The sequence below is a fragment of the Pinus tabuliformis genome, chromosome J, assembly GCF_031772625.1.
Source record: "Pinus tabuliformis cultivar Carrire ecotype Pingquan chromosome J, CPIR1, whole genome shotgun sequence".
Classification (NCBI taxonomy): Eukaryota; Viridiplantae; Streptophyta; class Pinopsida; order Pinales; family Pinaceae; genus Pinus; species Pinus tabuliformis.
In genome coordinates, this window is record NC_142295.1 from 1,205,198,279 (window position 1) to 1,205,270,367 (window position 72,089).

At 33.7% G+C, this 72,089-nt stretch overlaps 2 pseudogenes; both read left to right on the forward strand.

Annotated features, from left to right (window-relative positions):
* The first annotated feature begins 28,899 nt into the window (after positions 1–28,899).
* On the forward strand, positions 28,900–39,148 carry LOC149231457 (cyclin-U2-1 pseudogene; annotated as a pseudogene).
* Positions 39,149–54,957: 15,809 nt separating this feature from the next.
* Positions 54,958–55,976, forward strand: LOC149231458 (cyclin-U2-1 pseudogene; annotated as a pseudogene).
* The last annotated feature ends 16,113 nt before the right edge of the window (positions 55,977–72,089 follow it).

Genomic DNA, 72,089 nt, shown 5'->3' on the forward strand with positions numbered 1-72,089 from the left:
TTTTTAGGCTAGTTATGATTGTTTAAGGGGTTTTTGATTTGTATTTGAGATTGGGTGGTGGGATCTGCTTAGACAAATGGATAAAATGATGTATTTTAGACCATTGGAATATGGAGTCAAATAGTGAGAAAGCAAAACTGGATTAACTCACTAAAGGGAATGTTCCAAGGCCAAGATAGAAGAGTGTTTTTCAGATCTTTGAGACAGAGAGGTGAAAGGGTTTCACTTGGGGTGAGAGAGTAGTTAAGGGTTCTCAGACCCGGATAATGAATGATGAATGAAGGGATAATTGAGATCAAAGGGCAATTAAGAATCTGCTAACTTGAATATTCAAGGAATCAATCTAAACCAAAGATAAATTAAGAATTATTTAATTTAAATATCAAAAGAAAACATTTAAATGCATAATTGTTAAGAAAGAGTGTAATTAAACAAGTTCTGAAGTATTATTCCAGTTATAACATTTAGATTGAGAAACACAATAAATATTATGAACAACTTTGAGAAAAATAAGAATAACACATGAAAATACTTGTCTGAAATTCACTCAACACATGAATCCTTGGAAATGTCTGATCTTTATTTATCAATCCAACTTGCTGGCTCAACAAATGATACAATAACCTTCTAGGTCTTATGATGAAAAAGTCTATAGAAATCTCTAATATAATCCACCCAAAATACTTCAAATGAAGAAGTATTTATACAAATTCTAAACTGAAAGATCTTGAAAAAATATCGAGATTGGTTTTACAAATATCTCAAATTGTTTTACATTAGTAGAACTTAAATAAAGGACACTCAAAGTTAATGAATCTATTTGGCACTATATTTATGGATTGATGGTGACAAAGAAGAGGAATTCGAATTTGATAAAAACTCTTAGTTGATGATGAGGCTTCCAAGTCACTAACTAAGTCCTTCCTTTGTGCATTCTGCCCTAGAAATTATGCAAAATTAGGGTCCATTGATACCTTTTTATATCACAATCTGAGATAGTTATGTAAAAATTGAAAGAGGTTATTGTAGATAAGTATGTTGTTGAGATATAAATCTTTCCATTTCCAAAACTTCAACCCCATATGTTCACAATATTCTTTGCGAAAAGATGTCAAAAACAGGACTTTGCACAATCCGAAAAATAGGTTGTGAAGATATGCATTTATCTCCTGTTTTGTAAGACCTGTGTAAAAAGTGATATATATTTTTCTAGATTGGCCTCTTAGGAACACAAACCTCCTCCAGTTTCTCAAAATTCATCTTGGATTGGCCACAATAGTTTCTGCAAAATTATGACTTAAACAGGAAATTTATGGAAAATGTACCATTCCTGCTCTGATTTCATCTTTTAACCTTAATTTTCTTTTAACTATTTTTTTACCTTTACTTTGGATAAATTTCATTGTTGCTGGTGAAAATGTATTCATCTCTGTTTAACCCTTACTGCCTCCATGTCTACTTTTACTATTTATCTTGATTGCTATGTTTTTTCATCTATCTTCACTTTGACATGAATTTATTTTATCTTTATGCTTTGTAATTGTCTTCCATGTTGTTTGTCTTCCCGCTGGTTGGTTTTATTCACTTTGATTTTTCAATCTAATATACTTTTACTGATACTCTTTCATCTGTCTTATTTATCTTTTTCCTTTTACTGTGCTTTTTTTACTTTCACTGTAACCTTTTGACTTTTACTGTACATTTTCAAATAAGAGGGTCATTTTGGTTTTTTCTCAAAATACTTGGAAATTGGTGAAATAACCTCAAATTGGTGTTCTTGGCAACTGAAGAAGGTTGAAAGGGCTTTGATACAGACTGAAATCTTGATTGGGGTCTCTGCAACTTCTTCAGGAGTGAAATTGAGGTCAATTGGTAATTTTAAGGTTTGAAGATGTCGTAATGTCCTGTAGAGGTTTACAAAGAAATTGATCGAAAAAGGCCAAATAGGGCTTCTCAAACTTTTTATTGAACAACGGTCATTTTTTGGTGGGCGAATTATGAATGAATAGTGGGTGTTTTTTGGGTTGGGTAGGTAGGTGGTTTCCCAAGCCATCACACCGCTTTATCGACGAGGCGGTATTTTGGCGAGGTAACCCAATCTACATTAAATCTTGACACATAGCACATGGGGGCCTGGGAAATACCACTTTATCGGGCAAGTAAAGGTCGGATATCAGGTGAACCTGATATGGCTATGAATTGTTAGATTCAAGTGCTGAAAATCAGAGAGCAGTCGGGTGACAGATTAGCATGGATGAAATGGGCAAAGGTTTTTTTTTTGGGGGGGGGGGGGCTTTAATTAATGGTGGTTTGTGATTATTCTAGAGTTAAACATGGGATTAAATGATCAGACGGGGTTAATGGAGGGATTATCTTAACTTTACGGAGAATTGGTGAGTTAAGAGGGTTTTGTCGGGGGGATAGGGTAAAAATATAGTTTATAATTAAACTAAAGGTAGGGGTAATATCTACGGGGATTTATTTATATACGAGGAAAAAGGGTATATTGGGAGATATATTATTAAGTTAGAAATCAATATGAACTGAAATAAGTGGAATGAAACTAATACTAAGTATAATGTAATATTTGCACTTTTCCTTTACATACACTTATACTTAGGATAAAATATTTTTGTGGGCATTTTGAGTGAAATGGAATTTAACATGGGATTTTTTAATTTTCATAGGCAACTGGAATTTAAACTTAGGAAAAAGGGTTTTATTAGGGTAATGAAGAGAAATGACTTTTATGAAGGGAATTCTAACACTTGATGTCCATATGTAATTAAGACAAGGGTCCGGTCCCACCAAAAGTCAGAGAAATGCTCTGAGCCTTTATGACTCGAAGGAGTTTTAGTATTAGAACATACTTGTGGATGGGGAAATTAGTAAGTATAGGGATGAAATGAATGAGGGGGAGTCAATTAAATCAACTTGTAAACCTCTGTTTTTTCTTTCTTAATTGCTCATGCACATTGAAACATATGATTAAGCATGATAAATGTGCTTTTGTCCAATCAACTTTATACTTCAACAACCTTTCTTCTACTTACCCATTACTTACCCTAACATTTTTTCTTCATTTTGGTGGGTGCACTTAAGCTAGCAAACCCTTTTGTTTCCTTTTCTTTTATAAAACAAACTATCTACTTCTAACCTTATATCTTCCAAGGGCTCAGATTAAATTGATGAGCTCCTTTTATTTTCTCTACCTATCTAATGATCTGCCAAGATTAAGCTGTTTGGTCAGATTTTATTCTCTAACTATAAAAATAAAATTTAAAGCATGAAAAGTCAAGATTAAGTTGTTTGACTTATCATGGATTATGGTATTTTAAACAAGCTACACATAATCATTATTTGCAGAAAAAGTAAAATAGTAGTGGCATTTGAATTTGCACACTTTCATGATCTATTTTTATCTCTTTTTGTGGGGTTCATATTTTTTATTTTTTATTTATTTATTTTTATTTTATTTATTTATTTATTTTATTTTTTATTTTTTATTTTTATTTTTATTCTTATTTTTTGTCCTTTGATTGTTCTTTTAGGACATACCCTCTTTACATTTTTTAATTTGGGAATACTTTCGCAGAAAGAAAAAGTATGTACAATATTACAATGGTGACCATAGTCAGTTCAAAATTATGAATCCTATTATTATAGGACCCTAACAGTGGCTCCACATGGGGATGACATCTCCTTATGTGATGTCAAGAACACCGTCGACCAGTAGCCTGATCCATTGGGCCAATTCCAAACATGTATATGCTTTGTTGTATAATCTCTGTGACTGAAACTCTTAAATTGAAAGTACACCCTTTTCTGAAAACTGAAATCTGATCTGAAACTGAAATCTGATCTTGAACTGAAAATACACCCTTTTCTCAAACCAAACTAATAGATCATCAAGGTCTTTAGGACCTTCTTTCTAGGCTTCAACTTCTAAAGAATTATTTCATAACTTGCTGAAAAGTGAAAACTAAAATAAACTAAATTCTTACCTACTTACTCTAATCAGTTGTTCAACTGCTAGTTAGGTAAAATGAAACAACCAATGAAACCATTCAGGCATTATGTAATTTGATGTATTTCGCTGCATTTTCTTGTTGGTGATCATAATTGAGATTCTAAAACCAATTATAACCTTGTTAAAAAATGAGAAGACTCTAGAAATTGTACAAAAGGATCTTCCAAGATATATACACTAATGTTTAACTGATCTAAGCAACTGTACAATTGTTCTGGATGGCCTCCATGCCATGAAAGTGAAATGTCATTTTCATCTTTATCACCCTGCAGATTTTCAGATAAGCTTTGTGATGATATTTCTACTGATTGAAATGTCTGTCTGGTGAAACCTTTATCATCTTGATTTTGAATCTCATAGTTAGTTAATGGAGAAAAATTCTGATTGCATTCATCATCTAACATATCAGCTATTGGATCATAAAAGACGTGGAAGGATTGCTGCAACCTATTACATATGGGTTTTAATGGGACTTCATGGATTTTTGCATGCTGTTCATCCTTTTCTTTGGAGATATTATACCATATTTCCTTTAAAAACTAAAATGATTCAAAACATAGTGGTATAGAACTTTCCTGTGTCATTTGATCAGACGTCTCAATAGAATTTGATAACTGCACTTGTGAAACTGAAGAATCCTGATTAAGATTTTCATTGTCTTCTTTGTTGTCAATATCAATACCTAAAGACTGTTGATTTTTGATTGCTTTAAAGTTTTCTCTAATGAACTGAAATGAAGCAAAACAAAGAGGCAAAGAAGCTTCACTTATTTCCAAATTTTTTGCACTTTCTTCCTCACTTTCATAGCTGATATGAATAAGATGATCATTGTTTTCAAGCTGCTGAAACTGAATTTATTTATTTCCCAAACTAGTTTCTGATTGCTCTGTAAAGTTAGTTTGGATTTGAAGAACATAATTATCATCATACTGATCATATTTAGGCAAATAATTAAAAGAATTAAAGTCATCAAACATACACATTAGATCAACAAATTGCCTCTCCACATGTTGCTCTATAAATCTATCTTCTGATATGGTAGTTGGAATTCGCAGGAATTTGTTCATGGCTATCAACCTCTTCTTTCTATGAAATAAATGGGTCATGGTGATTTTGAACAAAAAATGTATCTTTCATGGTGATCTTCTCTATCCTTTCCTCTATTTTTCTTACCAAAATGTTGAGTTTTACCTCTACAATGTTGTTCTTTTCAGCTCTTGCTTTCAACATTTCTCTTCTAATTTGCAGATTAACTTCTACATCTACTACAATTTTCTGCATCTGTTCCAATGTTGAGGGGTTTCTTTCTCTTAGCTGAAATTCTATCTCTGGATCAAATGCTTTTGGATAATGCAAGAGAGCTGAATCAGGAGGAGGTCTTATATTTGATGGCATTGAATAATAGATTTGATTAAACCTATTAGAAAATTGTTGTATTGTTTCATTTGGCTGTCTTTTTAACTAATTATATTCTTCTATGATCACAAAAAGATTCACTTTGATTATCCATCTATCAAGGAAATTTTTGACAAACTGTTGGAAATTTGAGATGCTTGCAATAGGTAGATTCTTGAACCAAATATTTACTCTACTTTGCAAAGAGAGAGCAAAAAGTTTGATTCTAACATCATCTTCATCAATCTCAAAAAGTCTAGATAATTTTGAAAACCTTGAATATGTTTTTGGGCAGTAATTTTACCATCTTCTCCATCAAACCTAGGGAGATACTTGTAATAATTGTTAGGGAAAACATGGAGTGTAGGAGGTAAGATGAGTGGCTTATACCTATCAGGAACTTTCCAAGGTATAGGAATATGTACAGGGATTGTAATATCATTCTTGATTATTTGATATTTCTTGATTGGAAAACGATCATCTTAAGATTCAGAAGATCGCTGCTCAAATGTGTAAGGAGATTTTATATTTACAATTTTCAAAGGAAAATAATTAAAAACTAATCTAAGATCTCTCTAAAATACAATATACATTGAACAACCTTCTTGATGAGAAAAAACATGATGTCTTGGATAACAATCCAAGTTAGAAACCTGATCTTCCCATATTGTTCTTTCATGTTCTTTCCTCTAGTGGAGTCTTGATTATGAAATTGATTTGGAGTTGACAGGTGGATGATTTTAACCTTTGTGTGTCTGATCACTGTCGACCATCATAGATCAGATCTAAACCTGTAAAATATTTCTGAAGAAAATGTTAGTCATCCTCAATATGGTCACCAGAAATGTTATCACTCTAATAATTCTTTTGAAGTAAGGAGAAAGAAAAACCAAAGGTAACCAGAAACTGCTTTTGGAGATTAGGACCTGGCCTTCCTGATGCTCAGAGAAGGCTCCCTCTTTAAAATTTTATTTTGTTTTAGTTAAGATGTTTTTAGGCTAGTTATAATTGTTCAAGTGGTTTTTGATTTGTATTTGAGATTAGGTGGTGGGATCTACTTAGACAGATGGATAAAATGATGTCTTTTAGACCATTGGTCTATGGAGTCAAATAGTAAGAAATAAAAACTGGATTAACTCACTAAAGGGAATGTTCCAAGGGCAAGATAGCAGAGTGTTTTTCAGATCTTTGAGACAGAGGGGTGAAAGGGTTTCACTCGAGGTGAGATAGCAGTTAAGGGTTCTCAGACTCAGATAATGAATGATGAATAAAGGGATAATCGAGATCAAAGGGAAAATAAGAATCCTCTAACCTGGATATTCAAGAAATCAATCTAAACCAAAGAGCAATTAAGAATTCTTTAATTTAAATATCAGAAGAAAACATTTAAATGCATAACTGTTAAGACAAAGTGTAATTAAACAAGTTCTGAAGTATTATTCTAGTTATAACATTTAGATTGAGAAACACAATAAATATTATGAATAACATTGAGAAAAATAATAATAACACATGAAAATACTTGTCTGAAATTTGCTCAACACATGAATCCTTGGAAATGTCTGATCTTTATTTATCAATCCATCTTGTTGGCTCAACAAATGATACAATAACCTTCTAGTTCTTCTGATAAAGAAGTCTATAGAAATGTCTAATATAATCCACCCAAAATACTTCAAACGAAGAAATATTTATACAAATTCTGTTGGGTCCCTATAATACTAGTGATTACCCCATTACTATTGTAGTTATACCCCTTATTAATATTGTTGTGCCCCTGTTGCTCCCATATTGTTATTACTGTGCTCCATAGAATCCCACTATTGTTATTTTTGTGGCTTTATATTATTATTGTTAGGTCGGCTGGATTATATTGTGACTCCTTAGACTCATATATATAGAAAGGAGGTTTTGTCATTTGTATCATCCAAGAATTGTTCATTTATGTAATGTAAAGAAGGTTTCCTCCTCGAAGAGGCTGAATTCTAAGGCGTTGATCTATCTTTTCTATCTTTTCTTGAGCTGGTTTCATAACATTTGGTATCAGAGCTTTGGATTCTAGGGTTTCGCTGCTCCAAACAAGTCTTCATGGCATTTTCGCTATAACTTGTTGTCTGCGACGTTTCAGAAGTTGAAAAAAAACCCATTTGAGAAGAAATCGCGCTGAACCTTGGGTCCAAGTTTCATAGCTTTTCGCGCTATATTTACGGAGATATGATCTGAGGAAGTTGGTCTTTTTTGCAGACTCTTGAATTACATTCCAAACAGGTGACTTGGGGAAAATCATCATAACTGTCTCTCTGGGGATCAGATTGAAATTTAGTAAGAAGGTACAGAAAGAGGACAAACTGTAGTTTCTTGTATGCATTTTTCAGATCCAAAGGTTGAAACAGTGACTCGTGGCATGTCGTACAAGTTCGCTCTACTGAACTAGTCTATTATCAAGTCATTGTGGGAGATTTCGCATAACTCTTCCTTGGAGAATCCAATTTGGGTCAGACTTGTGGCATTGGAAAGGGGACACAAAGGGTTACTGCAGGTCACAAATTCAGAACTAGATGATTGGAAATTACATAGATACATCAGAGGCAATATCGAGCTCCTACAAAGTGAAAAAAGGTGTGTAGTTTTTTAAAATTTTTGCATAAGATTGGTTTGAAAAATTAGTTTGAAGGAATTCAAAGGGCATAGTAAAGCATTATTATTGGTAATTGATGCCCCGAGGAAAGAAAATGCAAACACCTAGTAGGAAACTTGAAAGCTCTAGCATGACCCATGAAGAAGAGGAAGAAATGCAACATGATATATCAAAATTACGAGACCAAGTGCAACAATTGTCACTTGCACAAAAAGGAACAGAATCTAAGATGGATGGTTTAAATAAAGATGTAGAAGCTAATATGGATGGTTTAAAGAAAGGCGTAGAAGCTAAGATGGACGATTTGAAGATAGACATGGACGAATTGAAGATAAATATGAATAAGTTGCTACAAGAAATGGTCACTAAGGGTGAAAGGGTACTAAAGGAAACTCATGATGAGAACAAAAGAAATGTTAATCATGATTCCATAGACTCTAATGTTGGATCGAAGACTCACCATATTCCAAAAATCGATATGAGGAAGTTTGATGGCAAGGATCCCGCCACATGGATATTACAGATGGAGCAATTCTTCGATCTCAATAATGTGCAAAACACACAAAAGGTACGTATGGCAACTTTATATTTGGAACCAAATCAGTTTGTATGGTATCAATGGCTTTTCTCTCGTAAACAATTTATCACTTGGGAAATTTTTACAGAAGAATTGATAGCACATTATGAGGATACAAAAAGCAACACTTTTTTTAGCCAATTGATAAGTCTCAAACAAAAGGGTTCAATAATGGAGCACATTGAGGAGTTCCAAAAATTGAACATAAGGGTAAAAGATATTCCAGAGGAGCATAGGATTGATGTGTTCATAGGGTCTTTAAAGGATAATATCCAACATGATGTTCGCCTTTGGGAACCTGATTCATTAGAGAAGGCATTCAGGTTAGCAAGAAAAATGGAAAGCAAAATTATGGCAACCAGGAAGCATACCACTCACAACTATAAAGACGGAAGTGTTGTTTCTCCTAGTCTTCCACAACCTATAAGGTTGACACCACAACAATTGGAAGAAAAAAGAGCAAAAGGGCTTTGTTATAGTTGTGATAGCAAATACACTAAAGGTCATAAGTGTGCTGAGAAGAAATTATTCTACATAGATTGTGAAGAGGAAGAAGAAAAGGAGCAAGAAAGGTCAAAAGAAGAGATATACTCCAGGAACAAAGCCTAGATGAAGAACAAATAAATCCGACCATATCTTGTAATGCATTGGCGGGAATTACCACTCCTCAAACCATCAAGATAGAAGGACAAATCAAGAAGAAAAAGGTAATAGTGTTGATTGATTCAGGAAGCACCCACAATTTTATTCATTGTAAGGTAGCAAAAGAATTGAATTGCTTCCTATATCCAGCACCAGAGTGTCAAGTGATGATTGCAAATGGAGGAACAATAAATTTCTCTGGAAAGTGCCATAATATCAAGCTATCCATGGGAGAATATGTATTGACTAGCCCAATGCTTTCCATTCCAATGGGAGGTGCTGATGTTGTACTAGGAGTCCAATGGCTACAATCCTTGGGTACAATAGCTTTTAATTTTCAAGAACTTTTCATCAAATTTTCTACAGAAGGAAAGGAAGTTGAATTAAGGGGTATTGCAGGGAAACCAGGAAAGATAATCAGCTCTAATGGTATGACAAAGCTTCTAAAAAAGGAGCAAAGAGGTGTAATTGCACAATTATGTTCGCTAGATGTTTCCACATCAGAATCATCTATTTCTCCAGATCTCCAAAAAGTCATGGACAATCATTCCAAGGTATTTGAGACTCCCAAAGGTCTCCCACCTATGCGTGATCATGATCATGCTATTCATCTGATTCCAGGAAGTGTTCCTCCAAACATCAGGCCGTACAGATATCCCTATGTCCAAAAGAGTGAAATTGAACGTATGGTTGCAGAAATGCTAGAGGCTGGTATAATTCAACCGAGTCAAAGTTCTTTCTCTGCTCCAGTAGTATTGGTGCACAAGAAGGATGGATCATGGTGCATGTGTCCAGATTATAGGGAGCTCAACAAGCTCACTATTAAAGATAAGTTCCCCATTCCTGTCATTGATGAATTACTGGATGAATTGCATGGATCAATTTACTTCACCAAGTTGGATCTTCGTTCAGGATATCATCAAATCAGAATGAAGACTGAAGACATTCCAAAAATGGCATTTAGAACTCATGAGGGTCATTATGAATTTTTGGTCATGCCTTTTGGCCTTACCAATGCACCTTCAACATTTCAAGGTTTGATGAATTCAATTTTCAAACCATTCCTTAGAAAATTTGTGTTAGTATTTTTTGATGATATACTAATCTACAGCAAGTCTTGGAAGGATCATGTTGAACATGTTGACAGGGTGCTACAACTATTGGAGGAGAAACAATTATATGCAAAAAGATCCAAATGTTTCTTTGGAGTCCAGGAGGTGGAATATCTGGGTCATATTGTATCTCATGAAGGAGTTAAGGTAGACCCTAGCAAAATTAAAGCCATTAAGGAATGGAAAATCCCCACATCCATAAAGCATCTGCGAGGATTTCTCGGGTTGACAGGGTATTATCGCAAGTTTGTTAAGAATTATGGGAGAATAGCAGCACCTCTAACAACATTATTGAAGAAAGATGCATTTTCATGGACTCTGGAAGCAACAAAGGCCTTTGAACATCTTAAAGAGGCAATGTGCCAAGCACCGGTCTTAGCTACACCGGACTTCACAAAAACCTTTATTGTGGAATGTGATGCTTCAGGAAATGGAATTGGTGTTGTTCTAATGCAAGATGAAAGACCCATTGCTTTTGAAAGTCGTCCAATCAAGGGAAAGTTTTTAAGCAAAGCTATTTATGAGAAGGAAATGTTGGCAATACTCCATGCACTTAAGAAATGGCGACCCTACCTAATGGGAAGACACTTCAAGGTAAAAACGGATCATGATAGCCTTAAATACTTTTTAGAACAAAGATTATCCTCTGAAGAGCAACAAAAGTGGGTCACAAAGATGTTGGGTTATGACTTTGAAATCATCTACAAAAAAGGGAAGCAAAATGTGGTGGCAGATGCACTCTCAAGAAAGGATGAGGATGTGGAAGCATTGTTGTGGGCCATTTCTATTATCCAACCAGATTGGATAAACGAAGCAAGGGAGGAATGGAAGAATGACGAAGAAGTGTGGGCACTTATTCGAAAGTTACAACAAGATTCCAGTACGTCTGATACATTTAGCTGGCAAAATGATTCGTTATGGTACAAAGATCGCTTATACCTCTGTAAGAATTCCCAGCTAAAACAAAAGATTCTTATGGAATTGCACACTTCTCCCTTAGGAGGGCACTCAGGATTTTTAAAAACTTACCACAGGGTTAAGAAGGAATTTTTTTGGGATGGCCTTAAATCAGATATTCAAAAGTTTGTGGTGGAATGTTTGGTTTTCCAACAAAATAAAGTTGAAACAATTAAGACACCGGGTCTATTACAACCTTTATCCATTCCAAGCCAACGTTGGGAGGAGGTTTCAATGGATTTTATCACAGGTTTACCCAAGTCTGAGGGAAAGAGTGTCATCATGGTGGTAGTTGACAGACTTACCAAGTATGCACACTTTTGTGCATTATCACATCCATTTAAAGCCAGTACAGTTTCTACTGCATTTATGGAAACAATTCAAAAGCTACATGGAAACCCAAAGATTATTGTAAGTGACAGAGATCCCATTTTCACTGGAAATTTTTGGACAGAATTATTTTCTTGTCTTGGTACTCAGTTAGCTCATAGCTCATCTTATCATCCTCAATCTGATGGGCAAACTGAGATAGTAAACAAATGTTTGGAAGGATATCTTCGTTGCTTTGTATCTGATAAACAGACACAATGGGTCAAATGGTTGCCTCTGGCTGAATGGTGGTATAACACTTCCTTCCATACAGCAACAAAAATGACCCCATTTATGGCACTTTATGGGTATCAACCACCATCCATCACATCATATTTAAGAGAAAATTCTAAGGTTCAGGCAGTGGAACATCACATCGAACATCAACAACAAGTCCTCCAACTCTTAAAGGATAACCTCGTGTTGGCACAGAATAGAATGAAACAACAGGCAGATCAACATCGCAGTGAAAGAAGTTTTGATGTAGGTGATTGGGTATTCCTACGGCTACAACATATAAGCAAATGTCCCTCAAGCAAGCTAAGAAGGATAATAAATTATCACCAAAGTATTATGGTCCGTACAAGGTGTTGCAAAAGATTGGTACTATGGCATACAAATTGGAGCTTCCTGCAGCTTCTCGATTGCACCCAGTTTTCCATGTTTCATGTTTAAAGAAGGTTATAGGCGACAAGCTCCCAGTTCAAACAATATTGCCAGAACTTGACGAGGAAGGAAAAATTATATTGGAACCGGAAGCAGTCACAGAAACAAGAACTCGACAGCTACGAAATCGATCAATTTCAGAGTATCTTATCAAGTGGAAGAACTTATCCGCTGAAGATTCCACATGGGAGGATGAGAATTTTATGCAGAAGTATCCAGAACTACTCAAGCGTTGAGGACAACACTTTTTTGAAGGAGAGGGGCATGTTGGGTCCCTATAATACTAGTGATTACCACATTACTATTGTAGTTATACCCCTTATTAATATTGTTGTGCCCCTATTGCCCCCATATTGTTATCACTGTGCCCCATAGAATCCCTCTATTGTTATTTTTGTGGCTTTATATTATTATTGTTAGGTCGGCTGGATTATATTGTGACTCCTTAGACTCCTATATATAGAAAGGAGGTTTTGTCATTTGTATCATCCAATAATTGTTCATTTATGTAATGTAAAGAAGGTTGCCCCCTCGAAGAGGCTGAATTCTAAGGCATTGATCTATCTTTTCTATCTTTTCTTGAGCTGGTTTCATAACAAATTCTAAACTGAAATATCTTGAAAAAATATCAAGATTGGTTTTACAAATATCTCAAACTGTTTTACATTAATAGAACTTAAATAAAGAACACTCAAAAATAATGAACCTATTTGGCACTATATTTATGGATTGATGGTAAAAAAGAAGAGAAATTCGAATTTGATAGCAACTCTTAATTGATGATGAGGCTTCCAAGTCACTAACTAAGTCCTTCCTTTGTGCATTCTGCCCCAAAAATTCTATAAAATTAGGGTCCAGTAATAACTTTGTATATCTCAATCCAAGATAGATATGTAAAAAGTGAAAGAGGTTGTTGTAGATAAGTATGTTTTTGAGATAAACCTCTTTCCGTTTCCATAAATTCAGCTCATCTATTCACAATATTTTCTGTAAAAATATGTCAAAAACAAGACTTTTCACAGTCCAAAAAATAGGTTGTGAAGATATGCATTTATCTGCCTTTTTATAATACCCGTGTAAAACATGAGATAGGTTTTTGTAGACTGGCCTTTTAGAAAAACAAACCTCCTCCAGTTTCTCAAAATGAATCTTGGCTTGGCCACAATAGTTTTTACAAAATTATGACTTAAACAGGAAATTTCTGGAAAATGTACCATTCCTGCTGTGATTCCATCTTTTAACCTTAATTTTCTTTTAACTGTTTTTTACCTTTACTTTGGATAAACTTCATTGTTTCTGGTGAAAGTGTCTTCATCTTTGTTTAGCCCTTATTGCCTCCATGTTTACTTTTATTGTTTACCTTGATTGCTCTATTTTTTCATCTATTTTCACTTTGACATGAATTTTTTTTATCTGTATGCTTTGTAATTGTTTTCCATGTTGTTTGTCTTCCCATTGACTGCTTTTATTCACTTTGATTTTTCAATTTGATAGACTTTTAGTGATACTCTTTCATTTGGATGATTTATATTTTTCCTTTTACGGTGCTTTTTTAACTTTCATTGTAATCTTTTGACTTTTACTGTACATTTTCAAATGAGAGGGTCATTTTGTTTTTTTCTCAAAATACCTGGAAATTGGTGAAATAACTCCAAATTGGTGTTCTCGGTAGTTGAATAAGGTTGAAAGGGCTTTGATACGGCGTGAGAGCATGATTGGGGTCTCTGCAACTTCTTCAGGAGTGAAATTGAGGTCAACTGGTAATTTCAGGGTTTGAAGATGTCGCAATGGCTTGTAGAGGTTTACAAAGAAATTGATCGAAAAAGGGAAAATAGGGCTTCTTGGCCTTTCTATTAAACAATGGTCATTTTTTGGCGGGCGAATTACGAATGAATAATGGGCAGTTTTTCGGGTTGGGAGGGGAGGTGTTTTCCCAAGCCATTGCACTGCTTTATCAAGGAGGCGGTATTTTGGCGAGGTCACTCGATCTACCTTAACGCTTGGCACATAGCAGAAGGGGGCTCGGGAAATACCGCTTTATCAAGTGAGTAAAGGTCGGATATCGGGTGAACTCGATATGGCTATGAATCGTTAGATTCGGGTGCTGATGATTGGATGGTAGTCAGGTGATAGATTAGCACGGATGAAATGGGCAAAGGTTTTGGGGGGGCCCGGGGCTTTAATTAATGGTGGTTTGTGATTATTCTGGAGTTAAACATGGGATTAAATGATCGGACGGGGTTAATGGAGGGATTATCTTAACTTTATGGAGAATTGGTGAGTTAAGAGGGTTTTGTCGGGGCGATAGGATAAAAATATAATTTATAGTTAAATTAAAAGTAGGGGTAATATATACGGTGATTTATTTATAAAAGAGGAAAAAGGGTATATCAGGAGCTATATTATTAAGTTAGAAATTAATATGAACTGAAATGAGCGTAATGAAAATAATACTAAGTATAATGTAATATTTGTGCTTTTCCTTTACATACACTTATACTTAGGATAAAATCTTTTTGTGGATATTTTGAGTGAAATGGAATTTAACATGGGGTTTTTTACTTTTCATAGGCAAATGGAGTTTAACCTTAGGAAACGGGGTTTATTAGGGTAATGAAGGGAAATGACTTTTATGAAGGGAATTCTAACACTTGATGTCCATAAGTCATTAAGTCGAGGGTCCGGTCCCACCAAAAGTCAGATAAATGCTCTGAGCCTTTATGACTTGAAGGATTTTTAGTACTAGAACATACTTGTGGATGGGGAAATTAGTAAGTATAGGTATGAAGTGAATGAGGGGGAGTCAATTAAATCAACGTTTAAACCTCTATTTTTTCTTTCTTAATTTCTCATGCACATTGAAACATATGATTAAGCATGATAAATGTGCTTTTGTCCAATCAACTTTATACTTCAACTACCTTTCTTCTACTTACCCTAACATTTTTTCTTCATTTTGGTGGGTGCACTTAAGCTAGAAAACCCTTTTGTTTCCTTTTCTTTTATAAAACAAACTATCTACTTCTAACCTTATATCTTCTAAGGGCTCAGATTAAATTGATGAGCTCCTTTTATTTTCGCTATATATCTAATGATCAGCCAAGATTAAGCTGTTTGGTCAGATTTTATTCTCTAACTATAAACATGAAATTTAAAGCATGAAAATTCAAGATTAAACTGTTTGAATTATCATGGATTATGATATTTTAAACAAGCTACACATAATCATTATTTGCAAAAAAAAATAAAATAGTAGTGGCATTTGAATTTTCACATTTTCATGATCTATTTTATCTCTTTTTGTGGGGTTCATATTTTTTGACTTTTTTATTTTTTATCTTTGTTTCTTTTTGTCCTTTGATTGTTCTTTTAGGACATAAACTCTTTACATTTTTTAATTTGGGAATACATTCGCAGAAATCAAAGGTATGTGCAATATTACAATATTGACCATAATCAATTCAAAATAATGAATCCTATTATTATAGCACCCTAATAGATATAAATTTTGATCTTATTAAAAAAGGCAATGTTTCACTATGTTTGTAATGTATTTGAAAATTAATATAAAGTAATTTCTTGATCTTATTTTTATTGTATATATTTGAAGTATATGTATATATGGACATAGAAAATAATATAATTACTAATTTAGATAAATATAAAATGTTCTTTTATGTAAGGGATGTCTTCACTATCAATGCACTAATAAAAATAAAGAGAAAGTGAAATATTATTTGATCTGATGCATTAAGAGAAAGCGTAAGGTTAATGGAGGAATTTTGTAACACCCTCCTCCCACATCTACCCAGGTTACCATGCCAACTGGGATAAACATGAGATGAGAGGCTACTATGATCTTATTCGACTTCCTAGGTAACCTTAAGGAAGTGGAATCGACAAGAATTCACATACAACCATACAACACCATCAACAAAACCCTCATGAAATAAGTCAACCACTCGGACAACGTGTCCCTAGGTGTCACTTTTATTTTGGACAATTTAAGGCTTAGTTGTTCTCATGTTATGGGAAAGGGAGCGACCAAAGACCTAAAGTCGCTCTCATAGGCCTTCTAGCGAGCAACTATAGTTAAAATTTGTCAATTATGTGCCAACGAATCTGGGATTTGAGCCACTTTTCGAGGCCTAAAGCCTAGGCCACTGCCTAGAATGGAATGAAAGCTCAGAATTAAGTAAAGTATTGGGAAACAATGATGCAAAAGTAAATAGTTGATCAAGGCCTCAATCAGACCCCTACTAGCCATGACAGCAATTTCATCAAACATATCAATGGCATGTAACCTACAGGTGTAAACAACAAAGTTAAGTGTAGGATCTCTTACTTATAAATAACTCTCTACACATATTTTATATTTAACTAATTTTTTGTGTGTTTTTTTAACGACATTATCTACTGAAGCCACAATTTCGTGGGATATATATATATATATATATATATATATATATATATATATATATATATATATATATATATATAATCTGGTAATTTGCCTTTTCTAAAGTAATTTTTTAACTATTTAACTATTTTATATTTAACTATACATTCTATATTGTTTTATAGAGATTTAGTAACTTGCCATTTTTGGAATACATATTTTAAATATTTTATTTTAACTATAACTGTTTATATTTTATATTTTATATTTCACTCTCTATATAGTATTATTATTATTATCCAATTTTAAGGTCATAGGAAAGTCAGACACCAAATTGGTGTATATATATTTTACATTTAACATTTTTTTGTGTTTTTTGGGGCATGTTTAACTTATATTTTTTCCACTAATATCAAGATTTACATTACATTAATATCTTTTTTGATATTCTAATTTATATGGGTAAGGTAGGTAAATTACATTAATAAAATATTTCATGAATACTCAAATTAATAATAAAATATTTCACGGAGACCCAAATTAAATAATTTAAAATTATTTAGGACATGTACCTCTTTTTAAATTTAAAGGAATTTGATTGGTTTACATATTATGACATGGAAATTACTTGAAAACCAATAGAGGTTGAATTATTTCCTTGTAATACCTCTTTGAATGAGATAGAATTCTCATTTGTGAACTTGGTTCCCTTTGCAGCCCCTCGAAGCTTTATATTCAGAATAATGGCTGAGTTCTTTTTAACATTGTAATATTTGAGCTCTTGGGAGTCATGAAAAACGTTCCCTACTTGTCTTCTCTACTTCAGGGAACAGAATAATTTTGAGCCACTAACCTAAAAAATAGAGGTATTCCCATTTATATTCTTCACAAAAATCTATAATATAGGTCGCTCTTGATTAGAGGTGATAGGGGATTAGGACGGCTAGGGGGAAGGGAGATTCTAAGACGAGGGATACCTAACAAAGGAACTTGCAACAGAGTCTTCCCAAAATCCAAAGAGCATAGCACATGATAAATGAAATTAACCCGAACACTCCTTTTGTTGAGAATAATCCTAGGGTTGAAGTCACCAACCACACATTCTTTTCACATAAAGAGATATGAATGAATATATAAGATCAAGGAAAGAATGATATCGTCACGAGAATACTGAGGCGACTATTTTCCAGCCCACTAGCATCCTCAAAGGTCAAACGATATGCTCCTAAAAGAAAAAATTGCCTAATTAGGGACCACTACACCTCAACCCATTATGTGGCAAGAGAATTGTGACAGAAAAAATAGACTTTAGTGTGGCAGCGGAAAAAAGAGAGATGAGAGACAAAAACGTAGCCTCCATGGCAGCTTATGTCCCCTAAATTATGAGTTATTCACATGAATGCCATTTTTTTCAATATTTGGTTGTGGTTCTAATTCACCCAACAAAATTTGGTTAGAGTAGTTATTTTACAATTCATTTTTATTTCTACCGGCTGTTTGAGGAAAGCTGTTCACTTCATTGTGTATAGGTTTACAAGTTCCAATTAGAGCAAAGATGGCTAGAATGTGGACAACTTGTGAGGTTCATTTCCAATCAACTATTGAAGCTAGGTGAGTCCTTCATCTAACTAACTAGTATTGATGCTAAAATTGTTGTAGGCCATTTTGGGGAAATATTTGTTTTGTCTTTCAAATTTTCTGCTCTATTATGGTTGACCCAAGACATATGATAAGTTTCATCTACAATAGAGCTGGTGAATCCACTAGAGAGAACTCCATGAGTTCTTCTCTTTACGGTGTCTTTATTGATTTTTGGCTTTTGTTAGGGCTCTTGGATATATCCTACTATGTACACCTTTATTCCCTCTTTATACATTAGTTTTTAAGGAACTATTTCATGTTTTTGAGAAGCCTTTCACCCAAATATGAAATTGTACACATGTTGCATTCATAAACAGAGAATGCACATACTTGAATCCCTTAAAAAGTGTGTGTGCATGTAGGTTTTCTTCTCAACTATGTGTATGCATGCAAATTCCCTCATAAAGGTTGATTGTGCTAGTTTTCAAGTAATTTTTGGGCCTTTTTGTACACTTCTACGTAATTTTGGACATACAAGTGCCTTTCCTTCAAACAAGGATTATGTGAACTCTAGTTTCCTTCACAAAAGGAGCATGCACATGTTGTTTTCTCTCACAAAAGGAGCATATACCTCTTGTACTTTGTTCTTAATGGCTTTTCATCATTCTCTTCCCTTTTAATGCAATTTTGTTGTTGTTTTAAAGGTGTGTTGATGAGGTACCAAAAGTTGAAGAAAGTGTCTACTTTTTGTTACCATATGTAATTTTCCCATAGGGAGATGTTGTAGAGTCCACAAACTAAAGCATTAGATTAATAATAATAATCTCAACTCAATTGAAAAATTAATAAAAATAATAAATCTATTCAATTCATTTGTTATATTGTAATTTTATTGTAAATTAATAGAACTACACATCTTTTTTTTCCCAAAATAGATAACAATAAACATATCACATTAAAATAATTTTAAATATTAATGATTTATAATTGTAATCATGATATTTCAAAGCATATAATTAATAAATAGATAAAAATTTAATAAATTTATTTGATAAATATATATTTAGAGATAAGAATATTTTTATATAGAGAAATGTGAAATATATACAGAATAAATAGTAGCTAAAAATTAAGATTCATTTTACCATATAAATGAAAATAATGATTCATATCAGCAATCATTACAATTGAAGACTTTATATTTAAATTTAATGGATAAGCTAAGAACTTAATACTTACGCTATTTTTTTCTATGCTAATTCTCATTCTCTCTCTATATATATAATCAATGCTATGCATATAAGACATAAAATTATACAAAGGGAATATATATGTAACTACACGTATGAGAGTTATAATAAAATTAAAATAAGAATACTTATATATATGTGTGTGTGTGTGTGTGTGTGTGTGTGTGTGAAATTTATATAAATATACATAATATTACTAAGAACCAAAATAGATGCATCTTAACATAAGAATCAAAGCTCTAGAAGTGAAAACATTTTCTTATGTTTTGCACTAAAATAGAGCTTTTCATCTTGAGAGATTGGAACCTAAGATATATCTATGCTAATATGTATTTTATTTATTTATTTATTTATTTTTCTGTAAGCTTAGGATCTTATATTATACTAAAAAATATGTACAATGTTTAATACATATAGGCATTTTGATTAGATTTGGCTTGCAAAAATGGAAACTAGGAAAAGAAGTATGATCAAGGATGAAGCTAAAATGTACCAAAAAGACCATAACATAGTTGGGTATGACCATGATCCTTGAGTACAACATTGAAAAATGAGGCTATGAGAGTTATATTGTTCGAGATAATACATTTGGCATGCAAGAAATACTAAAAACCACATATAACTTCATAGCTTACTATTAGCGACATGTCACCACGTGGATATCATGCCCACTAGCGAGCGGGAGTGGGAGGCTCTAGATTGGTAGTTGTAGAAGGTGCTTTATTCAGGAGTATAGACTCTTCTAGTTGTTCTAGTCGCCCATCCATAATATGATACAACAAATAGAGCTCCTTCATCCTCATGAGGAGCTCATCTATGGTTTCACTTCGATCGAACATGACCTTCCCTAGTAAATTCATGATGTGCCAGTACATATCAATCGTGTGTAAGTATTGGTTTCTTCTTTCTCTAGGACTTCCCAAATCTATCACCCAATTTACAGCTTCTACTAAGACTTCAGAGTCTGACATCTCTTGTCGCTTATTAACCAATTCATGCTCCATGTTTGATGAGTGCCCTTACATTTCCAAGGTAATGTACATTCTCATCTTTTTGTTGATGCTTGAGCCTGGGTGCCAACATGCGAGTGGCCTTACAATCTCCCACCTCTCCTTGTGTAATATCATTCTGTGGGAATCATTAAGGAGTGAATAAAAAACCTACAAATATAGGACCCTCTAGTTCTGATGATGCCAAATTCAAGGAGAATGGAGGCCCACACTAGAGACAAATAAGAAAGCAAGGAAAGTTGCATAAAGCAAAAGAAAAGGCTAAAAAAGCAACACCAACCGAAAGGACCATAGCTAGGCCACCAACAAAAAGTCCCTAAAGCACTTGAGATAACCAGAGACTTAAGAAAAAGAGAGATAAAATAGAACTAGAGCAATAAACTTGAACATTGTTCAATTGAAAGTGCAATGAGGATAGTCATTTTACTAGGCTCCTCTCATGGCGAGGTTAGTTGATAAGTTGAGTAGGAGGAAGTTGACCAGAGGAGGCGAGAAAAGTCTTTAGAGACCAACGAACCATGCTAGGAGGGTTTTGTCCTTCAAGTCAATGCATGACTAGACTATCTTTCACAATGTTGTTTCTTCCTAGAACATCAAATCTACTAGAGAGAGTAGAGGAAAGAGTGCTCGTGAATAACCACATTTCTATTTAGATCGTGAACATTCCCAATCCCCTGACATAAATACTACCATAGTGAATGACCATCTATACACTTGATTGCATAGAGTAAATGCCCTAGAGTGAGTGGCAGCTTGAGGGCAAAGAGTGTGTGTGGAAATTTGATACCATAGCCATGCACTCCACCGCCTTTCTCCTTGAGATGCTTAAATGTTAAACATGACCAAACAAATCCTTAATGGTGTCAAAGTTGGAGTACCTCCTTTAGCTTGCTCTTCATTAACCTAGAGATCTGTGTTGATGTAATTTTGCTCAATTATTATTACCCCATTGGAATTGTGCTAGTATATATTATTAAATCTATTGTTTTTAAAATATTTATGTAAAACTAACCACCAATATGTCAACGTGATTCTACTATTTTATTAAGACTTTGAAAATTCTAGAATATAGTTTTAAAATAATCTAATGCTTTACAATTTCAACATAAACCTTTTTACGTAATATAGAAAATCCATACATATGAGAGAAAATCAAAATACTTTCTCAAATAAATGTATTTAAACAATTTTATATCTATATAAATAGATTATATAACTTATAGTATGTTTAAAGAATTTTATATTATAAATAAATATATAAAATTATTATATAGAATAATAAATTATGTTTTATTTGAAAAATATTTAAAATTTTAAAAATATTATATTTTTTCCCTTTCTAAAATTATAGATTATAAGAGTTTTTATAAATACTATTTTCAATGAAAAAAACTAATTATTTACATTTAATTAGGCTAATTATATGTAAAGATGTATTATTTACAAAGGTAAAAATTTAAATATTGACATAATATAAGGAAAATAAGAAGAATATTACAATTTCTTTAACATTAAAAAAACATTAAATTAGGAAAAAATATAATAAAATAAGATAAAATTAATTAAAAAGCAATAATAGAAATAATTTATTTTTTAATAATAAAATTACAAATAATTTATTTTGGGAAAAAAATTATAATATATATCATATTAAAGTAAATTTAAATAGTAATGATTTATATATTTTATAATATATAATTAATAAACATCCTATAAAATTAATAAATTTAATTAAAAAACTTATAATTAAAAATAAAATTTTATATGTATAAGTTATATATTAAAATTTATTTTTACCCTATAAATTAAAATAATGATTCATATTAGCAATTATTATATTTCAAATTTCATATTTAAATTAGATATATATAATAATATTTTTTTTCTAATTTATATATTTATCTATTTATATACTTTATCAAATTATAAAATTAAAAATAATAAAAAAAATCTATATATAAAAATGCTAAATTTATATACATTTAATAATATAATTATAAATTAACATAAATATTATAAACAAAATCAAAGCTAAAATGCAATTATTTTTTCCAAATTTCATAAAAGTAAACCAAAAAAAATCAAACTCTGCATAATTTTACATATACTTATCATTAACGTCGTAGAACAAAATTTAGAAGTTTCAATTAATTATTAGTCCCTGCCCGGGATTCTTAGCAATCGATCGTGCGTTGACTGCCTATTAATCTCTTGTTTGACCAAAAAATATTGCTATACATCACAATTTTAACCAAAGTTTTCATATTAAAAAATAATATAAAATTAATTATGTAATTGCTGATTGGCCAACAAAGTTGAGGGTCTTATTGCCGGCTTCGCAGATTTCAAGACGGGTAAAAGTAAGATATCCTAAGTTTTTGGTACCTCTTCTGCGTGTCCTTGCGGCAAAATTTTCTGATATCCAAAGTTTTCAAGTGCAAAAGATATTCAACTTTTCTGCTATCCAAGGTTTTCTCGTGCAAAAGATTTTTATATTATAAATAAAAGTTTTATTTTCTAATAGCTACTTTGAATTGATATATTTCATTTTTTTACGTCATATTTTAGTAAGTTTTTAACAATTATCTCTAATAATTTCTTTAGTCAAAATATTACTATTTTTCCATATTCCTATTAGAGAAGGGTAGCATCATTGTGTAATCTCTTGTATTATGTTTTTTTGGGCATAACTTTGAAGTAACCACATCAAAAATATGAAATGTTATAAACCATAGAAAATTTAATACTTTTTCCTTTTTACTAATATCTTTTTTACCAACAATTTATAATATATCAGACATACATATAAATGATAGACATTCAAAGTTAATTTTGTAGATAAGAAATATTATTTTTCTTATTTTCCTTTCTGGTAATATAATGAAATAATGCAAAAACTAAATATTTTTTCATTTTTCCTAATATATTTTTAACAAAAATTTAGAATATATCACACTTACATATATATGATTGACATTCAAAGTTAATTTTGTAGATAAGAAATATTATTTTTCTTATTTTCATTTCTGGTAACATAATGAAATAATGCAAAAACTAAAATATAGATGTTTCTTCTACTACTTTTTCATTTCGTAGTGATTTCAAAATCAAATATCATTTTTTCCCTACCATTAAACCAAAAATAATCCATTTTCATTCATCTTGACAAACATATTATTTTTGAATTCATATTCATAATTTAAAATAATATTTTTTCTTTTTTAATATGTAAACAAAAGTTTCGATGATAATCTCTTCATTTAAATATTCAAAAAAATATCGCTCTTGTTTATATTTTGTAAAATATATAAAATATATGTTTTTCCATTTTATGTTTTTTCCATTTATACTTTACTCTTTTTTTCTTTTTAATCTTTTTCTTTATTTACTTTTATTTTTAATAACTATGTTTTAATTTATAATTATCAAGATTTAACTTTGAAATTTTTATAAACTTATTGGAACCTATTACCCTTTCATTTACTATCCATTTTTATTTATTTTTCAGATATTCCCTATTTTCATACTATAAAAAAGCGTAATAAGTATGTGATTATCAATTTGATTATTTCTCATGTTTTGATGCCTACTTAAAGTGGATTTTGTAAATTCCTAGTCCAAACTAAATATAATTCACTAAAGATTTTTATATCCAAACTACATATAATTCACTGACACAAACTTGCCTTCATTTTATCCAAAGTTCATTTTATCCAAAGTGCAGTTGGGGCAAAGTTTTGTATCTGCATGCATGCAACTCTAGTGCTATCTACAAGTCAGCAAGCCAATTTATTATCCATCCCAACCTTGGGTTGATTCTTTCTTTCGACCAGCGGTTGGATTCTATCATCCAGAACAAGCAGTCGATTATCGTGTAATCTCAGTCACCGGGGGAAATTAGCTATGGAAAGGCGCAAGTTATGGTAAGGTTTGTGACCTAGACTACAAGATTACTGTTACTGTTTTTTGTTAATATTCTGTTGATATATCAGTGATCAATTTTTTTGGTTATATGTACGAAGTTTAAAATCCAGCTAAGGCAAAGCCTGCCATAGATATAAGCTGATATAAAACAATCTTCACATCTAATAAAACATATTTCTATTTTTTTTCTTCGGAAAAAAAAAAGTTTTCTTATTTATTTATCCCAATTTATTATCTTTTTGACTTATAATTTAGAGATCCATTAGCAATAATGCCCGCATTTTTGTGTTTTATGTATGTGGATTTATTCATGTGACTGAAAACGAAATGTATCGTTATTTTTTGCACAGGCATAATAAAATTCTCATTCAGGGACTCAGCCAACCTGCCTCGAACTCAAAGGATTTGTGTTTCGAACGGCAATTTGGTCAATCCTTTGCGGTTCAAACCATGGCTTGTTTATGGAAGCAACACTGGTCGTATTGGTGAAATCCTCAGTACAACACCGTTCGACTCATTTTCACCTTTTGCTGCGCCCTAATATTTGGCTCTATTTTTTGCAGAATTGACCGGAACATGTAAACATTACTTTCTCCAATTCTAATGTGTTGTTCGATGTGGACAAAGCGATCCAATTCTTATGTGTGGTTGGATGTTGTTTGCAGGCAGAAGCAACAAGATATATTCAATGCTTTGGGATCCATGTTCGCAGCTATTATCTTTCTGGGCTTCTCTAATGCCGTCTCTGTCCAACCAGTAGTTGATGCGGAAAGGACAGTTTTCTATAGAGAAAAGGCAGCAGGGATGTCTCCCGCTTTTCCCTATGCTACTGCTCAGGTAACTATTTTTAATTTTTTTGGTTAGGCCATTCGTATTTTTTTGGGTGCGTGTATTGTAATTTTTGGTGTGTGTATCATTTTTGTTGATGCCCTAAGATTTTCATTCTATTCTTTATTGGTCTGAATTTTTAGCATTTTTCTGTCATGAATTTATGTGCCACACTTTTTCCTTTTTTCTTTTTTTTTGCATTTCCATGATTCGAAATCAAATAAATCCAAAAAAAATTTGTGCTAAAGTTCTTCATTTCTTTCATCTTGTCATTTGCATGAAGCGCGATAAAGTCATATGCCTGCGGTAAATTTACCCAAAAATAATTATGAATTGAAGTTCTTAATTACTCAGCAATTATTTCCTTCCCACATTGTACAGAGTTTAGATTGGTATTTATCCAAAAATCAATTATTTGTTTTACATAGGTTAAAATAATGTAATCACCGGGTTTACATTGTTATTCACTTTATAATTTCTGAGTTCAATCTTTAATTATTTTTACCTATAAGATTGTTGTCTTTATTTTAGATAGCAACCATTTTTCTATGTATAGTAAATAAGTTGATTTTACTCTTGTATAGGTGAAAGAAGCCATCAAAATTTTGTAACTTATTTTCAAGTTATTTTTATAACCCTCTTCACATTTGTTCCTTTAATGCTAAATTTTCTTTGTGTTATTTATCTAGTTCTTGTTTACTAATTATTAATTTCGTATATGCTTATTTCAGGTACCGATTTCTCTTTTGAACATAGCGTTTTCCTTTAACTTTTCCAAATTTGGCATGGCTTGATTTCAACTATTTCAACTCTTCCGCCACGTCTAAGGTACCCAAATTTTGGTTTCTCATTCTACATGGGTGTGATCTCTCTTGTTCGAAGAGGAATCTCCCGACTGTTAACCTCCGAAATGTTTGTTAATTGTTTTCTTTCACGTCTTTTGGGACATGTAGTTCCTCTGAAACATAATTATTTATAAAATGATATGAGCCTCTCATGTATTGAGTATTGTTTTCGATTATGAAGAAAACATTTAAGTTATATAATTATTTTTCTAATTACATGTTTCTTGAGGTTGGTTAGAGCTCTTCCAAATCTTGTCTCCATGTAATGATATTTTTAGATCATAAATGAAACTTTGTATAATTTTGGAAAACAATACCATTGTGTTTTCATGTGAAAACAATGGTAAATATTGATACTTTTGTATTTTCGATCATTGTGTATCTAGGCCAGTTTATTATATTCGCAAAGTGAAGATTAAGAGTTATTACGTTAATCAAAATTTATTATATACATATTTTATTATTGTTTTGTATACATATTTACTCTTCAAAGTCGAACAAGGTTTTCCAATCCTGTATTACTAGGTGCGGTGTGTTGAAATAACACATATAGATAGACTTGTATACATAACCAATACCTATCTAGTTTCAACAAATACCTTCATGTTTAATTTCTCAATTAACACATTAAATGTCTACTATGTATGCGATTGTTTTCTTTAGCATAATTTCTAGTTTTCTTCCTTTAATAGTCCTCCACACAATATTTATGAATAAAAATATAACCATAAGTTTTCTACTATATAAAATTTATAAAATAAAACAAAACAATTAGCCCAGTTCAAAATTCTCTAATAAAATTATAACTAACTCTTTTCCTTTTCTTTTACTATGGAAAATGAGTAAGTAAAATGTAACTAAATTATTTTCTTTCTTCTACATAGAATTTTCTAATGAAAAACATAATTATTTACTTTTTTCAAAGAAAAAAGAACAATAGGTAAGGACACTGACTTCAAAATCAGTAGTTTGGGAAAACTAGTAGTTGAGTACTTGGCTCCTCTCAACATTGATATTGCATCCAACCATTATCCCCTCAAGGATATTGCTTCTCTTTAGCATTTTCTCTCACAATGAGCCAAAATAAATCAAACACAAGATTTTTATCAATTTCCAATCTACCACTCTTTTGTGGTTAGTAACTACCTCCACCTCACCAAAAAGTGGCCGGTAGTTGCTAGATCATTAATGAGATTTTGTTTCCCACTCCCAAATACAACCTCCTATTTTTTAGGGAAACAATTAATTGGTCAATTTCATAACTTCTGGATAGACAGTTTGCTAAATTTTAATTTAAACATTTTGTAACCGTATTCATTATATAAAATAATGTTTTAATTTAAATATCTTAATAAATTAATGTAATAGTTTACCGAAGTTTGATTTTTTTGTTTTTAAATTAGAAGTTTTATTCTTAACAAATATTTAGACAGTAAATTATATTACAGTAGAAATATAATATTCATATCACAAATCACAAAACTGAGTTTTATGTTGGATGGAATGTGATTGCCGCACCCACCAAACTCTTCATTAATCACATTTGGTCATCCAAAAGCAAAGTTAAATATGGTTTCTGCAAGGTTGCCACCTCCTCTAAGTTCCCTGCAGACCCCGGCAGGGACTAGGCAGTGGCTCCTTGTTATAAAAATAACCCAAATAAAATAAAAAATCAAACTTGCATATTAACCCGGTGATTACAAAATTTAGAAACTTCGGTCTTTCGGCATCGTATCTAAAATCCCAAAGAATCTAGACATGCGCATGAATGGGCCGGGAGTTTCATAACATAAACTCCAAAGCTTGCCACCCGGCTTACCAACAGAGAGCTTTATAAAAATTTAGAATATTTAAAGCTAGACAAGGTGCGGCTAACCAGGTATATGAAATCCATAAAGCTCGCCACATCATCATCTCGTCAATCTTAATTGAATAGCAATTTTTTCGCTAAAATTTAATTATAAAAAATATATTTAAGTATTTTAATAAACGTCTACAGTCCAGAAATATTACCTCACAATTCTATGGTTAACTTATTCCATTATAGTACACCATCACTATTACTTTGGTACACTATTAAGAATAATCTGAAGCATGTATTATATGATCCACCAAAAGAATTCATCGCCATAAACGTGTACGGTTACATTTTATGAACCGACACAATATCAGCGGAAGGCTTAGCCGAACGAATCTTCCTTTAATATCCGCAGATGTCTCAGCTTCCTCTGGATTCAGCGACAATCTCAGTGGAATCAAATCAAACAAAACGAAGTTAATTTTAGGGTTGCCTGTCAAATAAGCTTCTTTATGTTTGGGTTGGTGCATGTGTTGGGGCGGGGGGTCCGAATCTCTGCTTCCCTGATTTGCTATTAAATCCATTCAACTCAAATTTCCATTCAATTATTGAAACGCGTATACCCCATTCCAGCAATGCAGATTCCCTCGCGCAGCCACGCTGGCTGCCTGTATCACATAGAGCCGAGACACCCGACTTCCTTCCCACCTCTTTCTCCCTGGACAACCCAACACCCGCTGCAGCCTATATTAACTTTCTCTTTTCCAACATTTAAACTCACTCCCACTCAAAGAAGCTCTTGTTGCAGTCCTCAAAGCCATTGAAATCATTAAAATTCTCCTTCCTGAGAAGAGATTCAATAGTAGGCGTTAAGAGCAATGGCGGAGGGCGTTATTTCTCGAGGAAGTATGTGGTCGGATCTCTATTCCCTCCAAAGTGAACATGTAGAGCGATCATTCTCCCCAGCCCCAACGGTCATATCAGTCTTGTCATCTCTGGTGGAACGGATTCTCGCCAGAAACGAGCGGCTTGCGGCCACTTACAACCCCACTTCGCCTCCCAAGTACAGAGTGTTCGACGGTTTGCAGGTGCCGGACATGTGCATAGAGCGGTATCTGGAGAGAATTTTAAAGTATGTTAACTGCAGCTCTTCTGTGTTGGTAGTTGCTTATGTTTACATTGACCGCCTCATTCAATTTCATCCGCAATTCCGCATTACCTCTGTGAACGTCCACAGGCTGCTTATCACCACAGTTATGGTCGCCTCCAAGTTTCTCGAAGACCTGTAAGCTATTTCTCTAATTCCACGACCCTCTATTTCTTATTTTAATTTCAACCTTCAGTCTCATTGTCGTGATTTTAATTTCAATTTTGATATGTGAGCAGGAACTATAGGAATTCATATTACGCGAAAGTGGGAGGCGTGAACAGCGAAGAAATAAATAGAATGGAGATGGAGTTTCTGTTTCTGATGGGCTTCAAGTTGCACGTGAGTGTGAATGTGTTCGAAAGTTATTGCAGCCATCTGGAGAGGGAGGTGATGCTGGGAGGAGGATTCCAAATAGAGAGAACCCTTCGTCCATTCGTGTTCTGTGGAATAGCCAAAACCTCCTCTGCCACACGACAGGATTCCAGAAACGAAAGGCTTGCTCTTTGCTGCGAGGGTCGCAGGTCTTAGAATACTCTCACACAAGGAATGCCCACCGAGGCAGATGAAGACTGTTTAATGTTACTTAATTATCTGGACAAGAGTAAAGATGTCACTGGCAGATGTCCTCTGCGTTTGAAGCGTTGAAATGAGCGAGGATTTTGGCTAAGCATTTAACAGAAGCGAGTCCCATGTTCGTTTCTATTCAGCGCTGTGCAAACAGGACTCGACCCTTAAGGAGGCGTACCGTTAAGCATTGCGGTCATTGTATTTACTGTATATAATAGGACCATCAGTTTAGAAATATAATACAGGGTGTACAAAACTGGGACAATTAATGTTTTCCATATGATGTTTGTATATGATCACAAAATAGAGTTTCCAAAGTAGTTGATGCCTTCATTGAACATGCCAATAATGGAAATAGTCGTTTTCCATGATGTTAATAATGTTAACTACTGTCTCCTGAAATTACAAATGCTTGTAATGTTAACTACGATTAATTGTATTGTAGTTGTTTCAAATAACTAATTTGTACATGTTATAACGTTAACTAGAATTAGAGTATTTCATTAACTAGAATTAGAGTATTTTCAAATAAGTAATCTATATATATTATTATTATTATTTATAGTCATGTAAGTCATTCCCACTGATTTGACTGCTAAGTCTAAAAAATGCTAATACATGTATATTTTACTTTATTTATTTATTTTGAACCTGTAACTTCTTAGGAAAAATTAAATCCTTTTAACAATAAGGCCCACTCAAACTATATATGTTAAGGATATATACTTCAAATAAATAATTTGTATGTTTTAAATTTTTTTGTAAAAATAATTGATTTATTTATTAAAATATATTTGTTTTAATAATAAGGTATTTTATATATGATAAATTTGATTTTTGATCTTGAAGAAAAATTGTGAATGAAAATTTTAAACGTAAATTTCATACATGTGCAATTTTTTTTTGGTGTTTTCTCAAAGTAAAATTCACTAATATTCATTTTTTTTTCTTAAAAATAATTCTTTTTAGTAATTTTTTATTATTATAAAAAATTTCTATTAATTCTTAAAAAAGATATATTGTTGGTTGCTTATCATAGTAAAACCATTGACCTCATTTCTATCACACTTGTTTATGAAGTGGTAAAGGCAAAAAAACTATTGCCAGAAATAGTAAATACCTAGAAACTTGCTTATAGATTGTCCATCTTGACCAAAAGTAACCAAGTATCAATATACATCCCACTATCATATTCAATTCACAATGTTCCCCGAAGCTTAGTCCTTAGGACTGTTGTCACGTTGCTAACAGAAAGCCTCATGAACATAAGCTTCCATGTGCTCCACTCTCCCTTCAAGGTGATCCAACCTCTCTTGAAGTCGCTTCTGTCCACGAAAAGGGAGGCCATTCAATCCAACATTTGCCACTGATTATGCTAGAGCTCATTCACGAAATCTATTATCTCATTCTTATTGCTATGTTGCTCTCAAGCCAACTACTCCACTAATAATATCACTTGATTGATTTGTGCGTCTAAAGAATCAAAAGGCAGAAGTAAAACCACATTCCCAGGTGAGAGACCACGCGATTGTTCATTTGCCTTACCAAAATTAGGTTGCTCCACTTCATGTCCCACACCTTGGCTTCATGGCCCAACTCCCTTCCTTACTCAACTCCACTGCCACAACTTCTTTTTGTGACAAGAACCTCTACATGACACACTCCACAACCTCGTTATGGGATGACCACCAACGCAAGACCAAACCCAATTCCCCACATTCAACACCAAGAACAATGTACTAATGGACAACCAAATTTTGTAATTATCACCATAAAACGATTGGCCATTTACCCCTCATCCAACTTGACCAAACCTGTGCCACCTATCTACATATGCTACCAACCACCCACTGAACCACAAGCCCCAAGTACTAAACACGCTTGCCTTCAACACTTTCTTCCTAAGGTGGACCCCTAGGTTCATTGACTTAAAATCTACACACACCATAGACACACTCACTTGCTTGGGACCCCAAGACAAGGAGTACGAGGACATAAGGTTCCAAACCACCAAATGCAGACTATTTACTATAGAATTCTCAACCTCAAACCCCAACTAGTGATGAAAAACTGCACCCAAAACAAAACTAAAGAACCGCGACACAAAAAATCATGGATTGCAAGAGAGAAATACATGGGCCATGGAAGAAGAGTGCCCCTATATATCCCTTGCAAAGTCACCACTTTGAACCAAGTACTTCCCACTCGTCAAGTTCAGGAATTCATCCACATTTCAAACCTCTTTAGATGGGTCGGGGTCCCAATTATTAAATCTGAGCTCTAATTCATTGTAACCAACTACTTAGTGTAATACAATACTCCAATGATGTTGTAGGAGGGAAGACATGACGCGACTAAAATCAGTGACCACCCTGCACTCCAAGAACATGAATTTCCATCAACAACACTCCTCCCATACCCAAAGACCAGTCGTTACCTCCAATTGATACACAAATGAAGATTATTAACCCTGTGAGTTCTAGAACCTTCGTATAGATAGCACCCAAACTAGTGTCCTCATTATGCCTCATTCATACAACGTGCGTGAGGGGATTTAAAGCTCCTCGGGGTTCGTTTGTTGCCACATACGTCACCTCCATAGACATGAGGAAATTTTTCTTAGTAAAGTTATTTTTTGATATAAATTCTCAAAAAATTCTAGAAACTATGCAAAATCCTTAGAAAATAGAATACTTTTATAAAAGCCAAACATTTTATAGTTGGAACTTTAAAACTCAATAACGTTTGGTAAGGTTTCTACACTTTAAAATAAGTAGGGATCCTTAAAATTTCCCCTACTTTGAAGAGTCCTATAAGATATGAGCTTTCATTCTTTGATGATACATTCCATTATTTCTGGGATCTATTTAGGAATAATGGAGACTTCAAGGAGGGTTTTATCTAATACAACTTGCTAATGTTTGAAACTGTCAAACTATTGATACTATGACTCTCATATTTGGACATATTTCTTGACTTATTCCATGTCTATCCCAAAGGTTTTAAATGTCATATTTTGTCGTAGGTTTCACTTTACACTAGGTTCAATTCATTATAGAATTTGAAGGCACATTTAGGGATTTAAGGAATCTCATAGCTTGTGCTATATTTTTCCACTTGTCTTTCTTCTCCTCTGACTATGTATTATGTTTTGTACTTTACTTTGTCTTTTATTTTAAGATTTTCTTCACTAACTTGTATTGTCTCCTCAATATCTTCTAGTATGACAATCACCTATGGTTGACATGCAACTAGCCTTTTTTAAGAGTTTGTGATAACCCTTTTCCCATGTCTCTTCACAGTTAGATGAAATTTCTTACAAAACATTAAAAAAGCCAAAAGATCATACATGGATATCTTATAATACTAAATCGATTTAAAACTAGTAAATTTCCCTTAAATAATTTGAGTTAGATAACTTTGTGGGTTTTATAGAATGCTTGAATTAATTCGAGCTACGTGTTGAAAAAATCAAGATGCATTCTTTGGTCTTGAATGTAGGCTTCCAACATAGGTTTTAACTTGGGGATCAAGGCTTACACACAAGGTCATATTCCCAAAAATGTTCAGATTGTAGTAATTAGAGAATTATTGATTTGAGCATTACTTAAGAGGATAACTCTTAGATCGCCATAATTACCTATCAAACCAAAACTTGTAGCATGTGCGATTATAACATATATTTTGTCACTCAAGTCGAATGGGATGGTTTAAGCATATGACATTGGTACACAGTATTTGAAGGTATATATAGTTACAAACCATCTACATACTTTAGATATGCAAATTTGACTTCATTAATTTTTACACATGCAAATCGTTCAAAATGATGGGAAAACAATTTGTGAATTTGGGTTGATGGAGATTATGAGGACCCCTTAACTTTATTATAGGTAAGGTTAGCCTTGATTCAAAAAATCAGCCTAACTAAGAAATTAAGATGTGATTTGACTTTATGAGGGGTTTTAACAAATTAGAGTTGATCATTGAATTAGGCAAGACTTATAAAAATTTAGTGAAAATTGAGCCCAATTTATAGTTTTTACTTTATTTGAAAAAGTGATCTTTCAAAGGAAAATATTGAGTAAGGTTGGAAAGAGGATAATGAAAAAAAACAAACAAAACAAGATAATAGTTTGTATAACTTATACAATACATATCATAATGGTAGGGTTTGATTGAATAACAATCTATACAAAGAGATAGACTAAAGATTACATTTATGATGTGTAAATTTTATTTAATAATTGATGGATTTTTCATTTCTATCAGTTTGAAAAATAATCATCAAGGTTGCATTTCCCCCTTTGCTTTCTTAACCTCAATCCTCTTTTGTAAAAAAAATTTGACAATGACTCTGGTTGAGCCATCCATGCCCCTTTAAAATAAAAAATAAAAATAAAAATTATGATCTAAATAGAAAAATAATGTCGGCTATAATTAAGAAAAAAGAGTAATTAGAAGTAAAAGAATGTGTAAGTCAGATGTTTAAATCTTATACTTTTCAAAAATATTTCAACAAGAGATTTAAATAAACTATTTGAATATCTATGTTAACTAATTTATGTCCATATCAACTTCACATATATCTATATATATAAAAAATCAAGTTTTTATGATTAAAATTTTTATTTGATCTTATATGTAGACTATTTAGTATTCAAAAATATAATTTAAATAACGAAAAATAACACATTGTATTTTACACTCTAAAAAAAATTACACTTAAAAAAATTTAAATCCTCTTCACTCATATTAAATCACTCATATTAAATCGGTACTTAAATTAAATTTATACCAATAAAATAAAATTCACATATTTAAAATTAATACATAATATCATCTCCTTATGAAACCGAAAGCTATCATATTTATAAATGCTTTTCCTTTACCCTCGTGAGACATTGTTTACAACTACCACCTTCGAGGTAAAATCCTAATATTCTAATGTCATTCTCTATACCTCAAAATAATTTTTACTATTCAATCTACAGTTTTAGAGTAACATTAATATCCTTATCTAAAATCCTAATATTCTAATCTCAATCTCTATACCTCAAAATAATTTTTTACTTTTCAATCTACAGTTTTAGAATAACATTTATATCCTTATCTATAACCATTATTTGCTATAAAAAAAATTATAAATGATCTCACGCCTTTGGATACAAGGATTTTGAAGATATCATATTCTATTATTTACAAAATTGACACTGGAAAATATATATATAACACTAAACATTTGAAATTATATATAATTTATTTTCCAAATATAACACTTAGTCATAAAAATACATTTATCACCATGAATTTTTTAGGATCTTCCTTTATATCTCTTAACTTATTTCTTAAACCACAAATCTAAACTCCTATTTCTGTTGACATTAGTAATTCTACTCAAAATGCATCTACATTTAAAGATACAAAATAGTTTAGGTATACGAAAATGCATATTTAAATTTAAAAGTAACTTATTAAATGTGATAGTAAAAATGCTACAATGCTACAAAAATATTGTATAAGTTACACTTATTTTAGCGTATATATTAATATCCATAAATAAAATTATGGATTTGAAAACATGAAACTGAAATTTTAGAAGTGGGAAAAACGGAAAAGATTATGGTTAAAAGAGTTGGTACGGTGTTAATTAATAATTATAGATTCAAATAAGTTGATTTTTAATTCATGGTGTTTTTCTATAATTAAATATAAAGAATTTTATTTAGAAAAGATAAAAATGGTAGAGGGATAAGTTTTTTTTATCATTTAAGATGAATTTAGATTGTCGTATTAATATAGTTTCTTAGAATTGGAGTATTATATTTTTTTTGAAATCTTGATACAGAAGAAGCTTCATGATACTAGTATAAATGACATAAAAAAATTTTAATGCGAAAATGACAAGACACCGGAGAGGTATGAGCCTCTCAGATTACATGAACCCTCTCATCACTAGGTATACACAATTTGACAAGGTGGTATAATAGATTTCCCTGTAAGTAATAATTGTCCACCTGCGATCCATTAGTCATTTTTGCATAGATTTCTTTAAAATCATTATCGTTAGCATATTGTTCAACATAAATTTCTAACGACAAAGATTTTTGTTTTCAAAACTACATATGCAAAAATAGGAGGGTGTGAAAGCATATCTGCTACTTTGTTGCTAGTGCCCTTCTTATATTTTATTTCCAAATGAAATTGTTGGATGAATCCCATCCATCTAAAGTGATGGGCTTTCTAAAGCTTGGTCTATGATTGAAGATACTACAAGGGTTGATGATCCGTGTGGATGATGGTCTCTTTTTCGATCAGATAGTGTTTCCACTTTTTTACACTCTGTACCAAGGCATACAACTCCTGGTCATACATAGGATAATTCACAACAACTTGGGAGCAAGTCTGAATGGTAACAAACAAACTTTCTTTGCTGCATCAATACAACACCCATGGCATATCCATTGGCATCTATTTCAATTTCGAAAGGCTGTTGAAGGTCTGGTAAGTTAAGAAATGGTGCCATGCTGATCTTCTCTTTCAATCTATTGAAGGATTTCTGTTGTTTTCCTCCCCCACTAAAAGGCCTGCTTCACACTAGTCAAGGCATGCAAGGGGGTTATGATAATGGAGAAGTTTGCTATGAACCTTCTCCAATATTGCGCCATGCCCAAAAAACTTCAAACTTCTGTGGGATTCGTGGGTTCAGGCCACTTCATTATCGCGTCCACTTTAGAGGGATCTATCCTTAATTGCCCATTACCAACAAAATGGCCTAGATAAATCATAGAAGTCTTTCCAAACTCACACTTTGACAATTTCAAATATAATTTCTCTTTCCTGAGAACATCAAGCACTTTCTTTATGTGACACATATGTTCCTCCCATGTCCTACTGTACACAAGAATCTTGTCTAGATACACAAGAACAAAATGATCAAGAAATGGCCGAAATAAATCTTTCATGACCTTGAGCATGAATGTGGTTGGAGCATTGCACAACCCAAATGGAATCACCATCCATTTGAACAACCCCTGCTTGGTTTTGAACGCAGTTTTCCAGACGTTCGGATCTACAATTCTCACCTGGTGGTAACCACTATGCAAATTCAGCTAGGAAAAATAAACAACGTTTTTTAATTGATCTAATAATTAATTAATGCAAGGGAGAGGGTATCAATTCTTCACTGTGATCTTGTTCAACGCCCTCTAATCCATGCACATCCTCCATGTGCCATCTTTCTTGGGAACCAACATGATTGGTGAGCCATAAGGAGAAGAACTTGGTCTGATGACTCTCTGATTTAACAGTTCCTGCACCTGTTTCTTGATCTCCTCCATCTCAATAAAAGCCATCCTGTACATGCCAACATTTGGTAAAGGGGCATCCTATTGCAAATGGATCTCATGTTGGATTTCCCATTTAGGGGAAAATCCTCTCGGTTCCTGAAACAATTCATTATAGTCGAAAAAAATTTCAAATAATCAAGATCACAACCTCTGAAAGCGTCAGCTGTCTCAGGTTCTTTCACCCTCACTACCATGAGCATGCACCCTTTATTGGAATTAAGCAGTCTTTTAATCTATCCCACACTAACAATGCTAGCACTAACTTTTGCATGATGAGCTCTGACTATACACTCTACCCCATCCTTTGTGAGGTCGTATTTGTTTTCATGTCGAAAGAAAATGACCTTTCTGTCATATAAATACGAGCTTCCCAAGATAATTCCACATATTTCCAAAGGTACTACATCTAACTCTACCTCATCGATTAATTTAGAATAAATTACAAATTTGTCCCTACATTGCTTGGTGACCTGCAATTTGGCTTGATCACTTACCCAACCAAGTGGGTATGGACTCGAATGAGGTTTAGTTTCAAGGCCTAAAATTTCCACTGACTCTGATATTAATTTTTCTTGGGAACCTGAATCAAACAGAGTTTCCACCTTCGTATGCTTTATGACAATGCTAATGTGGAACAACCCAATTCACCTTCACTCATGACTCACAGGCTCATTCAAATAACTAGTGCTTGCAACCAAATCAGAAATATCATTAATAGAAAGAGTACTTCTTGCACCCATGGTTGTGATCAATGTCTCATCACTAGAGCCCAATCCAAGATCCTACGTTGTTGCCACTGTCTTCTACTTCCCCTTTCCACTGAATCTCTTTGGCCTCAGTTCCGGATGCAGCTTCCAACAGAGGTCCTTGTGATGCCCATCCTTCTTGCAGTGAGTGCACGACGGTGTTGCTCCATCCTGCTTCTTGGTTGCGACAGTCTTCTTGTCCTTCGCTTTTCCTTTCTTCTGGAATTTTCCATGTTGAGGTTTGAATCACATCTTCTTGGTTTGTTCATCTCGATCGTTCTTGCCTCGGATTTCAAGATGTAAAGCTCTAACGCTGGCCATATCAATTGAAGTAGGCTCGAACAGTAATAACGAGTGTCTGATGTAACTATGTAGCACACCTATTTACTTAGTTACAATTTCGGGTGCATCTAATGAGATGCCCATATTTAGTGTTTGTTTCAGAAATTCTTCTGTGAAACTTTGTACATTTTGGCCCTTACCTTACCTTGAATATTTCCAGTCCATAAGTTCCTTTTTCTTATAACCCAGAGCATAGAATTGGTATTTTAATGCATAAATAAAACTAGACCAAGAGGACAAAAGGTTACCTGACTTTTTGTTTCCCTTTTGTAACTTTCTTTCCCACCAAACGAGGGAAGTGTCGCTCAGCCGAAGAGATGCTAATTGGAATTTTGCCTCATCTTCTTCAATCTTATTAATTCTACAGTAAACCTCTATTTGTATAATCCAGTTATTTAGTTTTTCTGCACTACATTCTCCATTGTACATGGGGAGATCAAACTTCACGTCTAACTTGATGAACGATTTCTTTGAGGTCTGTTTGGAATTTCTATGAGAGTGATGAGAACTATACTGGAAGAAGGAGAGGGAGGAGAATCTTCTCCACCACCTTCTTGATTTGATGATTCCTGATCATCGACATCCTTCTTCTCATGACAAAGTGCCTTCTCATACTCTGCAAAAAACTTGTCTACTTTTCTTGCCATATTATAGAATACCTTACGAAAATTTTGTTCCTATTCCCAACTAGCTTCTTCATTAGCCGTGTTTCTTATTCGATGTGCACATCCTGCTTCAGGATCAAATGAGTTAAGCATTCCTTCTCCTTTCCGTATCTTGTGCCGCGTTAGCATAAACTCATGCAATTCGCATCTACAAAGACCTGCTTTGATACCAAATTTGATCCAAGATATTTTACTTACAGATGCATCAGAATTACATATAACAGATTTAATTAACCATGGAACTTAAAAGCACAAAAACAATGTGGAAATAGTCAAAAGAACAAAAAAAACATGACACAATGATATGATTGTGAAGTTCATCCAATTTGGACTACGTCTCGAGGCCCTGCTCAATAGTGGGGAGGCCCTCTTTTTTATTAGTGGCATAAAAGAGATAACAGTACATCAACAAGCAATTTCAACCCTTATACCTCCAAGCTGATAGACGGGAAGAGAATGGAGAGCCCAACTTTGAAACAGACAAAACCATTGAATTGTTGGAAAAAAGAGTGCAAAAACACCTATCCAAACTCTCAATTTGGATAATCGGGCCTTCTGCAACCTTCTTGAAACCTCCCTATGGCTCAAGGCAAAGTTTCATCCTACTGTCGAGGTCAGGGTCTGTTGTATTTAGTAAAATCTGTGTATTCGTCCAATCATCTCTTGCCTTTCTCTGACGCAATAGTTATATCTATAAGCTCATGACAACATCCCTCAAAATTGGGGTAGTTTCAACATAATGCCTAAGGTTAGCAAGCAGGAGTGAGCCTAAAGGATTCATGACAACTACCCTTCCGCAATAGTAAGCCATTGTCCATCAACCCATTTCAACAGCGCATGACTCTCGACGGCAGGTTCATCAGCGGTTCCAACTTATCAGCGAATAGTCAAATGCCCAGACACAATATCCTGTGATAAATATGGACCCGACATGAAGGTTCACCATATAACATAATGTCTTCGCATCCGGCACTCCTCTCAAATTATCGCAATCGGCGTGAAACCCTTAGTGCAATGGTTAGCACTCTGCAACACCTACGGATCCATTGGTTTATTAATAACACTGTATAACATTTCGTGTTTGGGCCCCTTATCGTAGTATCACAATCAGCGCCCACTGCGAAATCGAATTCAAAACTTTTCCCCTGAACCATATCGCAAGCACTAGGCCTTGATTTCGATATGTGATGTATATCGCATCCCAACTAAGTCCTGTCGGGGCCGACTCGTAACTCCTCCAACCTGCGATATGTGATATCACAATCACAACCGGGAACGCCAAGGGTTGATTCTTCCTTAAGTGCTCCTCCTTTTCAACGATATGTGATATGCGGTGTCCAGTGGCATCTTAGCACATGGTGCTCCCTTATTCACTGAAACTATGCCATGTCATCTTCTCCATGCTACCTGGACAAGTCCAACTAAAACTTTAAATTTCTCTAACTTTGTCATATGGACTCGGATTTTAGTGTCGTTCACACCATTGGAATCAAGATGATGAGCACTTCAATCTGATGCTAAGCTTATCCAGATTCTACCACTTTGATTTTTGAGCCTTTTCTCATGCCACTGGTACTTTTCTGAAGATCCACTTGGATGAGGAAAGGCACCCCCAAACCGTAGAGCAAAGGGCAAGGCAAAGGTAGGGTGACCCAGAAGAACTTGTTGAAGCCATAAGCAAAGAACAACACCATGAAGACAAAGAAAGACATGGGAAAGTGGTGTGAGTTCCATAAGAGCTCCACTCACAACACAAATGAGTGGTGGGCCAAACAATCATTGGTGGCCAAGCTGAAGGCTTTTGAGTCTGATGCATGTTCCAAGTCTGGGTCAGAACCTAACGAGGTAAATGAAAAAGGGAATCAAATCATTGACCTAGAGCCTAGTGCCACTGTGGCCACCACCAAGATCCAGAAGATTGAGGCTAGAGATCCAGAAGAGGGGGAATGCCTATTCCACTCACAGATGTGGGTGAAAGGTTCTCCGTTGTAGTTCATTGTTGACAGCAAGAGCCAGAAAAAACTTATTTCAGCACCAGTCATGAAGCAAGTGGGCCTATTGACTACAACACATCTGCATATGTATACCATTAGGTGGCTTCACCAAGGACACGATCTCTCTGTCAGCCAACAATACTGCCTTCCCTACAACTTCAATCCTTTCATGGATGAGGTACTATGTGATGTTGCTCCTCTTAAAGTTTGTGATGTATTATTAGGACAACCATACTTATGGATGTGACATGATGTATATGAGTTGATACCTCGCTCCGTTATTGTTTCTTTGGGTACTAAGTTATACAGATATCAGAGGTAGCCCCACCTACTGCCATCTCTTTTATCTCTTCTAAGCAATGCAGTAAGGTCATCTCCCAGACTGGGAAATTTGCTTTCTTTCTGATTTACTCTCAAAGTAAGGGGAAGGTCGTAGCCACATCCATAGCCCCTGGGAAGGGTTCCTCCAAGCAACAGAAGCAGGTGGATACGGTCGTGGAAGAATATAGGGACATCTTCTCCTCACCCACATGGGTACCCTTGCATTGTCAGGTCAAGAATTCAATCGATCTGACTCTCGGAGCACCTCTATCCAACGGGTCAGTATATTGCCACTCCATTATGGAATTTGAAGAGATTAAGCCTAAAATCTAGGAGTTTCTATAGAAAGGGAACATCTAACGAAGTTCCTTGCCTTGTGGGAGCCCCATTATACTTGTATAGAAGAAGGATGGGACCTAGACGCTCTACATTGATTATCGGGCACTAAACAAAATCATTGTTAGGAATAGGTATGCAATCCCACAGATTGATGACTTGCTGGACCATCTCAAGGGAGCCAAGTATTTCAGCAAGATCGATCTGAAGTTTCGTTATCACCACGTTCCAATCGATCCCACAGATGTATGGAAGACCGCCTTTAAATCCAAGGAAGGCCTTTTTGAATCACTGGTTATGCCCTTCGGGTTGAAAAATTCCCCTTCTATTTTTATGTGGATAATGGATGACATCTTGTAGCCCTTCACCAACTCGTTCATGGTGGTTTATCTGAAGGACATCCTCATCTTCAAAAAGAGTTGGGAAGAACACTTGCAACACATTTGCGAGGTCCTTCAAACCCTTCGATAGCACAAAATGTGTGCCAACTTGGAGAAATGCACCTTTTCCATGAGCCAAGTCCAATACTTGGGTTACATCATAGAAGAGTGTGGCGTGCATGTGGACTCAACTAAGATCAAAGTCATTTGGGATTGGCCAACCCAACCACTCTAACGAAGCTTCATAGCTTTTTGGGCTTTGCAAATTTCTATCAGAGGTTCGTGTTGGGATTCTCCCATATCACTTTTCCTTTGAGTTAGATTACTGAGGGTGGGGAGAAGGCAAATTTTTCCTAGTGCGAGTCCCAATAAAAGGCATTCGTTGAGTTTAAGCATCGCCTCTGCTCTGCACTGGTACTCACATTAGTAGACCTGCAACAACCATTTGAAGTCAAGACAGATGCCTCAGACTATGTTATTGGTGCATTCCTCACCTAGCATGGCCATCAAGTGGCCTATCATAATGAGACACTTTCCGATACAATTCAAAAGTGTCCCACCTATGATAAAGAAATTTATTCCATCGTGTAAGCTTGCCGAGAATGGAAGCACTACATTTTGGGGAAGAAGACAGTCATCCACACAGATCACCAACCTATTAAGTTTATACAGACATAAGGGAAGTTGTAGAATGATCACCATCAGAAGTGGTATACATATCTGCAACAATTCCACTTGAACATTAAATACGAAAAGGGTATCACCAATCATGTTGCAAAGTGCCTCAGCTGGCCCCTAGTTGCAACATTGACTACTGTTCTCAACTCTTTTGGTCATGAGACCTATGAATGGTTGTAACTATACAAAAATGATTCAGAGTTCGCCTCGACATAGCAGATGGTAGTAGCTCACAAGAATGTTACTGATTTCCACCTCCATGATGCATTGTTATGCTACCTAGGCCACCTTTGTGTTCCTTCAAGCGAGCGTGCCAAGATGATTTAGGAGGCACACTACAGTCGAGTCGTAGGAAATTTTGGTGTGGGGAAAACTATGGTTGTACTAAAAAATTACTTTTATTAGCCTAAACTCTGATTGGATGTTGGAAAATATATCAGATCCTACACTGCCTGCACCATCGCCAAGCCAACCATCAAGAAACAAGGCATCTGCACTCCTATGCCTACTCCCAGCCAGCCGTGGGAATCCATATCCATGGAATATATGTCTAGCCTCCCTTCTACCAAGCATGATAATGACAGTGTATTTGTGGTCATGGAAATTTTTTCTAAGATGGCTATATTAGCATCCTGCTTGAAGAGTATCACAATAGAGGATGCTGCCAAACTCTTCTTTGAATGAGTATGGGTACGTTTTGGGATCCCACAGACCATTATATTAGATCGGGATAGTAGGTTTCTGAGTACATTCTGGTCAAGCCTCTATACAGAATTGGACACCAAGCTCACCAAATCGACTGCCTTCCATCCCTAGACTAATGGCTAGACGAAGGTCGTTAATAGGATGATAGTGCACATACTCCGCATGTACAACTCCAAGCATCCTCGAACCTGGGATGAGAGTCTTCCATATGTGTAACACAGTTATAATAGATCTCTCCATAGCTTGACTGGTCGCAGTCCCTTTCAAGTGGGTCTAGGATTTCAACCATTGTGTCTCATTGATGTTGCCATGCCTCATGCGACTACATAAATAGAATCCACACATGTACTGTCTGAGGTTGATAAAGAAACCAAATTTATTGAATGCATCCAACACATCCACGACCTCCCAGAGAAGTCAAATGCAAAATACAGGCAGCGACATTATCAACATCGGGTGTCACACAAGTTTCAGATGGGCGACAAAATTCTGGTTGCATTTTCTGAAAGAATGCCTTACTGGAGCACATTAGAAGCTCAGACCACCTCGATATGTTCCTTACAACATTATTGGTATGTTATGGTAGACAATGATTTTGAGCTCATCATTCCCCATTCCTTGCCATGCACCCAGTCTTCAATGTGGACCACCTTTGACCATACTTCCCACCATTGTTGGACACATCAGACATTGCAAAACAGTTCACACCAACAGAGTTAAACGCAGACTGCATGGAACATGAAACAACTGATCGGATTATGGACACACATGTCAATAACGCTTGCTATAAAAATATCCAACTATATCCGGTTGTCAAAGCTAGCCAAATCCAGCACCAAGGCAAATGGCTCATGAGGGACCAAGTTCAGTAGAAGTTTGCCCATCTCATGAAGGCACTCAACGCAATGGGGACAATTTCTTCCTAAGGGGGGAGGACCGATCCATGTGTATATTAGTGGCCACCCTCTTATTCCACTTGGACCTATAACACTATCTCTTTCAATTTTTTAGTTTCCTTAATTGTAGCGCAATTTATTACTTTTCGCAATTTTTTGGGTCGTGAACTTCGAGAGCCATTTTGAGGCCCTAAACGACGTTTTTACGGGAAACGGAGAGACCCGAAAAGTCCCTAAAATGGAATTATATTTGTTATTGGCCTACTCCTTGAGATATTTGAAATGAGGTAATATGATAGCTAAATGGAGATCATATGCCAAAGCTACAACCCCGAGAAATTGATGTACTAGTTTACCCAAATGGGGCCCAATGTTTTTGCACTTCATCTCCTAGGGTTAGGTTTCTCGATGTTTAGGGTTTTCCATTATTTCTCAAAAATAAATAGCCTTGGAGCCTCATTGTAACATAGTTCAGAGGCATGTAGCCGACACTTCTCTTCTTAGAGATAAGATACCATCACCCAAGCTAGTCTTATTTCCATTATGTTTGTAAGGATATTTCAGTATTCGATATTAATGAAATGAAGTCTTATTTCTGCTGCATCTTTTATTTATGGTTATATTTGTAAGTTGTTGTGTTCATGTTTAAATTTAGATCATAATGGGAGTGGGAGGCTCTGGATTAACAGTTGGAGGATGTGCTTTGTTTGGGAGAAGGGCCTCTTCTAATTGTTGTAGCCTCTCATTGACAATTAGATATAACAAATAGAGCTCCTCCATCTTGAGGAGGAGCTCATATCTAGTTTCACTTTGATTGAATAAGACCATTGGGTTATTCTTACGTTAGGAGTGCCCAAATATGTCACCCAATTTCCAACCTCTGTTAGGAATTCAAAGTATGTGTTATGAAACCAGCTCAAGAAAAGATAGAAAAGATAGATCAACGCCTTAGAATTCAGCCTCTTCGAGGGGGCAACCTCCTTTAAATTACATAAATGAACAATTCTTTGATGATTCAAATGAAAATACCTCCTTTCTATATATAGGAGTCTAAGGGGTCATAACATAACCAGAGCCGACATAACAATAATAATGTAAGGGCACAATAATAACAATAGTGGGCTTCTATGGGGCACATTAGTAACAATATGGGCACTACATGGGTACATCAATATAATAAGTGGGTTGTACTAATAACAATAAGGGGTTACACTAGTAGTATAGGGGCCTAACATGCCCCTCTATCCAAAAAGCATTGTCCTCAACGCTTGAGTAGTTCTTGATGCCTCTGTATAAAAATTTTGTCCTCCCATGTGGAATCTTCAGCGGGTAAGTTCTTCCACTTGATGAGATACTCTAAAATTGATCGATTTCATAGCTGTTAGGTTCTTGTTTCTGTGACTGCTCTAGGTTCCAATATGATTTTTCCTTCCTTTTCAATATCTGGCAATATTGTTTGAATTAGGATCTTTTGCAAGTTTTGAATAAGTGGCCATACTTCTTTGTCCTTCTTCCATTCATCCCTTGCTTCATTTATCCAATCTGGTTGGATAATAGAAATACCACAAAACAATGCTTCCGCATCCTCATCCTTGAAGAGTCTTCCCATTCGGTAAGGTCGCCATTTTTTAAGTGCATGTAGTATTGCCAACGTTTCCTTCTCATAAATAGCTTGCTTTAGATGTAGCAGTAAAAATACCCAATCACCTACATAAAAAAAAATTTCACTATGATGTTGATCTACCTGTTGTTTCATTTGATTTTGCACCGAAGTGACGCTATCCTTTAAAAGTTGGAGAACTTGTTATTGGTGCTCGATGTGATCTTTCACTGCTTGAACCTTTTTCTTCTTCATATGTCCTTCTATCTTTAGATTTTGAGGAGTGGTAATTTCTTCCAATCCTTTACAAGATATGGTGGGATTCATTTCTTGACGCTCGATGTGATCTTTCACTTCTTGAACATTTTTCTTCTTGATATGTCCTTCTGTCTCGCTAGTTTGAGGAGTGGTAATTCCAACCAATGAATTACAAGATATGGTTTGATTCATTTATTCTTTCTTGATGTGATCTTTCAATTCTTGCACCTTTTTCTTCTTGATATTTCCTTCTATCTTGAGATTTTGAGGAGTGGTCATTCTTGCCAATAGTTTACAAGATATGTTCTAATTCATTTCTTCTTTCTCTGGGGCTGGGTCCTGGCATATATCCTCTTCTTTTGATGTTTCTTGATCCTTTTCTTCCTCCTCTTCATACTCTATGTAAAATAATTTCTTCTCAGCACACTTATGACCTTTAGTGCATTTTCTATCACAATTGTAACAAATCCCTTTTTCTCTTTTTTCTTCCAATTGTTGTGGTGTAACCCTTGTAGGTTGTGGAAGGCTAGGAGGAACAACACGTCCATCTTTATAGTTGTGAGGGGTAGACTTCCTTGTTGCCATAATTTTACTTTCATATATGTCACAAAGCCCTTTTACTCTTTCCAATTGTTGTGGTGTTGCTCTAAAGAAGGTGTTTCTCTTTGTATCCTCATAATGTGCTATCATTTCCTCCGTGAGAATTGACCACGTAACAAGTTTTTTACGAGAACAAAGCCCTTTATACCATAAAAATTAATTCGGTTCTAAATATGAAGATGCAATACATACCTTTTGTAATAGTGGTACACCATGTAGATCAAAATATTGCTCCATCTGAAGTACCCAATTTACCGGATCCTTGCCATCAAACTTTCTCATCTTGCTTTTTCTTGATTTTAGGACCTCGAACTTGAAATGACTGTAAATCTGTACTTGTGGATATTTAATTTCTAAAATTGCTACATGTAGTATCCCTCTGTGTCCTCTTTCCAATGCCACCAGTCTGATCCAAATTGGATTCTCCAAGGAAGAGTTATGCACAATCTCCCAAGATGACCTGATTATAGACCTTTCCAGAAGAGCGAAGTTTTATGAAGTGCCACGTGTACAATTTGCGATATTTGGTTCTGAAAAAGATACAAAAGAAACTATAGTCCGTCCTCTTTCTATACCTTTTTACGAAATTTCAATCTGATTCCCAGAGAGAAAGTTATGATGATTTTCCCCAGGTCACCTGTTTTGAATGTAATTCAGGAGTCTGCAAAAAGACCAAATTCCTCAGATCATATCTCCGCAAATATCGCGCTAAAAGCTCTGAAATTCGCACCCAAGGTTCAGCGCGATTTCTTCTCAAATGGGTTTTTTTTGCGACTTCTGAAACGTCACAAAAAAAAGTTATAGCGAAAATGCCACGATGACCTGTTTGGAGCAGCGAAACCCTAGAATCCAAAGCTCTGATACCAAATGTTATGAAACCAGCTCAAGAAAAGATAGAAAAGATAGATCAACGCCTTAGAATTCAGCCTCTTCGAGGGGGCAACCTCATTTACATTACATAAATGAACAATTCTTTGATGATTCAAATGAAAATACCTCCTTTCTATATATAGGAGTCTAAGGGGTCATAACATAACCAGAGCCAACATAACAATAATAATGTAAGGGCACAATAATAACAATAGTGGGCTTCTATGGGGCACATTAGTAACAATATGGGCACTACATGGGTACATCAATATAATAAGTGGGTTGTACTAATAATAATAAGGGGTTACACTAGTAGTATAGGGGCCTAACAGTATGATATCTCTTGTTGCTCGTTAACCAATTTGTGCTCTATGTCTGATAAATTCCCCTATATTTCCAGGGGAACATGTTCTCAGAATATTTCTATTGATGCTTCAACCTGGGTATGGGAATTGGAGTGGTATCCCTACAAAAAATCTCCCCACCTCTCATCGAGTGAGCTTGTTCCATGTGAATCATTGAGGAGTGAAGAAAATGATGCAAAGATAAGAGCCACCGCATGCGAAGAAACCAAAGCCAAGGAGAATAGAGGCCTTCACTAGAGAGCGAGAAGAGAGTAAAGAGAGCTGTAGAAATGGAAATAAATAACTGAAAGAGAAACACCAAGAGAAAGGACCAGAACTAGGCCACGAAGCATAAGTCCCGAAAGCACTAGAGATAACTAGAGACTTAGGAAAAGGAGAGACCAAATAGAACTAGGTTAATAAAAATGAGAATTTCAATTGAAAGTTCAAAGAGGAAAATAGTTTTACCAGGTTCCCCTTGTGGCAAGGCCAGTTGATAAGTTGAGTAGGAGGAAGCTAACTAAAGGAGGCGAACAGAGTCCTCAATGACCAATGAACTGGGCTAGGAGGGCGTGGTCCTTCAACTAAATGTGTGACTAGACTATCTTTCACAGTGTTGTTGCCTTCTGAAATGCCAAAACTACTAGAGAGAGAAGAGGAAAGTGTGCTCGTGAATAACCACATTTCTATATAGATCACAAACATTACCAATCCCCTGACAAAAATCTTACCGTAGTGAATGACCATCTTCAGAATTGATTGCATAGAGGAAATGCCTTAGAGAAAGTGTCAGCTTGAAGGCAAAGAGTATGTGTAGAAATTTAATATCGGAGCCATGCGCTCCATCGCATTTCTCCTAGAAATGCTTAAATGTTAAACATTACTAACCGAATCCTTATTGGCATCTCAGCTAGAGTACCTTCTCTTGTTGGCTCTTCATTTACCTAGAGAATTGTGCTAATTTGATTTGGCTAAGTTTTTATCATCCTGTCAAGGTTATGCTAGTATGTATATTAAGTCTATTGTTTTATAAATATTTATGTAAAGCTAACCACCTATATGCCAACCTAAATATACTATTATACTATTTTATCAATTTAAAAAAAATCTTGATTATAGTCTTAAAATAATCTAATGATTTAGATGAATGTATAGAGCTGCTAGCTTCAGCATACACTTTTTCTCCCACACACATACATATATATATATATCAATTTTATATATCATAAATAAATAACTTATAATATGTTTAAAGAATTTTATATTATATATATGACAATAAATTATATTTTATTTGGAAATAAGCTTATTCAAATTTTAAAAATAATATATTTTTCACTCTTTCCTAAAGGTATATATTGTTAATTTATATAAAAATATGGAACATTATGATTTTTTTATAAATAATAGTTTTGTGTAGAATATTTTTATAAAAGGTGTGTATATGATCTGTGATGATAGGTGGAGTGTTTCTCCCTAAACCTTCTACACAATAAACAATTGTAGAAATATTCACTCTCTCAATAATAGTTTCAATAAATAATACTAATCATTTACATTTAATTATAGGCTAATTATTGCATGGAGAAGTTCTTTATAGCATAATATAGAGGAGATATTGTGGTGCCTATTAATGAAGGTAAGTATTTAAATATTGGCTTAATATAAGAAAATATTACAATGTTCATGAAATTAAAATACATTAAATCAAGAATAATAATAATAATAATAAAGCATAATATAAGATTAATTAATAAGTATACCAACCCCAATGGTTAGTTTAGTTGGTCAAGTTCTCGTTACTAAGTAACTAGCCAATTGGGAGGTAGTGGACAAGATAGATCCCTTTTGCCTGGATTTTCCCATGGAAGTAGTGGCCACCTAGTGTTCGTGAACCACCCTTAAAAAAATATTAATTAATAAGTAATAAAAACAATAATTCAATTCAATTTAATTTGTTGGAGCCTAATTTTCAAACAATTTATTTTGAAGAAAAAAAACTTAATATGCATATTATATTAAAATAAATTAAAATAATAATGATTCATATTCGTAACTATGTTCTTTTAAAATAGATAATTAATAAATATATACAATCGTAATAATTTAAAATTATATATATTCCACAATATATGTTAAAATAATGATTCATATTTCTCATTATTATAATTCAAAATTTCATATATATATATATATATATATATATATATATATACATACCTGTCTATCCTTTTTTCCAGAGGAGTTTACATAAATCTATGGAGCAAGGAGTATAACAGACAACATACTTCTTAGATAATACATGGAAAAGTGTATCGAGAAAAAATAGAAAACATATTTACTAAAAATGCCACATATATATGTGTAACAATATTTATTATCAAGGTTTTACTAAAACTAAAAATAATAAGCATATTTTATAGAAGACACTTCTTCCAAGTTACTATTGTCATACATAAAATTAGCGTAAGTGTCCTTGGATTTGATAATCATAACTTTTGTTTTGTTAGTGTTAACAGTCATACCCATGGTAGAGAAGAAATCCTTAAGAAGTCTAAGTTGTTTATCAAGATCAGATGGGCACCTTGCGAGAAGAACAATATCGTCAGCATAGAGAAGAAGGATGATGACTATCCCAGCTAAGATCGTGCCAGTACAACCTGCTTCCTCTAAACAACCTTCTAGCTTGTCGATATAAATGCCAAACAGGGTAGGGGAGAGGGGGCAACCTTATTTAACTCTGATACTACACTTAATATCTTTCGACCACCCCTCATTACTCTTTAACTTGGCAATTACATTCTCGTATAACCTTATAGTGGCATCTCTCAACTCAAAAGGAACCTTTAGCTCTTCTAATCTATTCCATAGGTTGTTTCTAGGAACCGTATCAAAATCCTTTCTAAAGTCCACAAAGAAACAAAAGAGATTGGATTTATCATTGCGGCATTCCTCCACAATGATCCTAAGCGTAACGAGGTGGTCCGTTGTTGAGTGCTGCCTTCTAAAACCTGCTTGGCCTTTAGCCCACTTACCTTCACTTTCAAGTCATATGCTCAACTTCTTTTCCAAAATAATACCATATAACTTGGCTAAGAGAGGGATGATCATAATAGTCCGATAATTAGAGGGTTTATTTGTATCCCCACTTTTAAAAATAGGGATAATGAGGCTCTGAGTCCATGGTTTAGGGAACCCTTGCTTCACCACTTGATTGAAAAGCTTGTGGATGTGGGGGATGAGGACATGACCTCCAATTTTTAAAATTTTTGCCTGGTAACCTTCAATGTCCTTAGCTTTCCGATTTGCCAGGCGTTTAACCCCAAAATCAATGTCTTATAATGAGAAAACTTATTTCGTTGTGAGCAGGGTTTCAAAGTTATCCATGACATTTGGAGATTCATATTAAAGCTTTTTAAGATAGGAATTCCAATCGTGTAAAGAAATTTTAGTATTATCTTTAGGTTTCCTAGTTAGAATTTGCCTCCAGAATTTCTTAGGAGCTACCTTAGAGAGGTGTAAGAGATTCTCTTATCTTTTATGAATATACTCCATTTTTTTCCTTTTAGTTAGGGCTTTGTATATTTTTATCTTGCCAATTTTAAGAGATTCATCAATAGCTTCCTTAATTTCTCTCCTCACACTCTTACAATCTTTGTCATACCATGCGTTGGTTTTGCTATTTCTTTTATTACTTGAAGCTTCAATTGATAACTTGTTAATAGAATATGAGAGGGTTGTAATAAAATTATGATAGAGGTCTTTTATGTTGTCTATACTAGATAAATGAAGCAAATTAGTTTTTAATTCATTTAGAAAGAGATCGTTTTTATTTCTATCAGAGATTAATTTTTTTTTGGCTATAAGGATTATCTTCTATGGGATCTCTATGCATGACAAAATTGAGAGTTATAAGTAAGGCCTATGATGAGAGTCAGGCTCATGGTCATTTAAGATGTGAAAATTTATTATTTTGTTGTATAAAGGGAGATCAGAAATAACATAGTCTACCATGCTGCTACCAAGTCCATGAATGTAGGTCATCTAGCTAGAATTGGGCCACTTCTTTAGACCGTTGCAAATTATGAGATCCTGAGCACTACAGAGCTTGACTAGCTTCGACCCAAACAAATTATCCCCGAGATCTTCAGAGCTCCTTTTGTACTGGCTAGCCAGGGTAAGGTCTTCGTTTAACCAAAGAGGATTAGGGTTGGAATGATTGCTTAGAAGAATAGCTTGGTTGCTTGAATTTCGAGCATTAAAGTCACCCATTAAAAGGATATTTCCTTCATTCCTTATGCTAGGAATATCATTCTCTAAACCATTGTAAGGACTATTTTTATCTATATTATTTTTCTTATAGAAGCTAGAATTGATGGGGGGGAAATAACAGATTGCTATGTAGGTCTTTTTATCATTAATGTCAGTAATATCTATCCAACTATATTGGTTGTAAGGGTCGTTTTTATAAATCCTAGCATGGGGGGAGATGTTCTTCTTAATGTAACAAGCTATACCCCCAATGCCTCTATGGGAGGATCACTTGTTCCAGGTAGACCATAGTGTAAAGCCATCTATGTTAGGGACCTTAGATTCTTCATGCTCCCAAGTTTCAACAAGCAATATAATATCAACATCATTCGAGATCCAACTTAGCTTGGGGCCGTTGTTCCATGGAAAGTCCCGATAGTTCCAAGAAAGAATCCAAAGCATGTTGAATTGCTATTTATTACTATATTTTTGGTTTCTATCTCTAATAACAACTTTTCTATTTCTGATTATTGCCTATTTTCCTTCTTTTTTAGCTTTTACCTTTTGAAGCTCCTTTCTTAATTCTGCTTGATCTTCTGGAATGGGATCTTCATTTATAAATATTCTCGTTCCTTTTAGGCTTGAGGTGTTACTAAGTATGTCATACTTATGGTCAATAGAGCTAACGTTTATTCGGATCGTCCTTCCTTTATTCTCAGTTAATTTCCCCAACCTTGTTGCTTCTGTGATACACATTGTTTCAATTTGTAATCTATTATGTAATTTTGTCTGGGTTATGGCTAAAGAATCCTCATCTACCTCCTCTTTCAAACCAAAGATTATAAGGTTCAAGGCCCTTTTGTTACATTCATGGTCTAATTCTATCATTTTTTTCATTTCATCTTTAATTGGTTTGATATCTAATTTACCTGCCACACTATTTAGGGTGAGGCAACTATTAACTTCTTCTATTTCTTTAATTATGTCCTTCATTTTAAGACTTTCTAAAGTATCAGCATCTCCTTACTGGGATGTTTGGTTCGTATCTTAGTTTTGTTTTTCTATAACCTACAACCTAGTGTCCATTTCCTCCATTTTATTCTCCAATATTTCTATTTTATTTTCTATTTGTTTTTGGATCTTGTCTTCAAGTGATGTGAATTTATTTTCCAGCATGGCTTCTAACTCTGTTTGTAGCTTGACTTCTCTTTCTTCTCTACGTTTCTCTAAAGGCTCTGTATATAGAGATGTGAAATTTTTATATACATAAATAATATTATTAAGAAGTAATATAGAGATATCTTAACTCCAGATTTATAAAGTGGCAAGAGGAATCAAATTTAAAGTGAAAATATTTTCTCGAATTTTACATTAAAAAGAATTTGTATTTTGAAAAATTTAATTTTTTTTGGGGGATTTAATAGATTTCCCGTCAAGATTAGGTTTGGAGTATACTCTAACACTGTTAATTGTGCAATACTTAAAGGCATTTGGTGAGAGTGAACTTTGTCCCCTTATGGATCACTAATTTATAATGCCTAGTGACCTGATTTTACTTAAATAACTCTACTAAATCAAGTAGATAGTAACTAGTCAAAATTATAAATCAGCTAAATAATAACTAATAATAATTGTATTCACGGCTGGTGTAACAACTAAGTTATAATAATATTTAACATTATTAAAAAAATAATTAGAATCAAGATAAATTTATACTACTTGAGATTCTAAAGGTTAAAACCAATCAAAACGGTATCATTAACATGCTGATAACAAAATTTAGAAACTTCAATTAATTAATATAAAAGTAACCCAAAAAAAGGCAAACCCATATTGCATAAGTTTAGATATACTTATCCTTAACCCGGTGATAACAAACTTGGTCTTTCGGCGTCGTTTCTAAACGCCAAAGAATCTAGACATGCGCATGAATGGGCTGGAAGTTTCATAACCTAAACTCCAAAGCCTGTCAACCATCTCACCAACATAGAGCTTTATTAAAATTCAAATTCTGTACTCTTTTTTTCCGATATTAAAAGTTAGACAAGGTGCGGCTAACCATGTAAATGAAACCCATAAAGCTCGCCACATCATCATCTCGTCAATCTCAATTTGAATACCAATTTTTTTCGGTATAATTTAATTATAAAATATATATATTTTAATATTTTAATAAACTTCTACAGTCTAGAAATATTACTTTACATTCTAGGGTTAACTAATTCCATTATAGGACACTATCACTATTACTTTACCAGTGTGGTACACATTAAGATTAAGCTTAAGCATGTATTATATGATTGACCAAAAAATTTCATCTGACATAAACGTGTACGATTACATTCTATGAACCGAAACAAATCATTTCCAGCATATCACCCGAAGGCTTAGCCGAACGAATCTTGCTTTAATATCCGCAGACGTCTCAGCTTCCTCTGGATTCAGCGACAATCTCAGTGGAATCAAATCAAACAAAACAAAGTTACTTTTAGGGCTGTCTGCCAAATAAGCTTCTTTATTTTTGGGTTGGTGCATGTGTTGGGGCGGGGGTTCCGAATCTCTGGGTCCCTGATTTGCTATTAAATCCATTCAACTCAAATTTCCATTCAATTATTGAAACGCATATACCCCATTCCAGCAATGCAGATTCCCTCGCGCAGCCACGCTGGCTGCCTGTATCACATAGAGCCGAGACACCCTACTTCCTTCCCACCTCTTCCTCCCTGCATAACCCTACATCCTCTGCAGCCTATATTAACTTTCTCTTTTCCAACATTTAAACTCACTCCCACGCAAAGAACCTCTTGTTGCAGTCGTTCACAGCCATTGAAATCATTAAAAGTCTCCTTACTCAGAACAGATTCAGCACTAGGCGTTACGAGCAATGGCGGAGGGCGTTATTTCTCGAGGAAGTATGTGGTCGGATCTCTATTCTCTCCAAAGTGAACATGTAGAGCCATCATTCTCCCCAGCCTCAACGGTCATATCAGTCTTGTCATCTCTGGTGGAGCGGATACTCGCCAGAAACGACCGGCTTGCGGCCACTTACACCCCCACTTCGCCTCCCAAGTACAGAGTGTTCGACGGTTTGCAGGTGCTGGACATGTGCATAGAGCGGTATCTGAAGAGAATTTTAAAGTATGTTAACTGCAGCTCTTCTGTGTTGGTAGTAGCTTATGTCTACATTGACCGCCTCATTCAATTTCATCCTCAATTCCGCATAACGTCTGTGAACGTCCACAGGCTGCTTATCACGACAGTTATGGTCGCCTCCAAGTTTCTCGAAGACCTGTAAGCTATTTCTCTAATTCCACGACCCTCTATTTCTTATTTTAATTTCAACCTTCAGTCTTATTGTCGTGATTTTAATTTCAATTTTGATATGCGAGCAGGAACTATAGGAATTCATATTACGCGAAAGTGGGAGGCGTGAACAGCGAAGAAATAAATAGAATGGAGATGGAGTTTCTGTTTCTGATGGGCTTCAAGTTGCAGGTGAGTGTGAATGTGTTCGAAAGTTATTGCAGCCATCTGGAGAGGGAGGTGATGCTGGGAGGAGGATTCCAAATAGAGAGAACCCTTCGTCCATTCGTGTTCTGTGGAATAGCCAAAACCTCCTCTGCCACACGACAGGATTCCAAAAACGAGAGGCTTGCCCTTTGCTGCGAGGGTCGCAGGTCTTAGAATACTCACACACAAGGAATGCCCACAGATGCAGGTGAAGACTGTTTAATGTTAATTATCTGGACAAGGGTAAAGATGTCACTGGCAGATGTCCTGTGCGTTTGAAGCGTTGAAACGAGCGAGGATTTTGGCTATGCATTCAACAGAAGCGAGTCCCATGTTCGTTTCTATTCAGCGCTGTGCAAACAGGACTCGACCCTGAAGGAGGCGTACCGTTAAGCATTGGAGTCATTGTATTTACTGTATATAAGAAGACCATCAGTTTAGAAATATAATACAGGTTGTACAAAATTGGGACAATTAATGTTTTCCATATGATGTTTGTATATGATCACAAAAGTGAGTTTCCAAAGCAGTTGAGTCCTTCAGTGAACATGCAAATAATGGAAATACTCGTCTTCCATGGTGTTAATAATGTTAACTACGGTCTTCTCAAATTACAAATGCTAGTGAACATGAAAATAATGGAAATACTCGTTTTCCATGGTATTAATAATGTTAACTACGGTCTTCTCAAATTAGAAATGCTATAATGTTTACTGCGATTAATTGTATTGAATTTTAGTTGTTTCAAATAAGTAATTTGTACCTGCTAAAATGTTAACACGAATTATTTGTATTGCAGTAGTTTCAAATAAGTAATCGATACATATATACTTCAAATGAGTAATTTGTATGTGTGAAATTTTATTTAAAAATAATTTATTTATTTATTAAAATACATTTCTTTCTAATAATAAGGTTTTATATATGATAAATTTGATTTTTGATATTAAAAAATTGTGAATGAAAAATTTAAAAGTAAATTTCATACCTGTGTTAATTTTATTTTGGGTTTTCCTCGAAGTTAAATTCAATAATATTCTTTTTTTCTTGTTATTTTTATCAAAAATTTCTATTGTTTTTAAAAAAAATATATCGTTGAGTGCTTATTAATTTTTTTAAATAAAAATTTTCTATTATTTCTTAAAAAAGATATATCGTTGGGTATTTATTATAAGCCAATTTTTTTTTTTATTATTTCTTATTTCTTTAAAAAGATATATCGTTCGGACCATTGGCCTCATTTTTATTAGATCTTTTGGCCAAGTGGTAAAGACAAAATATTGTTGTTAAAAAAAAAAAACCTACAAACCTGCCTACAAATTGCCTATTTTGACCAAAAATAACTAAGTATCAATATATATTCCTCTATCATGTTCAACTTGCAAATATTCCCCAAAGCTTGGTCTCAGGACCGTTGTCATGTTGCTCACGGAAAGCCTCATGAACATAAGCTTCGTCACCCCATCGATATCAAGGATTTTTTCTCAGTAAAATTGTTTTGCTATATATAAATTCTCAAAAGATTATAGAAACTTTGAAAAATACTTAAAAATAGAATACTCTTATAAAAGTCAAATATTTTATAGTTTGAAATTTTAAAACTCAATAAGATTCAGTAAGGTTTCTATACTTTAAAATAAGTAGGGATTCTTAAAATTTCTCTTATTTTGAAGAGTCCTATAAGATATGTGTTTTTATTCTTTGATGTTACATTCCATTATTTTCATAATCTATTTAGAAATAATGGAGACTTCAAGGAAGGTTTTATCTAATACAACTTGCTAATGTTTGACACTGTCAAACCCCAGGTCAAACTATTAATACTATGGCTCTCATATTTGGACATATTTCTTGACTTATTCCATGTCTATCCCATAAGTTTTAAATGTTTTATTTTATTGTAGGCTTCACTTTACACTAGGTTCAATATTCTAGACTCTGAAGGCACATTTAGTGCATTGAGGAATCTCATATCTTGGTCTATATTTTTCCAGTGGCCTTTCTTCTCCTCTAGCTATGTTTTTTTTTTTGTACTTTACTTTGTCATTTATTTCAAGATTTTCTTCACTAAGTAGTATTATCTCTTCAATATCTTCTAGTACGACAATCACATATGGTCGACATGCAACTAGTATTTCTTAAGGGTTTGTGATATTCTTTTTCCCATATCTCTTCGGGGTTAGATAAAATTTCTTATAAAACATTAAAAAAGCCAAAAGATCATAAATTGCTATTTTAGAATACTAAATCGATTTAAAACTAGTAAATCTTCCTTAAATCATTTGAGTTAGACAACTTATAGGTTTTATAGAATACTTGAATTAATTTGAATTACGTGTTGAACCAACTAGGATGCATTATTTGGTCTTGAATGTAGGCTTCCAACATAGGTTTTAACTTGGAGATCAAGGCTTACATAAAAGGCCATATTCCCAAAAATGTTCAAATTCTAGTAATTAGACAATTATTGATTTGAAATTTACTTAAGATGATAACTCTTAGATCATCATAATTACCTATCAAAACAAAATTTGTGGCATTGGCGATTATAACATATATTTTTTCACTCAAGTCTATAATGTGACAGTTTAAGCATATGACATTGGTACACAATATTTGAAGGTATATATAGTTACAAACCACCTTCATACTTTAGATATGCAAATTTGACTTCATTAAATTTTTACTCGTGCAACCATTCAAAATGATGGGAAAACAATTTGCGATTTGGGGTTGATGGAGATTATTAGGACCCCTTAACATTTTTATAGCTAAGATTAGCCTTATTCAAAAAATCGACCTAATTAAGGAATCAAGATAGGAGTTCACTTTTTGAGGGGTTTTGACAAATTAGAGTTGATCATTAAATTAAACGAGAGTTATAAAAATTTAGTGAAAATTGAGTCCAATTTATAGTTTGACTTTATTTGAGCAAGTAATCTTTCAAAGAAAAATATTGAGCAAGTTTTCAAAAAAAATAATGAAAAGAAACCAACAAAACAAGATAATATTTTGTATAGCTTATACCATAAATATCATAATAGTATAATGGTAGAATTTGATTAAATAACATATGTAAATTTCACTTTAATAATTAATATATTTTTCATTTCTATCAAATTAAAAAATAATCAACAAAATTACATTTCCCCTTTGCTTTCCTTAACCTCAATCCTCTCTTGTAAAAAAAAATTGACAAAGACTCTAGTAGAATATAATTCACATCTGTAAAATTAGTATGTAGTGCAATCTCCTTATTAAAGCGAGACCTATCATATTTATGTATGCTTTTCATTTATTCTTATGAGGCATTGTTCACAATTACCACTTTTCTAGGGGAGATCCTTATCAAAGCGAAAGCTATCATATTTATGTATGCTTTTCATTTATTCTTATAAGGTACCACTTTCTAGGGGAAATCTTAGTAATGTAATGTCATTCTCTATACCTCGAGGGAGTTTTTTATTTTTCAATCTACAATTTTAGAATAACATTTATGTCTATATCCGTAACCATTGTTTGTTATAGTTTTTTTTATGTCGCCCTTTAAATACATGAATTTTGAAGATATCATAGTCTATTTATTTAGAAAATTAACACTAAAATTATATATAATTTAATTTCACATTTATCATTCTACATTTTTTATGATCTTCCTTCATATCTCTTAACTTATTTCTTAAACCACAAACTAAACTGCTACTTCTATTGACATTAGTAATTCTACTCAAAATGCATCTGCATTTAAAGATACAAAATATTTTAGGTATACGAAAATGCATATTTAAATCAGAAATAACTTATTACATGTGATAGTAAAAATGCTACAATAATATTGTATAGGCTACACTTATTTAGCGTATATATTAATATATATAAATAAAATTATGGATTTGAAAACATGAAAGTGAAATTTTAGAAGTGGGAAAAACGGAAATGATTGTGCTTAAAACAGTTGTTAGAGTGTTAATTAATAATTATAGATTCAAACGAGCTGATTTTTAATTCATGGTCATTCTATATATAATTAAATATGAAACATTCTATAAGATAGATTTATGTTAATTAATGTTCGAAAGATAAAAAAAAATTATGAATTTAGATCAGTCGTGTTTTTTTTAAGATCAGTCGTATTAACACAACTCTTTAGAATTGGAAGATTTCAACTTATAAATATATAAAATATGTTTTTGATAATAGATAAAATATTTATATTTTAATTATAATAAATATTATGTAAATATATCATATTTTTAGTATTTGTATTTTATACATATTTTTATATGTTGATAATCATGTTTATTTAGATAGAGTTTCTAAAATTTTAATTTAATTATAAATAATAATTAGATGGATTGTGGGGACTTAACTATTATGTAATATTTTAGAATATTCTTAGTATTTTTGCCAAATCAAAGGGTGAGATTTATCTCCAAAGTAGTTATGTTTTTTAATTAAATTGATTAATTAAATATTTTTACATCAGCAAGTGTAATAAAAAATGAGTTATGGTTTTTTGGACATGCAGAATTGATAAGCCATGGTATTAGCCTACAATAAAGTAACAAAACCTCTTTACAAATTAATATTCTTCATAATAAAATAGGCATGAATGTCCATAGTTAAGAATCTTGATACATGTTTTTTTTTAAATGTACATATGTTTAATTTACATATTAATTCTTTTGATCAATAATAATAATTTAAAATAAAGTTATAATTTAGTTATTTTTATTTATTGGTGTTTTTAATTTAATTTTTAGCAATACTAGATGTATCATAAAATAAGTGTATTGATGCCTAATAACATTTACTAGCCATTTAATTTATATGACTGGGTTAATTTTTTATGTGTCTATCTAAATTATAGTTTTATATGATACACACAAAATAGATCTCTCACTTCACACACACATATATTTTTTAATTTAGATCCACTTCACTAACTAGATTGGATCGCTTCTAAGATGGGTGCCACAGTGGACCATATGACCATGGATGTTGTTCAGAGGCACCTGAAGATGTTTGCATTTTGGTGGCTCTTCATGAAAAGTGGGGAGAGCATGGATTGGATTACCTTGTTTTCATTGTTCGGGATGCCTTACATCCCAATCGGGAGGTGTTAAGTACTTAACCAAAGAATAGAAGGAGCTCATACGGAAAGCAATAAAGGTGAAGATGAAACTGCATCAACAACTCAACATGCATGGATCAACACATGTAAATTTGTTGAAAACCTGCACAGATGAATCTAGCTATTAAAGGTTGAACACACAACTTTGCAGAAATCCAAAGAACAAAAAGAATTATTGATATTCAGAAAATAGGTTACAATGCTCATGATATAGCATCAATGGGTGGGTGAAGATCCCAAGGTAATGCACAATAGTGGTGATCAATGAGAAAACTCGACAAAGAAGAAAAGAAGAGAAGAAAATCAAGGAATAAATCATGCATACATGGATAATCAAAAGCGTCCATCTAGTTAACATTCCAAGGTTTTAAAACCTTGCATGTGAATGAATAAAATCTTAAAATAATAATCACGAACCGTACTTCCTATTCATATGATGACGAGTAGTTGGTATTCATATGATGACGAGTAGTTGGTATTAGTATGAGAGTAATTTAATAATCAGCCATACTCGGAGGAATTAGATAGGAAGTAAATGAGAGTCGGTAAAACCTCTATCCATGTATAAATGATGATATTTGATAAATAAAATATGTAAGCTCTTCGATAGAGTTTCATTTTCTGTCATATCAATGATGAGAGCACAAAGCCAAAGACTCTACAACATTTTGTGCTTGCCAGGTTGTTCATGCTTCTTAATCCTAACCGAGAACCAAATCACTGGATTGAAAATCTTGGGGTCGTACTTCAAACTTCGGTCGTACTTCAAGCTTCATAGTTTGATGGTATTATTAAAATCTGCCATGGTATTGAACCCTCAGCTCCTAAACTTCTTGTAATTGACTGATTCTCTTTTCGATTCTACTCGATCCTGCAAATGCACAAGCATGTGGTGGTCATAGTGGGAGCCACAAAGTACAAAAAAGCGCGTCTTACCATTGATTTGGCTCAGGGCTTCCTGCCGAAATCCTAAATCTCGAGTAATGAGTAATTGTTTGATTAATCACTGTAATTGTAATCATTTTAAGTAATTGTAATCTCGTGTAATAAGAAATCACTGTTGTGCCTAAGCAGGGATTCAGCTCTCATAATCCATCAAGGTTGGTAAATTACCATTAGAAGGCGACCCGAGGTCAAATGTGAACCAATTTGATCTTAGCCTTGCCATCCCAGCAACAAAAATCCACTCAAATGGCTAGAAAGTTGGAAACTTCGTGAATTCAAATAAGAACAAAATGCAATGAACAAATTTAAATGTTGGCCATGGTGAGTTCTTCGTCCAAGAAAGTGGCGAAATCAAATGGACATAAGATTAAGCGTTACGTAGAAACTGGTACAGCCTGCAAATGCGAGGAAGTCCATACATAATCGAATTGAATCGCCGCACATCGAGCATCCATTGGTAACGGAATCGCCATCGCCATCCACTTAAAGGAAACAGAACCTAGCACACGATGGATTAATTAAATAAAAATTATTTACTGGGCATCGTAACGCCCGGTGACTCTTCCCAATCCAATTTCTGACGGGCTTATAAGTAAATAAATAAATATTTTTATTACTGTCTATCGTAACGCACAAAAGGAGAAGGTGCCAACCGTAGATGATACATTCACACGACGTGTATTCTATGAATAATGAATCCAATCCGTCAATATAATAATAAAAAAGAAGCCAACTAGGGTTCATCCACCCGTGCGTCGAAATAATATCACCTATTGACTAAAAATTTAAATTTTGTACCCTTTTATTCTGATATTAAAAGTTAGACAAGGTGTGGCGAACCATGCAAATGAAACCCATAAATCTCGCCACATTATCATCTCGTTAATCTCAATGGTTAATCAATTGAATAGTAATTTTTTTATTTTATTTTTTTGCAGTGGGATTGGTGATTCATGTTATTCATCTATGACCATTTCCATGAGAGGTAGTCATAACTCAATAATTTCTCATGATTTTTGAATAGTCCACTTAGTAATTGAGTGATGCTTACAGGGGTGAAGAAGTGGGATTGAAACTAGTGAAATGAATCACATAGGGTCAATCATCACTTCTGAGACTTGCACTCGCTAACCAGGACTTCGAGGGAGGTCACCCATCCAGATTGCCTCTGGTTCAAATGTGCTTAATTGTGGAGTTTTCCCCACAATCAAGGCCACTTAGATTGCTACCCCATTTGCAAAACCTTACCAAGTATTGTGCCTAGTGAACCATTCAATTAGAGTTCCCCTCACTCTTTTGAATTAAGTATTAGAGTGCAAGCCCCAAAAGTGATAATTGACGCTATGTGATTCATTTCATTAGTTTCAATCCCACTTCACCTCTATGAGCATCACCCCCATACAATGAGTGCTAAATAGACTATTCAAAAATCATGAGAAGTTAGTGAGTTAAAATTACCTCTCATGAAAATAATCATAAATAAATGACTAACTTAAAACACTTAAATCTCAAAAATAATATCTAATTTTTTAATATAATTTAATTATAAAAAATATTTTTTAATAAATATATAAAATTTAATATCCCAAAAATAATATCTAATTTTTTAATAAAATTTAATTATAAAAAATACATTTTAATAATATATAAAATTTAAAAATATTATTTTACTTTCTTTGGTTAACTTATTCCATTATAGTACACTATTACTTTACAATCTATGATTAACTTCCTCCATTATATTAATACTATTATAGTAAAAATCTAGAGGATTGGCTTAACATACTCTAATGATTTAGATTGATGTATAGAGATGCTAGCTTCAACACACACCATTTTACATTAGATAGAAAATTCATATATAAAAGTGGGAAAAAATAAAAAAAAAATATTTTCAAATAATTATATTTATTTAAATAATTTTATATCACACATATAAATAATTTATAATGTGTAAATAGATTTATATAATAAATAAAGGAAAATACTATATATGAGAATAAATTATGTTTTATTTTGAAATAAATTATTAAAATTTTAAAAATAATATAATATATATATATATATATATATATATATATATATATATATATATATTTTATAGAAATATGAAATATTATATTTTTTTTATAAATAATAGTTTTGTTTAGAATATTTTTAGAGAAAATGTGTATAGGATGTCTTTCTCGTCCTTGATAATGGGTGGAGTGTCCACTTGAAACTGACTAATAAAAGATTAATTATAGTGTGGAAGGGGGCTTTATAGCCAAATATGGAGGAGATATTATGGTGTCCATAAATGAAGGTAAACATTTAAATATTAGCTCAATAGAGAAAAAATATTATAATGTTCATAAAATTAAAATGCATTAAACCAAATAATAATAATATTAAAATATAATATAAGATTAATTAAAAAACTTAAAAATAATAAATCAATTCAATTTAATTTGTTTGAAGTGTAATTTTTTTTATTAATAAAATTACAAGCAATTTATTTTCAAAAAAATAATAATATGTATATTATATTAAAATAAATTTAAATAATAATAATTCATATTTGTAACTATAATATTTTATTTTATGACTTATAATTAATAAACATATACAAACTTAATAAATTATATATAAATTTAAATAACAATGTAATATCTGTAACTATGATATTTTATCTCTCTTTTATATATATATATATATATATTTAAAAATTTCATATTTAATATGTATATAAAAATTGAATATTTATAATTTTTTTTAATATATATATATATATATATATATATATATATATATATATATATATATATATATATATACATGAATTTTTTTATAAAATATTCTTAATAAAAATAACAAATATACATGCAACTAAATTTATTACCAAAGTTTTAATAAAATTTAAAAATAATAAGACTATTTTATATATAGATATGAAATTTATATATACATAAATTATATTATTAAGTAGTATAGATATATCTTAACTCCAGATTTATCAAGTGGGAAAAAGAATCAAATTTAAAGTGCGAAGATTTTCTCAAATTTTGGGTTAAAAGAATTTACAATTTGAAAAATTTAATCTTTTAGGAACTTAATAGATTTAACATAAAGATTGAGGTTAGACTATAACCTAAAACTCTTTCTTGACTAAAAAATGGTCTTACAGAGATGTAAAGAAACAAGTCAACTACCCATATGAAATTTGTCACTTGAAAACTATTAATTAGTAATTCTAAATAAGGTAATTTTCTTTAAATAACTATATAAATCAAATAAATAATAACTAATAATAATTATATTCCATGCTAATGTAACAACTAAATCATGATAATATTTAAGGATTTTGAAGTATGTTAACTGCAACACTTCTGTGTTGGTAGTAGCTTATGTTTACTTACCGCCTCATTCAATTTCTAGCAAAAATAACGATTATTCTAATTAACAATCAAATTTCAACAATGCTAAATCTGAACTTAATGCGGAATAAACTTTAAATAATCTAAAAAGAAAGTTTAATACTCAAGATAAATACCTCCGGCCTATTGAAATTGTAATTTCAATTGCTGCTATAGTTGAACAGCGACCGCGTACTTTCCACAAAACTGTCGGTATATCCCCCGCACCGCCTTTTGCCAAAAGTTGTTTTTCCTCCAACCACAGCGATTACAATTATCAATCGACATGTGGCTGAGCCGTCCTTTGCAAAACCACTCTTCCTCGAAACATAAAGTTCGTGTGGATTGAGCGAGTGATATCCCTCCGATTGAATTCAACGTTGTCCACCATCGATTGAAGCCAAAGTTGTGTACAGGCTTGCAGCGAATGAGTTAACATGAAGTAAAAAAAATTTTTGGTTGACCGCCGGTTCCTGTCAGTAAAGCAATTAAATGAAATTTAATGTGATTCGTAGATTTTAGGTAAAGAATTTAATTTTGTTTTTAATTCATGAATGTTTTTACGGCACAAGTAAAAAAACATATAGGTTATGTTTTGTTTTTTGTTGTTGACTTCTGAAATGAAAAAAACAAACGCACAGCAGTGCGAAACAAAAAAAAGGCGCAGAGGGCGAATGTAATTTTTGTTAAAAGGGAAATGCAATGAAAACGCAGCAGCATGAGGGAAATATACGCAGCAGTGAATGTTTTGTTTTGTGAATGCAAGTGAATGAAATTTTTTACGCAGCAGTGTGAAAAATATTTGTGGCAGAGACAGACTATTTTTTTGAAAAGACAGTAATCTTTTTTACTGCATCTGAAGCAGTGTTTGTGAAATCCCTCTGTGAGAGGAAGAATATTGTATCAGCAGTCTTTTTATTAATGAATAGAAATCATTTATGTGTGTGGTAAAACTCCATTCTCCAGCAAACAATTTCATTTTGCTTCCCTGTGCAAAAACAAAGAATGTAAAACTCCATTCTCCAGCAAACAATTTCATTTTGCTTCCCTGTGCAAAAACAAAGAATTTTCTCTGTTCAGATTTTTGTTTGAAATTACCAGAAATTTCCATCATGGTATCAGAGCCAGGTTCAAGCTCTTTGAAAGTGTCAAAGAAGCTGAAGGAAGGGTTTCTTGCTGCAGCAACTTCTCCAGCAGAGTGAAGACTCAGTCAAAAATCCAAGGTATTTCACAAGCTAGTTTTTTTTTTTTTTTTTTGCGCTGTTGAAGACAGTCAGTGATTTTTAATACACAGTCAAGTATTTTTAAGAGTGAAAGAATGGATGGCTCCAGCACCAGCACTAGCATGGGTATCTTTAATACTCATCTCCCACAGTTTAATGAGAAAAACTATGACTATTGGGCAATAACCATGAGAGCTTTGCTTGCCTCACAAGACTTATGGGAATTTGTTGAGGATGGATTTGAAGATCCAACAGATGAAAATGAGTTTAATAGGTTAACTCAGGCAGAGAAAGCTCTGTTGAAGAGCTATAAGAAGAAGGATTCAAAAGCCCTCGTACTTTTGTATCAAGCAGTGCATGAGAGTATGTTTCCAATTATAGCAGCAGCCAAAACATCCAAAGACGCATGGAAAACTCTCAAGACAGCCTATCAAGGCATGGAGAAAGTGAAGACAGTAAAACTACAGTTACTAAGGAGAGATTTTGAGAATCTTTGCATGAAGGAGTTAGACAATATTGACTCATTCTTCATGCATGTAATTGGTCTGGTCACATAGATAAGGTCTCATGGAGAGATTCTTGAAGAAAGGAGGATTGTGGAGAAACTGTTGAGGGTCCTACCCTCAAAGTTTGATGTGACTGTCACCACCATAGAGGAGACAAAGGATCTCACAAACTTCTCAATTGATGAACTACATGCATCACTGACAACACATGAGCAGAGGTTGAGTAGAAATGAAAACTCATCTCTAGAGCATGCCTTCAAGACCCAGATGTCCTTTGGAAGAGGAAGAGGCCAAGGCAGAGGAAACAAGAGAGGAAGAGGAAAAAGCCAAAACAGAGGTGGAGGAAACAGTCCGGCAAATGCTCAAGGAAGAGGCAACAATCCAAATCAGAACCAAGGCCAAGGCAGCAGCCAACAAAGTGGACAACATCATGCTCAAGGACAAAGGTATGAAAAATCCAATGTCCAATGTTACTACTGTAAAAAGTATGGGCATTATGCAAATGAATGTAGGAAGAAGCAACATGATATGAGTAATAGAACTAGTGCAAATTTCACTAGAGAAAATATCAACCAAAACAATTTGTTTTTACCCTGTAATATTGCTAAAGAAAAGAGTGAAGATGTATTGTTTCTAGACTCTGGTTGCAGCAACCATATGACAGGAAACATAGCCCTGTTTTCCATGTTAGATTAGAATGTGAAGTCACAAGTCACACTAGGGACTGATAATAAAGTTTCTGTTATGAGAAAAGGAGAAGTAAAAGTCTTAACAAAGAAAAGCGAAAAGAAAACCATAGCAGATGTTTATTATGTTTTTGGAATGAAATGTAACCTCTTAAGTATTGGACAGCTTGTTCAAAAGGGTTACAATGTTTTCTTTGTGAATGATGTATGCACCATCATAGATAGAGCACCCAGCAAACAATGTATTGCTAAAGTGAAGATGACGAGGAACAGGATGTTCTCTCTTAGAATGAAGACAGATTTTAAAAATAAAGAAGTAATCGCAGCAGTGACTCAAGAGGCTTTCCAAAGCGAACCAAAGGATGAAAATTGGTTGTGGCACTTGAGATTTGGACATCTCAACTTTGGAGGTCTTAATTTGTTGAGTAGAAAAGGAATGGTAAGATGATTACCATTGATAGAGAAACCAGACAACCTTTGTGAAGGTTGCATCTTGGGAAAACAACACAGAGAAATTTTTCCATCTGGGAAAAGAATAAGGGCAAAAGCACCCTTAGAAATTGTCCACTCAGATTTATGTAGACTGATGCAAACTCCATCACTTGCAGGCAACCACTACATATTAACATTCATTGCTGATTTTACAAGAAAAACTTGGGTTTATTTCTTGAAGAACAAAAGTGAAGTGTTTGAAATATTTTGCAATTACAAGGCACTTGTGGAAAACCAAAAGAGGGCTGCATATCAAAGTTCTAAGAACTGATAGAGGAGGTGAGTATATCTCCAAGGAATTTCTACGTTTTTGTAGAGAAAATGGAATTCATAAGCAATTTACAGCTAGGTACACCTCACAGCAAAATGGAGTTGCTGAAAGGAAGAATAGGACAGTCATGGACACGGCGAGGAGTATGTTAAAGGAAAAGAATTTGCCAAATGATTATTGTGGTGAAGCTGTACATTGTGCATCATATATGTTGAATAGATGCCCTACAAAAGCAGTCATGAACAGAGTGCCGGAAGAAGCATGGAGTGGTACAAAGCAAGGAGTCACCCACATGAAAGTTTTTAGATGTGTGGCTTATGCACACATTCCAGATCAGCTAAGGAAGAAGTTGGATAGAAAAGGGGAGAAATGTATAATCATTGGATACAGTGAGGAATCTAAAGCTTACGGGTTGTATAACCCATCCACCAAGAAGCTCATTGTGAGTAGAGATGTTCAGTTTATTGAGGAGGAAGCTTGGGATGGAAGCATAGAAAAGATAGTGAATGTTAAAACCTCTTTGTCACATGATGAAAATGATGAGGAGATGGCTGAAATAAATCCCCAAACAGTAGCACCAACACAAGGACAGCAAGGGACACCCTTGAGGAGAAATGAAAGTGCTTCTCCAAGCACACCACAAAGAGGAAATTCAAGTGCTTCTTCAAGCACTTGTACACCAAATAAAAGAGGTAAGAAGTTTAGAAATTTAAATGACATTTATGAACAAGAGGCAGCAAATGAAGGTATGAATTCTTTGTTTGCATTATATTGTCATGTTGATGACCCTATTCATTTTGAAGAAGCAATTAAGGATAGAAAATGGATAGAAGCTATGTATGAGGAGATCAATGCCATAGAAAGAAACAAGACATGTGATCTAGTTGAACTACCAAAAGGAAAAGAAGTCATTGGAGTTAAATGGGTCTACAAAACTAAGAGTAATGTTGAAGGCAAAATAGAAAGACACAAGGCAAGACTTGTTGTCAAAGGATATAAGCAGAAGTATGGGAGAGAATATGAGGAAACTTTTGCACTGGTTGCTAGAATGGAAACCGTGAGAGCAGTGTTGTTCATAGCAGCACAAAACAAGTGGAAAGTTTACCAAATGGACGTGAAGTCAGCATTCCTAAATGGAGTGTTAATGGAAGAGGTTTATTTGAACAACCTCTAGGCTATGAAAAGAAAGGCCAAGAGCACAAAGTGTGCAGATTGAAGAAAACTGTTTATGGGCTAAAGCAAGCACCAAGAGCATGGTACAGTAGGATAGATTCCTATCTACTGGAAAATGGATTTGAAAAGTGTGAGGGAGAACACACTCTCTACATCAAAGAAAAGGATGGTAAAATAATAATTTTTGTGTTAAATGTTGATGATGTTATTTTCACAGGCAATGATGTTTATTTTATTGAAAATTTCAAAACAGTCATGAAAGAAGAAATTGAAATGACTGATATGGGTTTGCTGAGATACTTCTTAGGAATAGAAGTAGAACAAAGTGAAAATGGGATTTTTATCTCACAAGCAAAATATGTTAATTAAGTGTTGGAAAGAGTTAATATGCAGGAGAGCAAGGCAGCAATCACTCCCAGAGTGATGGGATTAAAACTCAGCAAAGAGGACAACAGCAAGGATTTTGATCCTAGTTTGTACAAGAGCATAGTTGGCAGCCTCATGTATTTGACTTCAACTAGGTCGGACATAATGTTTGATTTTAGTTTAATTTCCAGATTCATGGAGAGGCCAAAACAAGCACATTGGCAGGCAGCGAAAAGGATTCTGAGGTATGTTATAGGTACAAAAAGGTATGGCATTTTATATACTACTTCAGAATGTTCAGATTTAATTGGATACACTGATAGTGATTGGGCTGGAAGTGTAGATGATCGGAAAAGCACATCCGGTTATGTTTTTCACATGGGTTCAGGAGCTATTTCATGGGTTTCTAAAAAACAGCCTATTGTAGCATTGTCTACAGCAGAAGCAGAATATGTGGCAGCTACAGTAGCAGCATGTCAAGCAGTTTGGATGAGAAGGATGTTAAGGAGCTTATGCCAAGAGTAAATAAAAGGAACTGTGATTTTTTGTGACAATAGCTCAGCTATTGCATTATTCAAGAATTTTGTGTTTCATAAGAGAACGAAACACATTGACACAAAGTTTCATTACATCACGTGTTAGGCCCCTATACTACTAGTGTAACCCCTTATTGTTATTAGTACAGCCCATTTATTATATTGATGTACCCATGTAGTGCCCATATTGTTACTATTGTGCCCCATAGAAGCCCACTATTGTTATTATTGTGCCCTTACATTATTATTGTTATGTCGGCTCTGATTATGTTATGACCCCTTAGACTCCTATATATAGAAAGGAGGTCTTTTCATTTGTATCATCAAAGAATTGTTCATTTATGTAATGTAAAGGAGGTTGCCCCCTCGAAGAGGCTGAATTCTAAGGCGTTGATCTATCTTTTCTATCTTTTCTTGAGTTGGTTTCATAACATTTGGTATCAGAGCTTTGGATTCTAGGGTTTCGCTGCTCCAAACAGGTCATCGTGGCATTTACGCTATAAATTTTTTTCTGTGACGTTTCAGAAGTCGCAAAAAAAAACCCATTTGAGAAGAAATTGCGTTGAACCTTGGGTCTAAATTTCAGAGCTTTTCACGCGACATTTGCGGAGATATGATCTGAGGAAGTTGGTCTTTTTACAGACTCCTGAATTACATTCAAAACAGGTGACCTGGGTAAAATTGTCATAACATTCTCTCTGGGGATCGGATTGAAATTTTATAAGAAGGTATAGAAAAAGGACTTTGACTGTAGTTTCTTGTATGCATTTTTTAGAGCCAAAGGTCGAAACAGTGACACGTGGCACTTCATACAAGTTCGCTCTTCTGGAAAGGTTAATAATCAGGTCATCTTAGGAGATTGTGCATAACTCTTTCTTAGAGAATCCAATTTGGATCAGAATGGTGGCATTGGAAAGAGGACATAGAGGGCTACTATAGGTCACAATTTCAGAGCTTAAAGATCTGAAAATACAGAGTTACAGTCGTTTCAAGATCGAGCTCCTAAAATCAAGAAAAAGCAAGATGAGGAAGTTTGATGGCAAGGATCTGGTAAATTGGATACTTCAGATGGAGCAATATTTTGATCTACATGGTGTACAACTGTTACAAAAGGTATGTATTGCATCTTCATATTTAGAACCAGATCAACTTTTATGGTATGAAGGGCTTTGTTCTCGTAAACAACTTGTTACGTGGTCAATTTTCACGGAGGAAATGATAGCACATTATGAGGATACAAAAAGCAACACCTTCTTTAGAGCAACACCACAACAATTGGAAAGAGTAAAAGGGCTTTGTGACATAGTGGAAAGCAAAATTATGGAAACCAAGAAGCATACCCCTCACAACTATAAATATGGATGTGTTGTTTCTCCTAGCCTTCCACAACCTACAAGGGTTACACCACAACAATTGGAAGAAAAAAGAGAAAAAGGGCTTTGTTACAATTGTGATAGCAAATGCACTAAAGGTCATAAGTGTGCTGAGAAGAAATTATTTTACATAGAATATGAAGAGGAGGAAGAAAAGGATCAAGAAACATCAAAAGAAGAAGATATACGCCAGGACCCCACCCGAGAGAAAGAAGAAATGAATCAGACCATATCTTTTAAAGCATTGGCAAGAATTACCACTCTTCAAACTCTCAAGATAGAAGAACATATCAAGAAGAAAAAGGTGCAAGAAGTGAAAGATCACATTGAGAAAGAAGAAATGAATCTAACCATATCTTGTAATTCATTGGTCGGAATTACCACTCCTCAAATTATCAAGATAGAA